At 44.2% G+C, this 72089-nt stretch overlaps 1 protein-coding gene across 1 annotated transcript; it reads right to left on the bottom strand.

Annotated features, from left to right (window-relative positions):
- Positions 1-12671: 12671 nt before the first annotated feature.
- On the bottom strand, positions 12672-31500 carry CKMT1A (creatine kinase, mitochondrial 1A). The gene is made up of 9 exons (XM_075858106.1): positions 31198-31500; positions 24658-24856; positions 19495-19590; positions 18369-18590; positions 16223-16308; positions 14949-15072; positions 13850-13984; positions 13507-13632; positions 12672-13020 (listed from the first exon to the last, which is right to left on the bottom strand). The coding sequence occupies exons 1-9, from the start codon at positions 31347-31349 to the stop codon at positions 12904-12906; spliced, it is 1257 nt and encodes a 418-aa protein (XP_075714221.1). The 5' UTR covers positions 31350-31500; the 3' UTR covers positions 12672-12903.
- Between the last annotated feature and the right edge of the window lie 40589 nt (positions 31501-72089).

The following is a 72089-nucleotide window of genomic DNA, read 5'->3' as shown; positions in this document are numbered from 1 at the left end:
ATTAGGAGTTATCCTCGAGAACATGGCTCAAAAGAAAAAAGGAGGAAATGCGGTCTCTTGCCACCATACCAGGGATACAGGTTGGGCCCCTTACAGGGGTTAATATTTATGTTTGATCAACGGACTTTAGATCTGTCATGGCGCGTATAGTTTCATTAAATGTTAAAGGCTTAAACTCTAATATCAAACGGAGATTAGCGCTCAAAGAATTAAAAGATTTGAAAGCAGATATTGCTTTTCTCCAGGAAACGCACCATGACAGATCGGGCTCCTTTCAATTTGCACAGTCCCGCTTTCCTGTGGTATACACGGCGACACAAAATAAGAAAAAAGCGGGAGTCGCGATTCTGGTATCTAGAGATTGCCCCCTGCAATGGGGCGATATGTTATCCTAGTAGGGACAATGAGAGGAGTCCCACTCACGTTATGTAATATTTATGCACCAAATACCCTGCAGGTCCCTTTCCTAGAGAAAGTGTTTGCCAAACTCGCACGTCTTCCACCTAACACTCTTATCATAGGGGGAGACTTTAACCTTCCGGTATTGGACATAAGGGATAGACAGTCCCTCAGTGTGCCCACACCACCAGCAAACTTACGCAGACATACCCTAGCTTTTCGTAGACTGATCCGTAAACATAATCTCTATGACCTGTGGAGGGTTACTAATCCTTCGGGTAAACAATACACTTTTTATTCCCACCCACACAACACTCATACAAGGATAGACCTCTTTTTGGGTAATGTACCGGGTTTACGCTCTATGTCCTCGACAGATATTGGCCCTATCACATGGTCGGACCACGCACCGATAATGCTTGACCTCAGTTCAGACTTACGGACTACAAGACAATGCCACTGGAGACTAAACGAAAGGCTGATTAAAAATCTGATGCACCGAGAGGCTCTTAAGAATCACATTGACACATATTTTACCCTTAATAAAAACTCAGTCCCTACGTTATCTACAATATGGGAAGCTCATAAAGCAGTTCTTCGGGGGCACTGTATCTCTATTTCTTCACGTCTTAAGCGAGACACAAAACAACAGCAGAAAGATCTGACGGTGACCCTTGCTTCCCTGGAGCGTAAAATGGTTATATCGCCCTCTACAGTTACTCTCCGTCGCATTATTGAGACGCGAGGAAAACTGAAAGATCTCTCAATAGCTAAGGTGGAACGGTTATTAATATATACTAAGCAGAAGTATTACGAACGGGGAAACAAGGCACACTCATTATTAGCAGCACAATTACGTACTAAACAATTAAATTCGGCCCCAGCGGTACTTAAAAACTTACAGGGACAGTTACTCTTTGACCCTAAACAACAGGCTGACCTATTCCACCAATATTATACAAAGCTATATTCACTACCGTCCCAACTCCCTACGAACCCAATGTCTCTTGGAATATTTAAAACCCTGCTCGCTACCTACTCTCGCAACATCGGACATTAACATGCTTAATGCACCCATTTCGTTAGAAGAAATGCAAGACACGATTAAGGAGCTCCCTAGCGGCAAATCACCGGGGCATGATGGTTTCTCCTATCTTTATTACAAAATCTTTCAGGACTCACTAAATCCACACATGATAGATCTCTTTAATTCTTTCCTGATGGGGGAACAGATACCTCCCTCAATGCTCCACTCTTTTATTACGGTTATTCCCAAACCAGAAAAGGATCATACCGATTGCTCTAACTATAGACCGATATCGCTGCTGAACGCGGATTTAAAAATATTTACTAAGATTTTAGCCAATAGACTGAGTTCCCTTCTACCCGGGCTGGTCCACAAAGACCAGGTGGGATTTGTCATGCATAGACAGGCAGGGGATAATACTAGAAGAACTATAGACCTGATAGATGTGGTTAATCAAACAGAAACATCGGGCTTACTCCTGAGCTTAGATGCTGAGAAAGCTTTTGACCGATTAGATTGGTCCTTCCTCTTCGCCACCCTAGAGACAATAGGCATTTCTGGCCCTTTCCTCCAAGCGATACGAGCACTATACTCTTCGCCAAACGCGGCGGTAAAATTGCCACATGCTACATCCCAAACCTTTTCTATCTTTAATGGTACCCGCCAGGGCTGCCCACTCTCTCCCCTCCTTTTTGTGCTTTGCGTAGAGCCACTGGCTTCATATATCAGAAAAAATCCAGACATACAGGGTATCATGGTAAGAGACAGAGAATTTAAGATATCCCTCTTCGCGGATGATGTTCTCCTGACTCTACGCAATCCACAAATATCTCTGCCTAATCTGCACTTGGTTCTGAAGGAATATAGTCGGTACTCAGGTTATAAAATTAACAACTCTAAAACAGAAGCTTTGCCGATCAATCTAACCCCAGCGCTCATAGCAACCCTGCAGTCTTCCTTTAAATATACTTGGAAGACAGATACAATAAAATACTTGGGCACTCAGATCTCTAGCTCATATACCTCCCTGTACAAACATAATTATGTCTCCTTCTTCCAGGACATAAGCAAACTCATAGCTAAATGGTCTGTCCTACCCCTGTCGTTTTTCGGCAGGATATCGGCGGTTAAAATGAATATCCTACCAAAATACTTATACCTTCTGGAAACCCTCCCGGTCCCCATACCACGAAAAGACATCTGCAGATTTCAAACAACACTGTTGAAATACATTTGGGCGGGTAAAAGACATAGAATCACAGTATCAGTCATGCTTACATCGGTGGCGGCAGGTGGATTGGCGGTCCCAGATGTTTACAGATACTATTTAGCGGTACATTTGAGAAGGATACCATGTTGGACCTCTCTAAGGGCATATAATAAATGGACTGAGATTGAGAAACTGTGGATAGCACCTGCACACCCAAATGCATTATTATGGTCGGGGACGACGGACACCTTAGCGACCCCCCTCCTACACAGAATGACATTCACTAGGAATATCTGGAGGTTATCGAAGGCGAAATTTGCATTATCTTCCTTAAAGTCTCTAATGACACCTTTCCTATATAACCCCTCCCTACCAGAGAGCCTCACTACAAAGATGTCACAGCCATGGGCGAGAGCAGGATTATTTTACTTTGCTGATATAGTGGACCCTTGCCAACGCACAATTCTACCGTTTTCAACGTTGCAAACTAAATACAACTTGCCCAACAACTCATACTACAGTTACATTCAAATTGCACACTTTGCTAGCTCTATACGAACAGAACAAGGTTTCTCTAAGCCCACAGCCTTTGAAAGGCTCTGCAAAACAACTGTCTCAACTAGAGGGTTAATATCGGAGATGTATGCTATTCTGGCCGACTCCCCCCTTCAAGAGGCAGCCAGACATAGATATATGGCCAGGTGGGAGGCATATTTGGGTAGGGAGATACCCATGTCGCTGTGGCAAATCATCTGGTCCCAGGCAGCGAAGTCATCACTATGTGCGGCTTATAAGGAGAACCAGTATAAAATTCTAATGCATTGGTATCACACACCGGAATTCCTCCATCGCATTTTCCCGTTGGTATCGAATAGGTGCTGGAGATGCCACAGCGACGTGGGGACACTTCCTCATATTTTCTGGGACTGCAAACTAGTGAGACCCTTTTGGGGGGAAGTGGAAAATCTCATTCAAGAGGTTTTTGGGAATAGACCTGCGAAGCAAGCATTGACTTATCTTTTAAATGTGCCACCGAAGGGTTGGGGGAAAGTTCAGTCCTGGTTACTTCTACATATACTAACAGCAGCGAAATGTCTTATTGCGGCCAATTGGAAACGTAAAACGCCACCTACGCTAGATGCACTCTACAGCAGAATAAAGGAGGTTAAGAGATTGGAATCATTGACGGCCTCACTGAATAATTGCGTAGACCGCTTTACGAGTGTGTGGAGGCTTTGGGACATGTACGACTCCTCTAGACCTCCATGAGAGAGAGAGACCAATGTTCTTAACAGGTTCCCGACCGCTGGCCGTATTTATACGGCCAGCGGTCAGGGTCTCTAAAGTCCGCCGTATAGACTATTTACGGCGGCACTTCAGAGACTGTGCACGCGCGATCGCGTGCACACAGCTCTGTGCCCTGGCTGTTGCTAACAGCCATGGGCACTGGGCAGAATGTCAGGGGTCAATCTTTTGGCCCCTGAACATGTGATCGCTGTGACAACCAATCACAGCGATCACATGCATTTCTGCATAGAAAACAGTGTGCACGCGATCGCGTGCACACAGCCCTGTGCCCACGCTGTTACCAACAGCTCTGGGCACTGGGCAGAGTATCAGGGACCAATCTGATGGTCCCTGAACATGTGGTCGCTGTGAAAACCTATCACAGCGACCACATTTGTTTTATTTTGACTTTTCTGGCAGTAAATCTCCTGCCTCTTTTCTTCTCCTCAAACATTGTTTCAGTTTGAGGAGAAGAAGAGACTCGGGAGAATTGCTGCCAGAAGATTACAGTTACAGTTACACAAAAAATACAGTTACACTCTAAAACATTCTCTGTATAGATAGATTTCTATCTATCTATACAATCTATCTATCCATCTATCTTTTTTTCTATATATCTACCTTTCTATCTTTTATTCTATTAGAATAGGCAGGTAGGGAGTATATAATTATATATATATCCACATATATATAATATATATAGCAATAGCGGTTTATTTTTTTGTTAGCGGTAGTGTAGATATATATAGCAGTTAGTTTGTGTGTTTTATATAAAAAAAAACAAAAAAAAAAACAATTTGTTTAGTGTTAGTGTTAGTTACGTTATGGCGAGGAAGTTGTTTAGCGCCGAGGAGGCATACGCCATGCTGTGGTCTGAGTCGGAGACCGCATCAGAGATGGCGTCCGAGATGGAACCTGTTTTAGGTAGTGACGATGACAGCGTCACTTCAGGTTCATCTTCAGGGGACGTTGTCCCTGATGCAGTTGAAACTGCAGAACTTGAAAGCGCAGGGCCAAGTAGCGCTGTAGCACGGGACAGCCTGGTCCCTTCAGTCCAGGCTCTTGTATGGGCACCTGCCCCATCTTTTGGGCCTAGAATCCACGGATTTACTGCCACTCCTGGCATAACCGTGGACAATACAAATTTTGTCCAAATGGATTACTTCCATTTATTTATAACGGACGACATCCTAAATCAGATTGTCCACGAAACAAATTTATATGCCACTCAATATATAAGGCAGAAACCTTCATCCACCCATGCCAGAGATTGGACGCCCACCAATTTGCTGGAATTAAAAAAAAATTTGGGGCTCACCCTAAATATGGGTATTGTCAAAAAGCCCTCCATTAGGTCTTACTGGTCAACAAGACCCGCCCAAGCCACCCCAGTATATTCTGCAGTAATGCCCAGGTCTCGTTATGAGACAATAATGAGGTTCCTCCACTTCAATGACAACGCACAGGCCCCCCCAAGTACCGATGCAAACCGGGATCGGTTGTTCAAAATAAGACCGCTAATAAATTCCGTGAATAATTTATTTCTGCAACTCTACACCCCTGAGCAGAATGTAAGTGTGGACGAATCCCTCCTCAACTTTCATGGCACACTTAGCTTTCGCCAATATCTACCTTCAAAAAGGGCAAGATATGGCGTTAAGCTCTACAAATTGTGTGAAAGCGGGTCAGGATATACCACCGCCTTCAGAATTTATGAAGGGCGGGACCGCACAATAAATGTTCCTGGATGCCCCCCTGATCTTTCCACCAGCAGTAAGATCGTGTGGGAGATAATGCAGCCTCTGCTTCACAAGGGGTACCACCTGTACTGTGATAATTTTTATTCCAGTGTGCCCCTGTTTAGGCATTTGCATGCTGCAAGGACTGGGGCATGTGGTACCATGCGCAAAAACCGAATTGGTTTTCCACAGCAATTAGTGGGGAAGCGCATGGTAAAGGGGGACTCCTGTGCTTATGCATCTGAGGAATTGCTGGCGGTCAAGTTCAGGGATCGCAAAGACGTGTATGTGCTAAGCACGATTCATACCGCAGGAACAGTGGCAGTGAGGGAAAGGGGGGCAACATCGGACAAGCACAAACCAGTGAGCGTGTCCGAATATAACAAGTACATGGGGGGGGGTGGATTTAAGCGACCAGGTTTTACAGCCCTATTTAGTAAAACGCAAAACTAAAACCTGGTACAAAAAAGTGGCAATTTATTTGTTACAGGTGGCCATCCACAACTCATTTGTGCTCTACAAAAAAAACAGAGGCAGAGACACATACCTGGATTTCCAGGAAAAAATTATTGAAGGCCTCATTTTTGATGTTCAGAACACCCGAGAATGCCCCCAGTCTGAGGATGTCACGCGACTGACTGAAAGACACTTCATCAGTCGGATTCCCCCAACACCAACCAGAAGCAACCCTCAGAAAAAGTGCCGCGTCTGCAGAAAAGACGGGCACCGCAAAGATTCCCGATATTTCTGTCCCTCATGTCCCTCACAACCAGGCCTGTGCATTGAGCCATGTTTTAAAAAATACCACACTGTTCTGAATTATTAGATTTTAGTTAATTCGTTGAAAATATATTTGCCCTACATTACGTTTTTATTTTTCCCCTGATTTTACTCCAAGGGTGAGGGAGGGAATGGGTGGGTGGGGGGTGGATGTCATGTTTGCATATTCTCTAATGTTCATCTGCTGGAGAGCTCCATTTGCATAAACCTGCAATTTCTTATTTTAGAAAACCCAAATAAATAAATTCCCATTATACCCCTAGATGAATATTTTGGGATTTCTGCTTCAAGAGCAGATATTTTGGAAGTGTTATAGAAACTCTGTTGAGTTTTGTAAAACCAGCTTTGAAAAAAAGCGATTTGTGAAATAATCTTCTTCTATCGTCCACCCTCCTACTTCTCTATGTGATAAATAAGACACACATATTTGGTATCCCCGTGCACGGGAGAAGTGGCAGAATGTGAACGGAGATTAATTTTGGCCGTGGTCTATGCCGTGTGTGAAAAATGCTGGTATAAACTGACGCATTTGCTAAAAAATTGCTAATTTTATTTTGATCCATCTTATTCAAGAAACTTTCAGAAGAAAACTGGACTGTCTAAAAATATGATAAACCCCTTGAAGAAAACCTTGTGGGGTCTACTTGCGTGAATGAAGTAATTTATGGGGTGATTCTAATCTTTCAGCAGCATTAGGCCCCCCAGAAAACAGTATGCGGCTCTAAAATCAAGTGCAGAATTCCTGGACCGAAAAGGCCAAAAAGCCTCCTTTTATGCCAAGCCCTGGCACATGCCCGTCAATAAAGCACACATATTTGGTATCCCCATGCACAGGAGAAGTGGAAGAATGTGAAATGCGATGAATTTTGTCCGTGATCCATTTTGTGTGTGAAAAAGCTAGCATAAACTGACGCATTTGTTAAAAAAAAAGGTAATTTTATTTTGTTCCATCTTATTCAAGAAACTTTCAGAAGAAAACTGGACTGTCTAAAAATATGATAAACCCCTTGAAGGAAACCTTGTGGGGTCTACTTGTGTGAATGAAGTCATTTATGGGGTGATTCTAATCTTTCAGCAGCATTAGGCCCCCCAGAAAACAGTATGCGGCTATAAAATCAAGTGCAGAATTCCTGGACCGAAAAGGCCAAAAAGCCTCCTTTTATGCCAAGCCCTGGCACATGCCCGTCAATAAAGCACACATATTTGGTATCCCCATGCACAGGAGAAGTGGAAGAATGTGAAATGCGATGAATTTTGTCCGTGATCCATTTTGTGTGTGAAAAAGCTAGCATAAACTGACGCATTTGTTAAAAAAAAAGGTAATTTTATTTTGTTCCATCTTATTCAAGAAACTTTCAGAAGAAAACTGGACTGTCTAAAAATATGATAAACCCCTTGAAGGAAACCTTGTGGGGTCTACTTGTGTGAATGAAGTCATTTATGGGGTGATTCTAATGTTTCAGCAGCATTACGCCCACCAGAAAACAGTATGCTGCTATAAAATCAAATGCAAAATTCCTGGACCGAAAAGCCTCCTTTTATGCCAAGCCCTGGCACATGCCCGCACAGTGAATAAGGCACACATATTTGGTATCCCCATGCACGGGAGAAGTGGAAGAATGTGAAAGGAGATGAATTTTGTCCGTGGTCTATACCGTGTGTGAAAAATACTAGCCTAAACTGACGCATTTCCCAAAAAATAGCTGATTTTTTTTTGTTCCATCTTATTCAAGAAACTTTCAGAAGAAAACTGGACTTGCTAAAAATATGATAAACCCCTTGAAGGAAACCTTGTGGGGTCTACTTGTGTGAATGAAGTAATTTATGGGGTAATTCTAATGTTTCAGCAGCATTACACCCCCCAGAAAACAGAATGCGGCTATAAAATCAAATTCAAAATTCCTGGACCGAAAAGGCCGAAAAGCCTCCTTTTATGCCAAGCCCTGGCACATGCCGGCACAGTGAATAAGGCACACATATTTGGTATCCCCATGCACGGGAGAAGTGGAAGAATGTGAAAGGAGATGAATTTTGTCCGTGGTCTATACCGTGTGTGAAAAATACTAGCCTAAACTGACGCATTTGCTAAAAAATAGCAGATTTTTTTTTGTTCCATCTTATTCAAGAAACTTTCAGAAGAAAACTGGACTTGCTAAAAATATGATAAACCCCTTGAAGGAAACCTTGTGGGGTCTACTTGTGCGAATGAAGTCATTTATGGGGTGATTCGAATGTTTCAGCAGCATTACACCCCCCAGAAAACAGTATGGGGCTATAAAATCAAATGCAAAATTCCTGGACCGAAAAGGCCGAAAAGCCTCCTTTTATGCCAAGCCCTGGCACATGCCCGCACAGTGAATAAGGCACACATATTTGGTATCCCCATGCACGGGAGAAGTGGAAGAATGTGAAAGGAGATTAATTTTGTCCGTGGTCCATACCGTGTGTGAAAAATGCTAGCATAAACTGGCGCAATTGCTAAATTCTTGAATTTTTTTCCAATTTTGCCCACTTTAGAGAAAAAAATAAAAATGATATATACTGACAAATGCCACTAAAACAAAGCCCTATCTGTCCTTTAAAAAGAGTGTAAAATTCAAAGATGAACTTTATTCACCTGCTGAGTTATAGTCATCTAAAGAAGCGCATAGCAAAATTGTGAAATTTGCTCTGGTCATTTAGCTGTAAAACAGCCTAGTCCTTAACCGGTTAAAGTACATCCAGGTTTAATATAGAGATTAAGATATCTCCTAAAGCTACAATTCTTACCTTATCCCTTCCCTACCCTAGTGTGTCTGTCGATTGTCATGTTAGTATTGTTGGAATTAATCTGTATTTTGTGTAGACAATGGATACAGATGTGAATTGAGGAACGAGTTAAACTTCATATCCTTTATTGCATACTCAGAGCAGACAATAACCTCTTTAATGTTTCTCAGATATATAAACAGATAGAGGGCAATCCGCATATGGAATCCATATGCTACATTGGGGTAATAAGGTGTTGACGTCTGGAAAATGACCAATATACTATGCAAAATGTTGTTGCCTTTATTCGAACAAGATGTATCTACTTGTCTGAATTTAGTACGGTTTTGTATATTTATGTTATGATAAATGAAAATAAAGAAAAAACATACAATTTAAAAAAAATAAAAATAAATATGTTTTCCTGAATTCTGTTTCATTATAAAATTGCATAATTGTATTTAATTCTCATACCAACTATTTGAGTAATTATCACTTTTTCTATAGACACTAAGGACGCTCCTGTATTAACACAACATATAGATGCCCTTTGTTGATTATAAAGGAAACATAAGGCGACTCTTATTAATCCTGCCCTGGCACAGATTGCATGTCCTTTCTAGGTCAGAAGGGTCTTTATCGGACAATAACACATTCACCAAGTATATGATGTCCAGTCTCAAGATATTAGTGTAACCACAATCTATAATTTGAGCTAGATTGAAATGTACATACACATTTGTTTTATTCGTATTATTCTTTTCATACAGAAGTGGGAACGGGGGTCTCGTGCAGAGGACCTCAGGAAAAGAGACAGTGCAGCTATACACTGGTATCCATATAATAAATGTAAGGATAAAGCTAGTGAATGTTTTTTGAGAAGAAACTCATCATAGCAAGTTGAAAAAAAAATTACATTTCAGTGCATGTCAAATGTACACATGTACCATAAAAAAACGTATAAGGGCCCATGCACACGATCGTAGTGGTGTGCACGGCCCGTGATTTGCGGCTTGGACGGCCGCGGAGTGTCATCCGCAGGCCGCTCGCAAGTCGCGGGCCATGCACATGGCCGTGTGCATTCATATCAATGAGCCTGGACTGCAATATACGGCCGTAAAAAGACATGTCCTATCTTTTTGCGATCCAGGCTCCTGGGCAATGCACGGACCTTGGAAACCACGGTCGTGTGCATGGGCCCATAGAAATGAATGGTACCGCAATTCACCCGCAGATTCACGGGTGAATTGCGTCCGCAAAAACACGTTCGTGTGCATGGGGCCTTAGAAGAAGCTAGAACCTAATATACAAAAAATAATAAAATAGCAACACCACAAAAATTTTCATAAATTAAAATTATTTCCAGGGACAATTTGCAAGATGCAGGTCTGAACTTTATATCTAGGATAATGTACCCTCTACTATAAATGATGTGAATGTTAGAGGTCACTATGGAGTTCCGTGACAGTATAAAAACGTGAGGCTGCAGGCTGTGTGCATTTATACAGGTCAAAGCACTTACGAGGTGATTTCTAATATTCTCCTTAGAATTTATTGTAGGAGTACATAACTTTTTATAATGCACAACTCAGCTGCTGCAGAAGCTCTTTTTGAAGAGTGAGGAGGTGATTCCTATCCTCCATTTATTCATATAAATGCGCTCTTTCTATTAAAAAAAAAACTAGGTCTGCAGCATCTAAAGTTTTTACTATATTTTAGTGTTTTTTTATTGTAAATAAACCTGACTTTTGTACATTATGCAATGAATGAACTGATCCAAACATCTGACAGAACAGATAAATACCTTTTGGACATTGTATGATCTGGATTTGGTTTGCATCGCTTGCATGTCAACATAAATAATAGTGCCCCACTAGTATCATTGACTGTTTATAACAATGGATTTTCTGATGGATTCAAGCAGACACTGGAGGTCTCTATTGACTTTAAAGAGGATCTGCCACTAGTTTATTAATTTCCTATCTCCTAACTAATCTAATAGGTGCTATGAAGCTAATGTAATGCCCATGGCTGCAGGCCGTCAGGTTTACTCACCTTCTGACGGTCGCAGCATTGGATCAGTGAGCGCTGGCCCGCATCTCCTCCTCAGGAGACGCCAACGCTCACTTCCGCATCACTCGGCTGTGTCCCGTAGGGCCAGCGCGCGCACCTGAATTAAAGAACCAAATTAGCCCATGAGCACCCTGGACTATAAGAAGGGCCCTGCCCCTTCCTGCATTGCCTAAACGTTGTTGCCATTTACCTATGTTTGTCTCTGCAAATGGTCCCTTATTGTTTCCTAGTTCCCAGTGTTCCCATTCCTGCTACTTGTATCCTGTGTCCCGTGCTATTCAGAACCAAGTGCCGTATAGAGTCGGAGTCGTGCTGCGCTGAGTACTACGCCTGTCCTGTTACACCACGCCTGGTGTCTGCCTGCTGCCAAAGTCCCATCCGAGCCTGTCTTGCTACTGTCTGAAGTTACCACAGGTACACCTATTTGAACTATAGACTTTGTGTCCTGTTGGCCAGCTGCCATACCGTTAAGGCGGTATGGCCCAGTGGGTCTACCGACCAAACGTGACAGCTAATAGCTACAGTGTATTTTTGTTTTTTCAAAAACTTTTATTATGTGCATTTTTCTAAATATGCTAACGTGGCTCTAATAGCCAAATAGGAGGTGACTCTTTCTTTTCACTCTGGGCGGTGTAATGTTTTCTCTATGTTGCTAGTATACAGCTTCCATTCCTGACTCTGTTATCAACTGGTAATACCTCTGGTTGTTTCACAGCTAGAACTGTGATCCTGGTAGAATCTCATCTTTCATATGCCACTAGAACCACTGTTCTAGGTGATCCACGGCCGGAGATGAGATATGGCTATTTTAAATGATCCCCCTTCCCTCCAGCCTCAGTCTCTCACACTGTGTGAAGCAGCTTCATGCTGATAGGACAGCGTCAGAGGCTGTGAGGAAGCTCCGCCTCAGGAGAATAACTGGTGTTGACACCCACTTGTCTAGTATAGCCTCACTTGCATATTTAGAAAAAAGCTCAAAACTTTTAAAATAATAAACGTTTTGGGAAAAAATGTTCACTAGCATTATCAGTGTGGCAGCGACTATTAGATTAGCTAGGACATAGGGCATTACTAAACTAGTGACAGATCCTCTTTAATGAGGTCCTGTGGAGTTCTGTCAGGGTTCCATTATTTTTGACAGCAAGAAAACGGCTGCAGACTGCTTTATCAATCAAAAATAACAAAGCTTTATAACGGAACCCCCAAAAGACAAGTGTGAACAGAGTCTAAAACAAAAATAAAATGTGAAGAGAACCTAAAAAAGATTTTGCACATACTTTAGTTGATATGGTAACAATCTTGTATGCACTGGAATTAGAACATCAATCTCTGTAAACCCTATACTATCTTTTGGATCATAAATTATACCTTGATGATACCTTTTTTTTAGCAAATAAAAAGAATGGACTTGATAGGACAGCAATGAGCTTTATTTAGCTGGTGACAATATGCTGTTCATAAGCATCAACATTCACAACATGATAGAGCCGCTGTACATGTAGCCTGCATGTCTCGCTGCAGCAGCATGGTGAGATCACAATGTATAAATGCACTAGGTACCATTTAATGCATTATTATTATTAATGGTGCATACAGATACTGTAGGCCACATTGCTTGCTGTATAAGAGAGAGCTTTGGATTAGTGCTTGAACTGAACCACGGGTGCAGGAATACGGATGTCTTGTCCCTTCTCTAGTCTCTTCTCACAGTCAACAAGATAGTTCACTCCATCAATGACCAGCTGCACCAACTCCACCTGCAGGGATTACATGGGATTAGATAATGGCTTCAAACAGTAAGAAGGCTGGAGAGATACTTTTGGCTCACAAATCAGCTTTCTATACAAATCTTATTGTGACCTGAAGGTGACACTGCAAATATGTGTACGATGAAAGAGCTGTGAGGCCTTATGTTTCAGGATTTTTGTGGTAAAGATCATTCAACCCATTTTGGAAGACAAGGTTTCCTTACAGGATAGAAGGTTGATGTAAATGTATTTTTATTCAGCCACTAAATACTATACGCTCATGGAAGAAAAAAGGGGGGGGGGGGTGGATCCAGCGCTATGGTGGTTTAAAAAGAAACTATTTCTAAGTTTTAATTGTATCCATTAAAATTAGGATCAGTTGCAGGGTTATGATGATGTCCTGGAATGCTGAGTGTAAAAATGGATTAAGATAGCCTACGCGTTTCGAACGCTACCTGCGTTCTTATTCATTGAGCTTGAGCTTAAATACTATACCTCAGATTTTCCCAAGCGGTCCAGGTTTGAGATGTCGAATGTGCTACCAACAGCTGCTGTATCCACTCCTCCTGTCCCTCTTTTTTGTAGACGGAGATTCTCTAGGATCTTGGGGAAACGTGTATCCTGAAGATGTACAAACACATAAAATATTTATTAACGCATGTGATAGACAATAATAAGACTCAGTACATTTCATTAAGTTTAGTGGTGACTGAAAATGCGACCACCTCACTACTGAAAATGAGGATCAGGGTCCCGTTTACAAGATCAGCGGGCGTGCCAGCTGCATTACTGTCAGAATATTCTTCAATACAATCCAAGAAATGTGAAACCAACTTACCTTGCTCAGTAGAGGTAGTTTAATGTGTACTCCAGCCCGCAGACCTGTGCCCAGGTTGGATGGACAAGTAAGGATATATCCCAACCGTTCATTCCACATGAATTCCCAGCCTTTCTCCTGAATTAATCTCTCAACCTACAAAGGGACCATTTACAACATCTTAGAAAATGTAACCACCATGTAAACAATAATTCGCCGATGTATTGGGATGTTTGATGTACTGTAAGTATAGGGCATCTTATGGCGTATTCACCCAAATTATACAGTACCCTTACATGTAAATGTATTTATCCATTATCTATGTGTAGAAAGATAGATCAATTGGTTCAGAATAGAAAAGTCCAGCACCAGTGGACTTCAGTAAAATCTTCTGCTTTATATAGGGTGCATTCACACAGTGTGGTTTTGCTGCATTCTTTACCGCGATTTGCTACGGTTTTGCAGTTAGCATGCAAACCATGGAAAATCACAGTAGAAAGCATGCATTTTTTCAGTGTATTTTTTGGTCGTGCTGCACAAAACGTGTCAAAACCGCACCGTGTGAATACACCCTTAAACGCCACACAGTCAAAATCCAAACAGAGTAAGGCTGGGCTCACACGACCTATTTTAAGACGTAAACGAGGCGTATTATGCCTCGTTTTACGTCTGAAAATAGGGCTACAATATGTCGGCAAACATCTGCCCATTCATTTGAATGGGTTTGCCGACGTGCTGTGCAGACAACCTGTCATTTACGCGTTGTCGTTTGACAGCTGTCAAACGACGACGCGTAAAAATACAGCCTCGTCAAAAGAAGTGCAGGACACTTCTTTCAGACGTAATTTGAGCCGTTCTTCATTGAACTCAATGAAGCACAGCTCAAAATTTACGGCTGTCAGAGAAGCCTCGCAAAATGCGAGGAGGAGCAATTACGTCTGAAACGAGGCAGCTGTTTTCTCCTGAAAACAGTCTGTCTTTTCAGACGTAAAAGCCTGCTACCGTGTGCACATACCCTAACAGGACGTAGTGCAAAGTCTGCTTACTCATTTCTGTGCCCTTAGTCATAATAGAACATGGATCAATGACAATATCTAGATAGTCTAACACTTTCACTTACCTCCTTGAGACCCTTGCAGAAACGCTCAAAGACCCTTTTCATGTTCCCTCCTTTCTCCATAGAGATGACCCTGGTGTGATCTTCTTCATTTATCCAGATAAGGAAGGTCTTTTCAATGTTGTGCCTGTAGATACGGATGGATATTATAAATTCATGTATTTGTTTGAGATATATATTGTAATGACGGGGTAGGGAGACAGACAGGTGAGCCCTAATCTACCCGCCACTCAGTCCTTGCACGACCCGTCCTAGGCGACGGCGTACAACTGGGCGACGGTCCCTACGCTTAATACGTGCACGACAGACAAACAAACAAGGGTACACAGAAGATAAGGGAAATGGGGCAGTTGCCCACGGCAACACCGTGAGCAACAAGAGTAGTGAACGAGCCGAGTCAAACCAGGAGTGTACGAGGTACCAAATGCAGAGCAGGAGCGTAGTTAGTAAAGCCAGGGTCAAAATAAAGCAGAGGTCAATAGTAATGGCTGGAACAGCAGAGCCAGGAAACAAGATAGAATGACAGGCAAAGACAAGAAGCAAATAAAGGTATACATAGACCGAGGGCGGGAGCTAGAACCGTCTGGCCGGGCTGTGATAGGTTCTCCCAGCCTACCAACCTGAGTGGTAGGGCTATACACACATCAGTGTTTTTTGCAGATCCATTGTTCCGTTCCACAAATTCTAGAACACGTGCTACCTGCGCCGCCATTCAAGTCTATGCGTCCGCGAAAATAACTGACAGCACGCAAACGCCATCCGTGTGCTGTCTGCATTTTGCTGATATGTTGCTAGGAAATGCCTGGAAAATCTGATCACATGACCTTTCTATGGGTGCGGATCGCAAGATATGGATGACACAAGGAAACAACATGGCCGCAATATACGGACACACAAAACGACGCGGAAGCAGCTTGGAGAAATTGCAAACCCAAATATGGATATTAGGATCTGTGTTTTGCGGCCCAATCAACGGCAACGGACGGCCATAGTTAGACTTGGCCTAAAAAGCTTAGTACTGCTGATTAGACTCTTAAGTGTGTAGATTGGCTCAGCTGGCATTCAAATCATGGCTGCCATCTTTCTGCAGAGCATAAGACCTGTGCTTGGCATAAGGTGGACAGAAGGTGGCAGCTTATCCTACTAGCACATTAAGGAAAAAGTCTATCTTAATTAAGCTGCTGGAGGGAAGTTCTCTTTAGGACACTGAAGACAAAAGACGATCTGTTATTATATGAGTTTCTTGTAAGATAATTGTGTATACAGCGTCCTCTCACCAGATTCCACGTGCATCAGGCCAGTCACGTGCCATTCCTGAAGCGGTAAGTAATGGTGATACCGGTTTATCAAAGAGGAAGTGATCCTACAAAATGAAAATAAGTTGTTTTTACCCTGTATGAAACTTGCAATCCTGCCATGAAGCAACAAAGCTGCATTGTGTTGATGGAAATGTCTAAAGTTGTATTTCAGCTTATTACAAGGAAAACAATATCTTATAACTACATATGAAAGAAAAGCTTATTACCAGTTACGGAATCCATAGAAGCAACTGATTTAATTAATAAAAGAACTAGGACTAGAGAAACCTTTCTGCGTTGCAAATATAATGCAAGTACGCCAAATGTGAGCGCAACGCGACCTAAGGGTAAGTTCTTAAGTTTATACGTAGCGTAAACACTACAGAATTTCCGTAAAGATTTTCTGTAAATTCTGCAGGGTTTTCGCAACATAAATAGACATGCTGTGAATTAAAAATCCATACAGCATGTCTATTTCCGCACATGTTTTGTGCGGGTTTTTACTGTAGCATGTGAATGAGATTTTTTCAAATCTCATCCACTTTGCTGATGAAAATTCTGCAGTGCTTACGCCATGTGGGAACATGGCTTAAGGCTAGGGCTACACAGAGACTTTGGCCACTACACAGAGACTTTGGCCGTGCAAACAAAAATTTGCGTGTCGCCCTGCCTGCATTGCAGTCTATGAAAGTCAATATGGCCAAATGGTGACACGTGAGATTTTTTGTGACTGTCTTAGCCTACGGGTGCAGTCACACGCGGAAGATTTTGTTGAAGAAATTTTCTGAGACTGGAAATCAGTTCCATTCACCTGAATGGGGTTGTTTCTGCAGTAGGTGCATAGATTTCTGCAAGTTCCATTCAAATTTCTGCAACAAAATCTGCCGTATGTGACTGCACCCTTAGCAGCTCCCTGTGCAAATTGCTTAAAGAGGCTCTGTCACCAGATTTTGCAACCCCTATCTCCTATTGCAGCAGATCGGCGCTGCAATGTAGATTACAGTAACGTTTTTATTTTTAAAAAACGAGCATTTTTGGCCAAGTTATGACCATTTTTGTATTTATGCAAATGAGGCTTGCAAAAGTACAACTGGGCGTGTTTACAGTAAAAGTACAACTGGGCGTGTATTATGTGCGTACATCGGGGCGTTTTTACTTCTTTTACTAGCTGGGCGTTAGGATGGGAGTGTATGATGCTGACGAATCAGCATCATCCACTTCTGTTCGTTAACACCCAGCTTCTGGCAGTGCAGACACACAGCGTGTTCTCTAGAGATCACGCTGTGACGTCACTCACTTCCTGCCCCAGGTCCTGCATCGTCTCGGCCACATCGGCACCAGAGGCTACAGTTGATTCTGCAGCAGCATCAGCGTTTGCAGGTAAGTAGCTACATCGACTTACCTGCAAACGCCAATGCTGCTGCACAATCAACTGTAGCCTCTGGTGCCGATGTGTCCACGCTCGTCCGACACGATGCAGGACCTGGGGCAGGAAGTGAGTGACGTCACAGCGTGATCTCTCGAGAACACGCTGTGTGTCTGTGCACTGCCAGAAGCTGGGCGTTGTGTAGAGAAGTTGATGATACTTCTCGTCAGAACGCCCAGCTAGTAAAAGAAGTAAAAACGCCCCGATGTAACACACATAATACACGCCCAGTTGGACTTTTACTTTAAACACGCCCAGTTGGACTTTAGCAAGCCTAATTTGCATAAATACAAAAATGGTCATAACTTGGCCAAAAATGCTAGTTTTTTAAAAATAAAAACGTTACTCTTATCTACATTGCAGCGCCGATCTGCTGCAATAGCAGATAGGGGTTGCAAAATCTGGTGACAGAGCCTCTTTAAACCTACTAAAGCAGCCTGCTTGCTCAGCTGTTTCCATAACACCTATAGGAATTAAAGGATTGACGCACACATGCCCAGCCGCCCCTCCATTTATTCGCCGCTTCACCAGGCAGAACGGGGACTCAGGCGATACTCGTTCTTGATATAGGTCCAGGTCCCAGAGCTTGGAACTGCATCTATCAGACATTTATGGCATATACCATGTATATAAATGTTTAAGTTAGGAATACCCCTTTAAATACCCCTTTAAACTTTAAAATACCCCTTTTCCTCTTACATCTATCAACTGCTGCTGTTCTTGATCTGTCATGTCACTCAGTTTGTAGTAACGTCCAGTCAGGTCTCCAGTAAGACCGCTGAGGGCATCAGCTGACACTCGCTCAACTTCCCTTCTCTCTGCTCGGGTACATGCTGGGGGCAGGCTCAGACCTCTGATACTTCTTCCAGTCCGAACCCGAGATGACAGTACATAACGTTCATCAAAATGACCGGCTCTAATCTGCCAAGAACAAAAAGAGACATGGGATATCAATAAACTTTTCATAAACTTATTAGTAAACAATTATAAAGCCTTCTTAACCCCTTGAGGACCAAGCCAATTTTGGCTGGGAGGACATGAACAACTTTTTTATTTTTTGGTCAACGTAGCTGTACAAGTCCTTTTTTTTTGTGAGACTAGTTGTACTTTATTTAAGTGCCATTATGTTTTACATATGTATTAGGCCGGTTTCACATGGGCGTGTTCGGTCTGTGATATACGTACCGTATGTCGGCAGTATTTCTTGGACCGAACACAGTTCAGGTAGGCGGGCTTCTAGTATCATAGTTATCTATGATTCTAGGAGTCTATGCCTCACTGTGGGGATATTTTTTATTTAAGGTTTTTTTACGCCATACACTGATCTTAAATTATGCCATACATTTATTGTATCTTTATAAATAGCTTTTATTAAAACATTAGGTTTACTTTTTGAGATCCAGCTGCTTTGTATTCTTTATACAGAGCAACTGTATCGTTCGCTAAGACCTGGATTCGTCAGTCCTGTGGACCTGACAGGTTCAGTGTCAGAGGGTAATGCGTGTCTCTGAACTTAGATGTGATAGATTACAGGTGGATCCTGCGTGTTACAGACACGCAATACCCGCTCTCACTGAACCCGTCAGTCCTGTGGACCTGACAGGAGCAAGATTTAGCGAATGATACAGTCGCTCTGTATAGAGAATACAAAGCAGCTGGATCTCAAAAAGTAAACCTAATTTTTAATAAAAAACTATTTGCACCAATCACACTGACTGATCTTTTTATTTAAAAAAAAATGCCATTTAAAGGTTTACATAGCCTTTAACACAAATCTGTATTTTTCTAGATCCGCATATCATAAATGATTCGACAATGCTAGTACCTTGCTGGCATCTAAGTCTGTGGGGTGTTTCATGTTCCGTGGATCATATCCGTTGTGTCGCTCTTTTATAACAGGATCAAAAATATCTGCAAATACCTGAAACATAAACAACAAAGCTTAAGACAGTATTTATAGCTTATCTGAAGGTCATATTTTATCAATATGTAAGGCTTCAAGTACTGTATGTAAAGATATTTTTTATTTAAATGTTGAATGGTAATGTATTAGTACTGTAATGTATTGCTACAATACAGAGAGCACATGGATCATGTCAGGTACGCAGCTTTCCTTTGAATTTTGGTTGGCTATGTACATGATTTAGTATGAGTAGAAGGACATTTTATGTAACATGGTTGTTACACAAATATTGCTGACATCTGATCACTGATGGGCATAAGAAGCTAAACATGAAAGAATTTAGCACATAACAATGTGATCTCACAAACTTTGACCATATGGATGATTGCAAGTGAAGCACTGATGCAAGCGTAAGTAAAAATGCTTCACTTTTAAAGCGTGTCAGAGCAGCAGTTGTTAACGTTTTTTTCGGAGGGTGGACCATAAGACAAAAAACAGGGACGGAATGGAATGCCTTTGGCGGTAAATGGCTTTTGGGTGCTGGAGCTAAGCAGAGGGTTGTTAGAGGGTTGTACAAAGCAAATATACGTCAAATAACATACGTGTATAATCCGAATAAAGGACCAAGTCAGATCTGAACTTTTTATGCACAGTACAATATCAGATATTACAACATATTGGGATGTGCAAAAGGTATTCCAAACTATTAGGGTATGTTCACACGTAGAGTCAAAAACGTCTCAAAATACGGAGCTGTTTTCAAGTGAAAACAGCCCCTGATTTTCAGACGTTTTTTGAGCAACTCGCGTTTTTCACAGCGTTTTTTACGGCCGTTTTTGGAGCTGTTTTCATTGGAGTCTATGAGAAAGCGGCTCCAAAAACGTCCCAAGAAGTGTCCTGCACTTCTTTTGACGAGGCTGTAATTTTACGAGCCGTCTTTTGACAGCGACGCGTAAAATGACAGGTCGTCGGCACAGTACATCGTAAAGCTCCTTGAAAGTAATGGGCAGATGTTTGCCGACGTATTGGAGCCGTTTTTTCAGACGTAATTCGAGGTTAAAATGCCCGAATTACGTCCGAAAATAGGGTGTGTGAACCCAGCCTTAAAGGGGTATTCCAGCTAAAAACATTTATCTCCTAATAACGGGTTTAGATCTGTGGGAGTCTGAACACTGGGACTCCCACCGATTACTAGAATGGAGGACCCCAGTCCCCAACACCAACCGCATGACTGCAATAAGGAGGAGTTTGCATGAAACAGTGGTCCAGTATGTGCGGTGCTGCTCCATACAAACTATATGGTAGTTATGGAAACTTCCAAATGCATTGCTTCTAGAGATCATTGGGGGTCCCAGCAGTCGGGTTCCCACCAATCTGACATTTATCACCTATCTATTGGATAAGTGCTAAACGTGTCTAGCTGGTTTACCCATTTAGGGAGGTGCTCATACAAAAACTAAGTGTAAATCATATTTTATTGCAGGGGTACACATATAGAAATGGTGGTCCGCTAGCAAAAATGTAACTTGAAAAATGTAATTGGGGATCTCAACCACGTGCTAGTTTATGCCACCACACATCCCATTCTGGGACAGAAGGGTCTGGTGCTTGTACTGTATGAGCTGTCTACCAATCACATCTAGGAAGAAAGGTCAGCATGATTCACGTGCTGGCTCCATTGTTGCAGATTATGTAGAAGAGGAGTCATGTGACCATGCATGTTCAATAGGAGTGGTGACCACACAGGGTCAATAGAATCAGCATTACATAAGTCTTTGAGCGTCACAAGTGTCTCCTTTTTATTGGAAAGGAAAATGCATTTCCCTGTAATTACTATGTATGTTTTACCTTACAAAAAAAACAAAGACATCACTATTGCTAAAGATGTCGTGCAGTATATAAAAAGAAAGTCACATTTCTTTTTAAACCTCTTTGTTACTAGATACAATTTTGATCAGTGAACGCCATGGCGTTTATTTAAAGAGGATCAGTCACTAGATTTCACAATACAAACTGTATACATTATTAAATTAATCTCTTAGACCTGATGAAACTGATGTTCTTACTTTGAAAATCCATGCCCGAATCGCTATATAATCCCTTTTCAGATTTTTTCCGCCTGATATTAAAATTTGAAATTTATGTGATCAAATATATGCATGATATAATCTCAATATCCTCCCACCTAGAAGTGACAAGCTCCTATCATTGGATGTGGAGAAGAAAAGTTGCAGTATTCGGGACACGGCGCCTGAAAGGTAAGTGTTCAAAACGAAGTATTTTTTCAGTAGATTTTATTGTAATAGATACTTCGCGTTTCGGGACCGAACAGGTCCCTTCCTCAGGTTAATACTGTATGGTTATGAATCTGAGGAAGGGACCTGTTCGGTCCCAAAACGCGTAGTATCTATTACAATAAAATCTACTGAAAAAATACTTCGTTTAGAACACTTACCTGTCAGGCGCCGTGTCCCGAATACTGCAACTTTTCTTCTCCACATCTTGTGTTCGATCTCCCCTGGAACAGATTTTTCTCCCGTGGGATAGCAGCGGGTTGCAGCCGACACCAACAACGATCTTCAACAATATTAATTTCCACGTCAAGCAGTAGTGTTGTGTCTACCTTTGCACAACACTGCCAGGTGAGTGTACCAGCTCACCCCTCTGCTCTCACTGCCCCCCCATGCCTTACAATATTACCTTAGAGGAGCGCCGTTGTCCTCCTCTTTCCTTTTTCTTCATTTAGATATCACAAGCTCCTATCATTGTCTTTTCTCCCCCACACTATGCTGAAATCTTGCACATGCTCAGTTTAAGCTGCAGTCTCCCTGACTTTGCGGTAAAAGAAAGCAGCAGATGGAGTTAGAAGTTGTAATTCCACATTAAAAGTACTGCTGGAAGACAGGCTCTCTCACTACAGAGTTAGGGGTACTGCAGCTTGTACTGAGCATGTGCAAGATTTCAGCATGGTGCAAGGGATGTGAAACACTGATAAAAGCTTGTCAGCTCTAGGTGGGCGGAGATTGAAATGACAACATGCATATACATGCATATGCTTATTTTAATATCAGGCAGGAAACTTTGAGAAAGGATTATACAGCCATTCTTAAACAGATTTTCAAAGTAAGTACATCAGTCTCATCAGGTCTAAGAGGTATTTAATAATGTTTGCAGTTTGTATTGTGAAATCTGGTGACAGATCCTCTTTAAGTGATGGCTTAAGACCTCATGCCCATTTCAGTTTTTTCCGTCAAGGTGCTATCCATTGTTTTAACTGATAGCACCCTGACACATTTCAATGGGGCCATGCACATTTCCGTTGGTTTAACGGAACCGTGCGGCTGTTCCGTCAAAAATAGGACAGGTCCCATTCCTGCTCGTTTTTGATGGAACAGTCTCTGCCTTTTCAATGATTTGGTCCTTGAAACATCGGACTGCACACGGAAGCCATCCGTGTGCTATTCGTGTTTCACAGAACCGTCATTAGCAGCCATACAACGGCCGACGGAAGTGTGCATGCAGCATAACAGGTTTTTGTTTTATTTTTATTAACAACATTGAAATGATTTAAATGTGCTGCACACGATAAGTACAGTACATTCATTAAATCTCTGCAGTCATAATTAACTCCGGTACAGTATATCATGTTATTAAGATTCAACACAGTCAGAGAATAGACTGCTAATCATATTACATTACATGTCCTTTAAAAAAAAAAAAGACTTTCATGTTGCCATGGATATTTCCCAAGAAGAAGCAAAATTGTCGCTTCAAGCAGAATCTTACTTACTAAGTCAAACCAAACGATGGTCATCTGTCTCTCTTTGCTTTTACACTGTATTAGCTGTGAGACTTCAGAAATTAAAGGGAACCTGTCACCATTTCCTATGTAGGCTCTGTACCTTTAGGCTGGGTTCCCACTCAGCGTAAACGCTGCAGAAATTCCGCAGCATTTACAGTAGCAGCAAAGTGAATGAGATTTAAAAAATCTCATGCCCACGCTGCGGAAAAAAAACCCCACAAACGTCGTGTGGAAAGTGTTCTGTCGTGTGTTTTTCAATTCCGCAGCATGTCAATTTATGCTGCGTATTCTGTGCGGAGATGCTGCGTGTTTGGCCCATAGACTTCAATGGGGAACAGAATTTCTGCAACAGATTTATGTTGTTGCGTTTTTTACAGCGTTTACGCAGCGGAAATGCAGTAGAAACCGCTGGAAATCCGCAGGTGGCCATATACTTTGCTATAACCAATGTTTAACACTAAACCCGCAGGTAAACTCGCTGCAGAAAAAACACACACAAAATCCGCACCTACCCTCCATTTTCTCTTAGAAAAATGCAACAGTCGCTACCCCAGAAAACGCTCTGGATTTTATATTTTCTGCAGCGGGTTTTCCATTGCAGAAATTCTGCAGCGTGTACACTATGTGGGAACCCAGCCTTAGTATTTTGTTTTTCAGTGTTCCTACACTGTATGCTAATGAGCATAAAAGAGTCATACCTTCAGTCGAAAAGAGTCATATCTTCATTCCTCAAGCCTTTCCAAGTTAACCCCGCCTCCTTACGTTTGATTGACAGCTCCTCGCCTCCCCTCCAGCACACATGAAATACTGCGCTTGCGCATCGATGTTTTGGTGCGTGCGCACAACGGGACACCATAGCGGCGCATGTGCAGTAACTGGATTTGAGGCCCGGACGAAGCAGGGAAGGGTGTTAAGCCATTGATGACGTGTGCATGCGCGCTATCTCAGACGGTATTTCGGTATTCAGGGTGGGCCAATTTACGGCGGTGGGTGGGCAAAAGAAGAGCGAACGAGATGGATTATTACCATAAAAGGCGCAAAATGTTTGCAGACCGTTATTTATGTCGGAGGAATTTAGGAGAGGAGATACCGGCAATGAATTTTTGACAGCAGCGGCCAGTCAGGGGTGAGTAGAGTTCAATAGGTGAAATGCTGGTGACAGGTTCCCTTTAAACTCCTAACAAATCCTATGTTCACAAAGCCATACAGTGTACTACACATTTGTCAATTCTACATATTGCATTGTGCATTACATGCAGGCTGCGTTCACCTTGATCTCTTACCTCATAGGATTCTTCATCTCCTGCTACCATGCCCACAGTTTTAATGAAAGGATGTCCAGGGTTATCTACGCCAGTCTGAATACATTGATCAAGGGTGTAGCCATTAGGAGTGGACTTGTTGCAGAGCTTAGCATAGACAGCAGGAGTCATGCTAGTTGCCATACAGTTATTGTGTTTCCGGAGGTCTGGGTACTCTGCACTATATAAAAAAAATAACATCATTCCACTTGCAAATTTATAATTTTTTTGTATCGATGACCACATTGCCTTTTAATAGTAATAGAATGTTCATTGATCACTGGTAGTTATTCTATCATGAAAACAACCCCCTTCTGCATGCCCTTTTAGAGCATATGGGCATCCTAGAGGGGGTTCACCCAATTGGGACCCCCCTCTATAAACCAGTGAGGAGAGCTGCAAACAAAGCGTAGCTTTCACTCTGGCAGACCCAGCCCATCCATGTATAACATGGTGGGCCGCTGCAGAGAACATGTATGGCTGGTAGCAGCTTCCACCAATGAGAACAGCTGTTTGCCAGGGGTTTTGAAAGTACACTGCCGCGACCAGCTTATTGTCATGCCAGCTTTAATATAAAAAGGTATTGTATTCATGAAATAAACCCTTCAAAGAAAATAATAACCAACAAAACTAATTGAGTAAAAGATTTGAAGTTAAATGGGTGGGTGGATTGAATTAATAAGAAAAAATAGTAATATTCAAAAGTAAGATGTGTGTCATGTGTATGATGCGATAAATCTCTGACATGCAAGCAATAGAATCTATTTGGTGTGAGACGCAACATTTCCTTTATTTTGTCACACTTTGTGATGCACCAAATGAGTATATTGTTGTATTTTCCTCTGAAAGGTACCGTATGTGGAAAGGCAATGTTTTTGGACACCACTTATACTTCCAGGAAAATGTATGTGATTGCTTTGTATGTCACTGCCTTTTCTGCTCTATTTCCATCATTGTATTGTATGGGGATGAATGAGATCTTTCGTCATAGAATTTGCATTAATGTCGGCAGCACAACCCCTATTTACACAAGGAGATGTAGTGCCGACAACGATGATTATTTAGGCCGAATAAAAGATGCAATCAGCCGGCAAACCAGTGTTTGCGTGTTTGGCGACTGATCACTGGGCACTTTTACACGGGCCGTTGATCAGGAAGAGCATTCCGTTTCCCCGATCATCGGCCTGTATAAAAGGGCCTAATGTCCTATTCCTTAGGCTCTGTTCACATCTGCGCTACAATTTCCGCAATTCTGTTCTATCATATATATATATATATATATATATATATATATATATATATATATATATATATGTATATATATATATATATATATATATATAAAAAACTTTCAAAGGTTTACATGGCCTTTAACAACCACATTACCAACATTGTTATGTCTTCTATTTAGCTGTTACTAAGCTGAATAATTTAGTCTACACTATTATCTAAAGATGGTAAGTTTTAGGGTGACCATTCAAATCGATAGATATACTTATATATTTTTGTTTTTTCAATTGAGTCATCGAAACTTCCAGTGATGTTCTTTTTTTATTTTATGAATTGTATGTCAGTAAACTAGATGTACTAATGCTATAACCATAAATCATCCCGAATATCTGACTACTCTCAATGCTGAAAACCAGCAACTGCTCTAGACAAAAGGCCAGAATATTTCATTATAGAGAAACCGAATCCTCCTTAATCTGTTTATTAGTACATGTGCACATTGACCACTTTCCGCAGCAGAAGGTTGTAGGCTAGGAACGTTTACAACCATAAAAACACTTAAAGTACTGAAAAAGACTTTGACAACTATTTCTTCATTTTTAGTCCTATTTTAAATGATAGAAAGAAATGTTGAAATGTCATGGACAGGCTCATCATTATTTGGGTTTTGATATTGTGATAACTCATCAAGTCTTACTGCAGTGCACCGATCAATACCAAGATGCAAAGGGAATGCTATGGAGACTTGATTGTCACTATAAGTGGTAAATATTGATCAGCAGGAAATATACACAGCAAAAACTGAAAGTCACACTAAGGAGGAGCCACTGCAGACGAGGGATGGAGTATCACGCGATTAACCTCTTATTCGTAGGGTTCTGATATCTCATCCAGCTGAGTAGCACAGCAACTGTTTTAGATATCTATATTGCTGATATTTACTGCCCTCTTGCTGTCAGTCTATAGCTGTACATAGACATTTGATTTTTATTGTTGGATCGCACTCATTTGAACAGGATCCATCAATAATTTGATCTCACTGGGGTCTTTCAAACCCTTGTTCATTCATTCAGCTGCCATTGGGGGAAACAAGAATCCGACAGGACCTGTATGGACATTTTGTTTGCCACAGAAGTAGGGATCACCAAAGGTGTCTGACAGCCGCTTATCCCCCTGCTTTATTGAAATAACATGCACATATAACTGAGCTGAATGTGGAGAATATGTGTCATTCAGCTAAGAGTCGCCCTGTGTTAATGGCCACCCCACACTAATGTTGTCATGTCAGCTACATCACAGACACCGTATAAAATGCGCCTGATTCGTGGATGTTATTAAACGTGATGCACTGATATGTACGCACAATAACATGTTCTCTCAATGAAGGTCCTTTCCCCTTCTCTATTACAGGTTGTAAATCGCTGTTATTTTCCCTGTGATCATCAATTTTATACAACACAATGAAAGGCATACACTGTCACACCCAAGTACCTAAGGGGGGCCAAAGACCCTTCTGCAACATAACAAAACCCCAGTATTATAACTAGCATATGGTTGGTGAGTTGCCTTTTGTTGCTCAGATTTTGCATTGGGGCTCAGGAGCATTACCTCCATAGAGTTACACCTCTGACTGATACTAAAGATGGCCTTACACACAGGGCCGCCATCAGGGGGGTATTAGGGGTAGTGGTGTGAGGGGCCCGGCCAAACCTAATTGAAAGGGGGGCCCGGCAACTGCCGCGACATTCTTTTGGTAGGAAAAAACGGGCCCCTGCAATGGGGCCCGTTTTTTTCACTAAAAGAATGTCGTGAGCTGCTGCTGCTGCTGCGGGCCCCCTCCCCTCGTCATGGGGGGCCGTCAAACCGTCCGCCCGCGCGCGCGCACCCGATCGCGCGCCCAAGGAAACTCCCGAGCGCGCACCCACGAACGCCCGCACTGGAGACCGCCCAGTCTAAAATCTCATCCACTCTGCTGCGACTGTAATACGCTGCGGATTTTCCACAATAAAATGTGTTGCATAAAATCCGCAGCGTTCATGCCTAGTGTGTTCCTACCCTGAGGCCGGATTCACACAAGCGTGTGCTTTTTGCGCGCGCAAAAACGTGGCGTTTTGTGCATGCAAAAGGTCCATAACAGCTCCGTGTGTCAGCAGCGTATGATGCGCGGTTGCGTGATTTTCATGCAGCCACCATCATTATGACACTCTGTTTGTATGTTTGTAGCACGTGGTGCTTTTCTGTTTTCATTCATAGTTTATACGGCTGCGGAAGTGCTGGGCGGGATTTTCACGCACCCATTGACTTCAATGGGTGCGTGATGCGCGAACAATGCACAAATATCGGACATGTCGTGAGTTTTACGCAGCGGACACACGGACTCACGCTGCATGAAAATCACTGACAGTCTGCACGGCCCCATAGAGTAACAGGTCCGTGCGAGGCCCGTGAAAATCACGCGCATTGCACGGACGTATTACACGATCGTCTGAATAAGCCCTAACAATAAGGCCCAGTTCACAGAGTTTTTGGGCCTTGATATTGACTCGGACACTGCGTCAGAATCAGCACTAAACAACTTCCAAAACCGCCTCCCATTGATTTAATCTGAAATCAATGGGAGCCAGTCGCGGAAAAAAGAAAAAGCAGCACGTCCTTTCTTGCCGCGGTTCTGCCTCTGACCTGCCATCGAAATCAATGGGAGGCAGAAAATGCATTTTTCGCTGCGTTTTCTGTCTGCTGTCCTCAATCGCCGCAGGCAAAAAACGCGGCAAGATAGTGTGGGCAGGTCAAAATCTGCCTCAAAATTCGGTGCGCGGTTCCAGGCGGTCGCCGGAGCGCATGCACGGGAGTTTGCGGGTGCGCGCGATCGGTCGCACGGGCGGCGGTGTTTGACGGCCCCCATGCTACCCAGAGCCGCCATCAGGGGGGGTATTAGGGGTACTGATGTGAGAGGCCTGGCCAAACCTAATTGAAAGGGGGGCCCGCAGCTCATGACATTCTTTTGGTGAAAAAAACGGGCCCCATTGCAGGGGCCTGTTTTTTTTCTACCAAAGGCAAGTCGCGGCAGTTTGCCGGGCCCCCCTTTCAATTAGGTTTGGCCGGGCCTCTCACATCAGTACCCCTAATACCCCCCCTGATGGCGGCCCTGGGTACCATGATATAGTGCTGGACGGAGTACCGTTAACAGGCGGTGCCACGGTAGGGGGGCCCAGAAAATTTAGCTGTAGGGGGCCCTGAAATTCCTGATGGCGGCCCTGCTTACACACTAGATAAATGTTTGTGGTATCAAACAACAATCTAATTTGTATGGGGTCATCCCGCCCGAAGAAGGATTGGGGATGTTGGATTCCAGCATGCCCGATCCATTGTTCCAGCGGGTGATAATCACTACCAGAGCTTATCCCTCTCTCCTTATAGCAGAAACCATGAACAGTTGGCTGATCCATGAATGTATATAGGGGAACAACTATTTTATATGTATGGCAAGCAAAGAATAGGGAGAATATTAGTATCAATGGTTACATTTTAATTATTTGATGTAATGAAACACAAGATCCTCGTCAGAGCATTCATTTTATGATTATCTTCTCAGAAGACATCAATCTACAGTATTATTTGCATCTATTCTCAACACTGTCTGATGCCTCCTGCTGCTCACAAGTTAGGCAGTGTTCACATCTGTGTCGGGCCATTCCGTTGTTCTGCTCCGCCAGAGAAGCACAAGGGAATAGCGGAAGCGAATAGCAGAAGCGCTGGATCTGTTGAACAATGAAGACAACCACCGCCAACGGAACCAGCTGACTTTAATGGGTTCTGTTGGGGTATCCGCCAATTTACCGGAAACAATAGCGCAGCATGCTACGCTATTGTTTCCGGCATTTTTGGCAGGAATCTCAGATGGAGGCCCCTAACGGAGCCTCCGTTGCAGATGTGAGCAGGCCCTTAATATAACATATGCATGTCCACATTACTATGTGGCAGAAAATAGGCTAAGGTGTGAACTCCATAAGAAGCTTGCTGGCTCAGCGTTATTAAGCTTAGCATGCTTACAGTTTTACACGTATACAGCTTTGGTCACAATGACAGTTTCAGGCAGCTTATTATGACTGACGCATTATAATGATATTGAAACATAGTATAATGAAGAATGAATATTCCTAACAACTGATTTAATATAGATAGAAACAATCCTTTCTGAGGAACAATGAGCAGGTTGAACAGTAAATTGAATCTTCTTATGTTAGAAATAGAAATTATTTTATACGTGCAAAACCGAATATTCTGCAAACCATGTTTTCATTTCTATATATTATAACTTTCAAAAATGTTAATTGTGCGAATGCTCAGTAATGTTTAATCCCTTAGGAAATGCTGAAATATGTGTCTATGTGAAAAGCAGTGATTTGCATTGTAGTTTATGCATTTTTTTTTATTGGTTCGTAAACGGTATTGATTTCCTTTGCCATGCCCCTGAGCCTGAAGCTCTGCAGGATTATAGAAGGAGATGCAGCATTGTGCATACTACAAGAGATGGATGGCATCTATCTGCAGTGGTGCCAGACTGTGTGCACTGCTGCACATAATGAAATAAGTATTTCCCTAGAGCTATTACTAGAGATTCTACATTATTTTATGTCATCCCTATCTAAAGGAATGTATTGATGAGCAAACACAGATTTGCACAAATGTACAATTTTAAAAATTCTAAAAATATAAAATACGTAAAGAAACCATATAACTGATGCTGAGGGTGAATGTGTGCACTTCTGTTATGATCCTGTGCATAAGATATATTATCAGGTGTTATAAGGATAAAAAACCGAAATGTATGCTGTAATAACAATAGCTTCTGCTAACGATTTTGGTGGAATAAATTTTTTATGGTTCTCATATTTGTTTGTTAGATTTTCAGTCAATTCATTAGATTTTAGGATACCCTTCCCCCAAGAGTGTATCAATAAGCCCCCATCCCCCTCCATACTGACTTGCTAGAACGTTCAGTAGGGCTTCTGTCACAGTGACAGCTCATTAAACTGAATGTACCTTCTATATGTATTTGAAATTATTAAAAATCCATAGTAAAAACAGGAAAACAAAAAAACATTAAAAAAAGATTGTGAAATTTAGAATGGCTAATAGTTCTCCTATCATGTGATAGCATTTTAACCTGATTTCACAATTGTCATTTTATCCCATGCATTTGACTACACGTTTTCTTATCTCTCACTATAGATAATATATATACATAAAGATTTTTCACCGTACTACACTAAAAACAAAACTTGTAGTTACCTTGGTGGGTAGAGTCTCCTACTTTTTTCTGTATCAGCACTGATCACTTCTCTGCTAATGAGGTACCCAGTAGCTAGTGACCCAGCACCAGCCATTGCCAGGAGTCCAGCAGATTTCCTGGATAACAGGACTCTTGAGAAGGTGCTTGCCATTTTTACAATCTTGGAGCTCGAGGAGAGTGATGGAAGAAAGGACCCAGTCGATCTGCAGAGACACCAAGCACAAGAGATGTAGAATATGTGAGAGATGAGAGAGCAGTGGCTGTGGGGGTGGACGTGATATGAATAGAAACTACTCAACAAAACAGAAGAGATTACAGCAAGACGCAGTGAGAGCAGACCTGCCTTAGACTCTTAACAGCCCACTATAAATCTGGCTTGCCTCTCAGCTCTCACAGAGCATAATACAATAAGGAGATTCCACAATATAGTGGGATATATAAAATATACCACAGCAGGGACCAGATTCTGGAAATAACATTGTATGGAGAACTCTGCAGTTTTACTATAGTACATAAAATAATTCATAGTAAAATTAAATTCACTGCATCGTCGATATACAGGTCTAGCCGGCATCAGTTTGACTTAACTCTTTGGATGTTATCGCTTTGCACTCTTAATTGATCCTAAAAATTCTCTGAGTAAAAAGTAGGCTTTACTGAATGCTAATTGTGTAAAACTATAGATCCCAGAGGATGCTAATATGTTTCCACTATTAAGCTGGCCATAGACATGAGATTTTTGTCCGGAGAACCAACTAGTTTGGTAGGATCTGCAGTTAATCTCAAGTCTATGGTGCACAACCAAATGGCAGATGTCTAGGAAAAAATGGATTAGGTAGGAATTGAATCTGTTCGATAGTTGTTCATCTATATTGTGGTAAAATTCCTAGACGTGCATAAACAATATAACGCACTTTCCATGTCAGTCTGGTCCCATAGCTTACAGGACTCCTGCCCAGTACAGTGCCAACTGGCTCAACAACACAATCCTGGTGTACTGTCTAAAGTAGTGGTCCTCAACTAGGGGCTCAAAAGTCATGTGTGGTCCTCGACTTTTGGATAGTTGGAGAGACTCATGTGAAATCTTGCTGACTTGCTATCAGTACACAAACATTGAGAGAGTATGTTAACTGTTAATTCCAGTGCGTAAGTGTTTAACAATATTTTAATAACAAGCAGTGTTATTGTAATGACCGGGGGTAGGGAAACGGACAAGTGAGCCCTAATCTACCCGCCACTCTGTCCCTGCCTACTTGCGACGACCCGCCCTAGGCGACGGGGTACAACTGGGCAGCGGTCCCTGCACTCAGTAAGTGCACGACAAACACGACAAACATACAAGGGAATACAAGCAAGGGAAAGGGGCAGTTGCCCACGGGAACACCGTGAGCAACCAGAGTGGTGAACGAGCCGAGTCAAGCCAGGAGTGTGCGAGGTACCAAACGAAGAGCAGAAGAGTAGTCAGTAAGCCAGGGTCTGTATGGAGCAGGAACAAAATAGAAGGAGCTGTAGCTGGGCCAGGAAACCACACGAAAAAGAATAACAAGCAAGGAGGAACAGGAAATGCAGGTATAAATAGACAGAGGGCGGGAGCTAGCTGAGTCTGGCCAGGCTGCGATAGGCTCTCCCACTCCTAAGCCTGCCAGCCTGAGTGGTGGAAGCTGGAGTCAGTCTCAGGGATGTAGATTCAGGTGCTGACTGATTAATTAAGGGAGTTAACCCCGAAGCTGTGCCTGGCAGATCCTTTACAGTTATGACAAAAAAAAAAAATAGAAAAATTATTTTTCCGGAATGTTTCTTAACACTGCCTGTTAAATCTGAATGGGGATATCAAGATTGAAGTGTCTGATCTAAAGAAGTCCAATTATACGGCATATAGCTGATAGAACCCTGGTTCTGATGTGAGAAGGAGGACTAGCCACAACAAGGTGGATAAGATCCAGTAGAAGAAGACCCTATCCGAAGAATACCCTATCCAAAGCTGACAGTGGAGCACATCCCTTGTTGCTGGGGCTTATTTATTTCATTTATTTATATAGCACCAACATATTCTGCAGTGATGTAAATAAGTTGTCATCACTTAATGTCCCCAGTGGGCTGGGTTGCCAACCTCCACTTCCATTTCTGGACAACTGAGCTGAAAATCATGGACAGGCCAAAACTTTTATGGACACATTACAAAATCAAGAGTTGGTGATAAACCTGATGTGCCATAGGATTCAAATGACTGTCACTGAGTGGGTACTGGTCTGCTGCTGAGAGCCTGCCTGCCTGTGCCTAGGATTCACCAATCACTGCCACCCTTGTAGCTTTCTCGCTCTAAAGTAGCTTGCGCCTGAAAGCTACAAGCGGAGCTGTGATCGGTGAGTCTGTCTGTCCGACTCAGAGACTGAGTCACTCAAGTACTCCCCATCACATATTTTCAGATTCTGCTGGACTTCTGCCATATACCCACGTTTCAGGCATCCTATTGGTCCACATTGTCTTCAATGCCGGCCCCATTTACTCTTTATTTCCGCCTCAATGCCTGCCCCATTTACTCCTTGTTTAGCTTCAATGCCCGTGCGTCACAGTGAATGGACAGTGCCCACAGTGTTGATGGGGTAATATACAGGGATGATGTGGATTATATACAGGGATGATGGGGTTATATACGGGGATAATATCTGGTTTATACAGGGATGATGGGGGTTATATACAAGGAAGGTGACAGTTATATACAGGAATCATGGTCGGTTATATACAGGGATGATCATCATCCCTGTATATGCCAACCTTCATCCCCATATACAACCAACATCATTCCTGTATATTACCCTATTAACACTGTATTTAACCCCCAGCATCCCTGTATATAATCCTTATCATCCATGTATATACCATTGGGGCAGGCACTGTCTATTCGCCGTGGCGCACGGGCATTGAGGCTAAACAAGGAGTAAATAGGGTGAGCATTGAGGCGAAAATAAAGCGTAAATGGGGCAGGCATTGAGGCGGAACTAAAGAGTAAATAGAGTGGGCATTGAGGACACTGTGGACCAATAGGATGGTCCACGGACCAGTGGAATCTAAAAATATGCCTCTCCACCCCGCCCATCCGCATGTGACGCCACTACACTAGAAAGCAGAGCGCGGTCTTAGCATTGGTGGGGGTGGAGTCCATCGTACACCACCCCCACCACTGCTAAGACAGCACTCTGCCTTCCAGTGTAGTAACGTCACTGACGTGAGTCACGTGACGTCTCATGTGACTGGTCCCTGCGAGTCACTACTGTGACCCCGCCCTCCTGGTTTTTGCAGACTGTCCGTAAATATACGGATGGTTGGCAACCCTGCCATTGGGGCTCAAAAGCTAATTTCCCTATGAGTATGTTTTTGGAGTGTGGGAGGGAACCGGAGTACCTTGGGGAAACCCACGCATAAACATAGAAACATAGAAAACATATAAACTCCATGCAGATTTTGCCCTTAGGGCGGATTCACACGAATGTGATTTGCGTCCGTGCAGCCCGCATGGTTTTCACGCGGGTCGCATGGACCTATGAAAGTCTATGGGGCAGTGCAGACTGTCCGTGAGTTTTGCGCAGCGTGAGTCCGCTGCGTATAACTCGTGACATGTTCTATATTTCTGCGTTTTTCGCGCATCACGCACCCATTGAAGTCAATGGGTGCGTGAAAATCACGCATGCCCCACAGAAGCACTTCCGTGGTACGCGCGTTATTTGTGCAACAGCAGTAAAAGAATGAATGTAAACAGAAAAGCACCACGTGCTTTTCTGTTTACAAACATCCAAACGGAGTGTCATAATGATGGCGGCTGCGCGAAAAGCACGCAGCCGCGCATCCATGTGAACATGACACACGGAGCTGTCAAGTGCCTTTTGCGCGCGCAAAACGCACACTTTCGTCTGAATCTGGCCTTAGTTGGATTTAAAACCAGGATCCCAGTGCTGCAAGGCAACAGTGCTTACCACTGAACCACCATACTGCCCACATTTCTCAAATTGTTGGATTGTTTAATTAATTTCTTGGATTGTTTAATTAATCTATAAATTCTGTTTATGAATAAAAAATAAACTGTAGTGGATTTTTTTATATAATATTTTGTTTTTCTAGCAAAATGAAATGAAATAATGACTTTTTAAAAATATGAAATTGACATAAATGTGTATCTGTTATTGCCCAGAATGCAAGTCATATATTTTTAATTGGCAAAGACTAACTTGTGGAGGCGACATTCATTGCATAACTGTATAGACAAAGCAAATTAAAGCATACAACCATTCACTATGTACTGGCAGTTCACAGCAGCTGCCTGCCAAGCTTTTTGTAGTCATCTATTTTCTGCCAGCAGGAGGGTGGGTACATGTGAATGCACAGACTATAGGGGTCAGCTGGGATCTCAACCTTTGGGTTTTCTTTTGGTCTTTTTATTAGTCAATGTGCTATATTATCCACAAGTAGCAGCAGGTTTTTGATTTCAAGGCTAATGTATTTTGTACATTATATCTAACGGTATATGGTTCTGATTGCTATGTCGGTATGTAAAATACTTTAGCTTGGAAATTCTTTGGTTTTATGTAAATGACAATAAAAAAGGAAATACAACTGAATTCAAATGAACACAAAATGCTAAGGGATCTATCAGATGCAAAGTAGATGAAGTTGAAATTCTATGTAATGGAAAAAGACATAATAAGTTTATTTTTTTATTGTGGTTAAGCAAAGCATCTAAAACTCTGAAGCTTCACTTTAAATTTCTCAATATTTAATTGCCATTTTTATGATCTTTATAGATTCTGACTCACCTTATCAAGTAATGTAAGGGGAGGCATCCAGATCATGATTCTTCAGAAACTTTCCACAATAGTCTTCCCGAACAACTGGGTTTAAATCAATACTCCACCCATAGAACAAGCAATGGCCACATATTCCTGTTATCCCTCTGACGGACTCCACTGTACACAGGGGCATCCGGTGCCCATAGTCTCTCATGTTGAAAAAAATCTGCTGCGTGCTCTAAGTTTTTTGCTGGATGCCTCTATAAAAAAAATAGCGCAACAGACTACACTATTACCTACAGCTGAAAGAAAGGTATACTGACATATGCCAGCCCAACAGAAGCCAAAAGGAAAATGTGCCCTCCGTAGGTTGAATGGGGTCAATGGATACTTTTAACATGCAGACTCATCAATATCTTTTTCTCACTGATGGTTTAGAAGTCTGCACTTTATAATCATTCTGCCCTTGCAGTTATAGATATCAGATCTCCAGTCTTCCTGGTGAGCCTGTGATAGACTTGTGTTTATATAAAGCAGCCAATCTGAAGAGGCAGCGCCAGAGTAGGGAGGGAGAGAGCAGCAGCTGGAACCAATGATGAGGCAGGAGGTGGATTTCAGACTACCTCAGACCCCGTGTAGGCACTGTAAGTAAACTGTAGTCACAGATCACAGCTCTGCCCTAATAGAACTAAACTAAAGTGTATCCAAGCAGTAAGCAATGAGGAAAATAAATAGCAGGTAAGCATCACCTATAGGTACTTACATATCATTTTTTATATGGCACACCCTATTGCATGATGTATTATGAAGGTATCACCACTGCTAAATACTGGCTAATGTTCATTTTTTTCTCTGGTGGTTTAGTAGTCTGCACTTTATGAACATTCTGCCATTGCTCTAATTAAAATTAATTCCCCATGCACTGATTTATTAGTGAGTTTAGGATTATACACAAACGCTAATTTAAACAAGCAGAGCTGCAGTATAAAACATGGCGGAGTGCCAGAGCTTCAGCCTGAGACTTTGATGAGATGAGGAGACTACCTTAGACTTCCAATGACTATGGCACGCATACATACAAACTGTCACAACAACAATTTCAGCTTTTTTTTCAGAGCAGAAAATTATCTAATTAATTGTTATGGGCAACAGTGATACTTATCAATACATGCTTAAGGTCCATTAGCTAAAGGCACAATTACACAGGCCAATGATCGGGCAAATGAGCGCTCGTTCCCGATCCTTGTCTTGGTTAAACAGAGTAGTGATTAGACGAAAATTGAGCAAACGCTTGTTTGAAGGCTAATCAGATTTTTTTATTGCGGCCCAAGAAATTGTCATTTGTCAGCTGCACATCTCCCTATCCAAACAGGGCATTTGCTGCCGAAAAGATGTAAATGTACGCGGACGAACGATCATATTAACTATTGTTCGCTCCCATACATTTCTATCATTGCTTTGTTTAAATGGAGCAAATGAACAGCGTGCTGTATTGTTGATCGATGCTTATTTACTGGGCAGGCAATCTGCCCGTCTGAAAAGGGCATTAATAACAAAAGCCCACTGGAGAGTTTTATTGATACTTTTTGTATCACGAGCGCTTTGTAACAGTATCTCTCACCCGCACAGCGGTATTGATAAATAAGCCACACTAATTTGGATTAATCAGAATAAGTGGTGCAGGGGCTTCATAAATAATGGGTTGGTCATTATCCACCCATTATTTTCAGTTTGCCTCAACGGAAGGACAACGCTGATGTGAATAGGTCCTTACAGATAGTATTTATTTTATTCATTTATATAGTTCCAACATATTCCCCAGCGCTGTAGAGAGATTGTTATCACTCATATCGGTTCCTGTCCCTTTTGGGGCTCACAATTCAAATCCATAATCACTATGTTTTTTTTGGAGTGTGGAAGAAAACCCATGTAAACACAAGGAAAACATATAAACTCCATGCAGATGTTGTCCTTGGTCAGATTCGTACCCAGGACCCTAACCACTGAGCCACCGTGCTGCCATAAGGCCCTGTTCACACAGAGTTTTTTTACGAGTTTTTTGGCGCGGAAACCGCTCCACAAAACTCGTCAAAAAACGCCCGAAAATACCTCCCATTGATTTCAATGGGAGTTGGACAAGTTTTTTACCACGAGTAAAAAAAACGCGTCGCGGTAAAAAGAAGCGACATGACCCATCTTGAGGCGGTTTCCGCCTCCAAAACCCCATTTCAATCAGTCAGAAAGGGTAAAAAAAAGACCTTGACGAGTGTTTTGACGAGTTTTTGTCAAACCACTGCGCAAAAAACGTCTGGAGCAGTTTCTGCAGGAGGAATTTTCAGCTTTACCACATTTACCACCAAAACCTTCTGTTCATATACTTGATTTTAGTGGTAATCCAGTACGGTGGTAACGTTGGGGATGATCATTTCCATGTTACAATTCATTAATATTATACAGACAAAGATAATTTTATATATAAACCATCATTTGCTACATTTACACTGGGCATATGTCATCACAAATGCTCATATATTTTATATGATATGTGTAAATGAGCCTTAGGGTTTGTTCAGAATTCTGTGATTGAACCTTTGCACTCACAGATTGAAACAGCCACCTCAGGATGGACCATTGCCTGCAATGAAAAGCTTATTCCTGTACTTATTGTGATAAGTAGGGAGATACTATACAGCAGGAGTGGCCAAACCTTTTCTGTATGAGATCTAATTTGTGTCAAGCCTGTGTCAGGGGATCTACTAGGAGACCAGGGACAGGCTCATTATTTGAATGACCCATCATAATGAGGTCATGTCTTCTTTTAAATTACTAAACTGCTTCTCCCCTCTTCCATGCTCAGCACTAGAGTGTGTGAGACCCACACAAGCGAATATCGCTGGTCAAGACAAATCAAAATTCCCTAGAAAAAGGTGGTGATAGGCACATAAAAACTTCTGTGTTGAAGCCTGCAAGAGACCAGCATGGTGGCCTAATATCAAGATCTACTGGCCTCTGAGCTCTTCTGGTAGATTGTAATCCACTGTTTGCCCACCACTGATATACAGACTAGATATAATCAGGGGCAGATTATAATTAGGGCATTTTGGGCATGTGCCTAGGGCCTAAGTCTGCAAAGGTGGCCCAACAGCACTACAATTGTATATGCGTCTATAGGACACAGTTACAATTGAATAATGACGATGGCAAGGTAAGGAACATCAGTTTTCCTCCCCACCATTCAGCGCTTTTCAATGCTGCAGGTGGCGCGATAACATCTGCATCATTCCTCAGAAGTAGTTCTAGCTCCAAAGGGGCCAGTTCTGCATCCAGCGATGGGATCCAGAACCGTCCCACCTGCACTCAATTGTTTCCCCGTCCTTAGGACGCAGTATTCCTAGTACTGGAGAGGTAAGGGAACTGTCAGTACCCTCCACCAGCCATTTTCCTGTGATGCAGGTGACGCGATGGCGTCATCGCACCGCCTGCGTACTTCCGCTGGATCTGGTCAGAAGAAAGCATACCTGCATCGCTGGAGAACGGCGTAGGTACGGGGGAAGGTGAGTATGTAAAGTTTATTTGTTTTTTCAGTGGGCAGCGTGAGTAGCATTATCTACAGGGGGCACTATCTGCAGGGGGTACTATGAGGGGATTTATCTACAGAGGGCACTATCTGCAGCGGGTTCTATGAGGGGCATTATCTACAAGGGCCACTATCTTCAAGAGGCACTATCTATAGGGAGCTCTATGAGGGGCACTATCTACAGGGTGCACTATAAGGGGCATTATCTACAAGGGACTCTATGTGGGACATTATCTACAGGGGGCTCTATAAGGGGCATTATCTACAGGGGGCATTTTGAATAGCACTTTATACAGGGGGCACTATGTGGGGGACTATTTACAGGGTGCACTGTGTATGGTGCCGTTATAATCAGATGTGCAGTGTGTGGCACCATGAGCATTTTGTCTTTGCTTATAGGTTCAGAAATCTGGGTAAAGTTAGGAGCTGAAGACATCTGAGCGGCACACTCTGCAGAAATGGGTCATGGCCAGGCAATGTAGTCATGGAGGTCTGGACCGGATGGAGAAGAAAAGAGAAAAAGAATGACTAGGATCTGAGAAGATGTCACCTGTGAGTCACTGAATGTGAATATTTATTCTTCCTTTGACTGATCAGTACTATAGTCATTGTATGATCTGAAGCGAGATTATGGGTGGTAGCATTCTATTGTTGTGAAAGAGCAACTTCCAGCATATCCCTGTTGCTTGCTCGGAGCTGTAGTTTGAGATCGTACAAACTTATTTCAAATGACCTCTGTACTGAGCTGTATTTGTGCTGGCACCATATATATATATATATATATATATATATATTTACTGAGCTTAGTTATGGTCCTGTATATATGTACTGAGCCTGTTTCTGGTACTGTATATATGTACGGAGCTTTGTTCTGGTCCTGTATATATGTACTGAGCTTGGTTTTTGTGCTGTATTTATGTACTGGGCTTTGTTCTGGTGCTGTACATATGTACTGAGCTTTGTTCTGGTGCTGTATTTATGTATTGAGCTTTGTTCTGGTGCTGTATTTATGTACTGAACTTTGTTCTGGTGCTGTATATATGTACTGAGCTTGGTCCTGGTGCTGTATTTATGAACTGAACTTGGGTCTGGTACTGTATATATGTACTGAGCTTATCTCTGGTGCTGTATTTATTTACTGGGCTTATTTCTGGTGCTGTATATATGTACTGAGCTTGGTTCTGGTGTTATATTTATTTACTGGGCTTTGTTATGGTGCTGTATTTATGTACCGGGCTTGGTTCTGTTTCTGTATATATGTCCTTGGCTTAGTTTTGGTGCTGTATTTATGAACTGAGCTTGGTTCTGTTGCTGTATTTATGTACTGGGTTTGGTTCTGGCGCTGTACTTATGTACTGGGCTTGGTTCGGTTTCTGCATGTGTGTATATATATATATATATATATATATATACTGGGTTTAGTTCTGTTAGTTCTGGTGCTGTATTTATGTACTGAGCCTGGCTCTGTTGCTGTATATATTTACCTTTTCTTAAGGTAAATGTAGATGTAAACAACAGAGACAGGTTCTTTAAGGTTATATTCATGAACAGCAGAATTTTTTTTTCTCCCAAAAACCACATACAATTTAAAGCTCCTGACTTATATAGGGTTAAAGCCTTCCGCTTTCTCTTTTTTATATGGCTCATTCACCTTTTACACCAAATTCAAAACCGTGCCAGATCTGTGGCCGCCTAAACAGAAATCTCTAAAAATACGGTATGGTGTCTTCAGAGTTCAGGGAAGGGGGGCACACTTTGTGAACTGCCTGGGGCCCATGGTACCCTTAATCCGGCCGTGGATGTAATGACTGGATGTGATCATGTGATGAACAAACTTTTTTTTATTGTTTCACTTTATGTTCCTTAACACTTCTGTCCTGTTCTGTACAGTATGGATAAAAAGTGCAAATCATCCCAAAAAGAAAAGAAGGATAAAGAGATGCTTTACAATCAAAATTTTTACATTCGGTTTTGTATGCTTAAATTTTTTCCCATTGCAGTCAATAGAGAGAATCCATGACAAAATACCCACAGCATGATCTACAAAGCAAGTGGGTTTTAAAGGAAGTCTGTCAGACCCTTTCTGGCTACTAAGCTGATGCCAGCACCAGGTACGGGATCACACATGTGTAAACATACTGTTGTGACCGCAGATAGAAAGCAGTGCAAAGAAAAAGTACTTTGATCACGTACACAAATGAACTCACAAGTGTCCCAAGGGCGGTCTAAAACCTGGCAAGTTCACCGGCTCTCATGCATAAACCCTGCCCAGAGCCTCCCTTGTGGTCTTGATTAATGGTTCAAACGGTGCATTACCGAGATTTCAAGCCGAATACAGTGACGTAACATAACAATGGAGCCATCATTAAACACCAAGGGGGAGGCGATGGGCATGGTTTACTCACAAGAGCCAGAGCACTTGCCGGGCTTGTTACCACCTTCGGGGCACTTGCGAGCTCTTGTGCAGATGCAATTAAAGGTCTTTTTCTCTGAACTGATCTTTTTCTCTGAACTGATAAGTCTAACTGTGGCAACAAATGTATGTTTGCACATTATTAAGTCCCCTACACATAGCTGACAGACTCCCTTTAAGCTGCATCAAGTGAACCAGATTTTTAAAAATCTTGTTTCCTAGAATGTAAGATGAATGTGGGTACACATTCTAAGGGTATGTTTACATGGGTTGGATTTGCTGCTGTAAACTCTGCAGCAAATCCGACCCAGTTTCCGCAGGGAATTCTGGCCAAATGTCCTCACCATATCGCGTTTAATGTGGTGCTGATTTTTTGCCGAACTTTCCGCTGCGGAGAAAAAAGCAGAGGGGATAAAAAAAAGACTGTACTCGCCTTCCGTTTCGCTGCCGTAACAAAGAGTCCCTGATTTGCTGGCTTTTTTAATCCGCAGCATAATTTGACATGTTCCGGATTAACTTGCCAGGGAAGGTGAGTATAGTCTTTTGTTTGGTTGCAGATTTTAACCATTGAGTACAATGGGAAAGGGAAAAGCCGCAACAAATAACGAATGTTTCTTTTTTTGCTGCGGAATAGCTACATTTTCACAGAAAAAAATTGCAACAAAAAAATAATAATTTGTAAACTTTATTATAAAGAAAGAAAAAAGACCAAACTCACCTCCCCTGGCGCTTCCATAGCATCCCATCCTAGCTCCCCGGGCTGGCCGGTGTTGAGCCGACCTCCAGGGAGGATGTCTTGTCCCATATGATAGTGCTGCATGTGATTGGCTGCAGCGGTCACATGGGACAAAAGTCATCCCAGAAGGCCTGGTCTGCAACAAATGTGCAACTATTCCAAGGCGTGAATTGACATGCTGCGAATTTAAAAATCTGCACCAAAGACCAATTACTGCATTGCAATTTTCCACAGCGTGTGCATGAGATTGGTCAAATCGAATCCACTTTGCTGCTACTGTAGTACGCTGCGGATTATCTACCTGAAAATCCAGATAGAAATGCCACAGCAAAGCCTAAGCTTTCACATAGAGCATTTAGCAGTGTTTTAGTTGGCATTTTTTTACGATGTGCCCTTATTTTGCTGCAACTCCAAAAGGAATTATGAAAATGTCTTAAACCACCGGGTTGTGGTTTTTAGTGTTTGCATGGCAATATTGGTGTTTTTTGCAGGTGTTTTTCTCCTGCATAGGCTTTTTCGATATAATTTAAAAAAATACTTGTACAAAAATATATTATTTAAAAAAATGCCACTTAAAACATCTGCCAAACCCTTAAAACTGTATGGTTCAAAAATACATAAAGGCATATTTTAGTGTCGCTAGAATGGAGCTCTGACTACACACCTGCAGTCAGGAGTTGTGGCCTGTATGTCCCATAAATCATTAACAAGACACACCCTTGTCTAAAACTTTCTCAAAGGAGTCACAGCGTTTAACCATTTCGAGACTACCCTCACGAACCATAATGATAAAGCTTATTCTAAGGTTCAAAAATATTTCTCTTACATTACTACAATTGTAAAATGTCTTGTAACGTTTGTAACCAATTATTCAACTGCTGCAATCTCAATGGGTAGCGTCTTCTCTACTGACAGTGTGTCTCTAGCAATATCATTATACAGAACGTACGTGCTGCACCTAAGTGTTGACAGTAACATGTTCCTAGTGCCAGTGCCAGTGCCACACCTAGTGCCATTGCAGCCCCGCTGTTATACTGCTTTTCTGGCTATTTTTACATATCATTGTAAATGTTTTTATCCTACTGTTATATGAAAATGAAATTCATATAGTAAAGCATGGAAAGACAAACTGTGTATACATGTGACATGTGGCATTTTCACCGGTTTATGGAGATATTCTCCCCTAGAAACAGGGCATTTCTGTGGAATTTGGCATATGCCATCTACATGTTACATGTCAAACAATAAGGAATCATGTTAGGGCTCTGTATTTTTTATCCAATGCTGTATTAAACAGGCTCTACTCCTGGCAGATTTTAGCATTTAATTTAACTAGAAAACAATAAATCAATTGTACACCTAAATAAAACCAACCCCTTCCCCGAAAACAATGCATGACCTTCAGCAGTTTAGTGGTATCTAAACAGAAATGTGTGAATGAATTATATAGGTAAATTATATCACATTGTTCGTTCTTTACCAACATGTAAACGTTAGGAGAAAGCCATCATACAATCTATATTTACACTTTAATAGAACACAGTAACATTAGAAAGATAATAAACAAATAAGAATACATTGTTAATTCTTCAGCCATATTGAAGTATAATAAATCATACCCCTAGAATTCATGAATTAGATTCGTTTTTCAGCCCTGTGTTTCTTACCTGGTGACTGCACTGTGGGTCTGGGTGGGGACTTTCTGCGGTACAGACTGGAACACTCTGTATACTAGGAAGTGCCTTTAAAACCTGGAGACTTTCTTCTGTAAACTACAGGAGCATTGTAACGCCTCCCATGATACGCATTGTCAGATCTTATCACATATACTGCCGACTGAGCAATGACCCTTGTACCTTTTTATATTAATATATTCAATGATCAGATTAAAACAATGGCCGTCACACGGACTCATGTACTTCAATCGGGCCCTTCACACGACCGTTGTATCAACGGAGCGTGTGAAGGGTCCATAAAAAAAAAGGACATTTTTTTTTTTTCGCTTCACGCATCCCTTTATAGACTCTAGTCTATGGGGAATGCGGGATAACGCGTCCCGCAGTAGTGCAGCACGGGTGCACCTCAGATGTGAAAAACTGCAGTTTTTCACGTCCGAGGTTTGCTACGTTCGTGTGAATCTAGCCTAAGAAATATACAACATATTTTGTAGCAGTTCCAGTCACTTTGAGGAGAATTATTGTGCATTGTGAGTCTGCCCACTTATGAAATCATACACAAGAATGACTCTCAGCAGAATGCCAGGCTTAGGTCCCATGCCCACTTCAGTTTTTTCCTTCAGGGAGCTATCCGTTGTTGTAATGGATAGCACCCTGAACCCATTAATTTCAATGCGGCCATGCACACTTCCGTTGTTTTAACGGAACCGTGCGGCCGTTCCGTCAAAAGTAGTGCAGGTCCTACTCCTGCCCGTTTTTGACTAAACAGTCTCGGCCTCTGCATTGAATTTGGTCCATGAAACAATGGGCTGCACACGGAAGTCATCCGTGTGCAGCCTGTGTGTGACGGGACCGTCATTAACGGCCAACGGTAGTGTGCATCAGGCCTTATAAATATGGGATGCATTTATTTGTGCTCCATGCATCTAAGCATAGTTAATGGGGCATCATTTTGCAGAAAATTAGTTTGTGATTATGTATAGAACTGTGCTGGTTTCTAACAATGTATTAGGCTAGGAATGGCTTTGACATTTTTTGAGTGTGTAATTTTACCTTTAAGGCCAGGTTACCACGTAGCGTAAACTCTGCAGAATTAACACAATGGAATTCTGTGTGCAAAATTGTCAGCATTTACAGCATGGGACGTGGAGAGACGGCACTGGAACGACTCGACGAGGCGTTCCTGTGCGGTCTCTCCACGTCCCATGCTGCCATCATGTCCACAGGTATATCCGTTTTCACACCACCTTTTTTGGCATATATCTGTGACTTTTGCCTGTATCTGCGCCAGTGATCTGTAGCGGGCACTTGCTATGCACATTTTGCAACGGGCAGCATTTCTTTTATAGATGTAGCCTCATATACATATATTTTGTATACCCTATTGGCATTATATTATACTTGTGCGCATGGCATGTCTAGTATTGGGACGTGTTTCAGAGTTTGGTTGTCTCTTGTTTCCCTCATGGTATGTTGTCATCTGTACCTGACTGCTATTTCTCCTGATATATGATCCGTTATTTTTGTTGTATTTATTATTGTAATACCATGTATCGTTATGTAATAATAAAGATGTATCTTTTTTACTATTCATGGTAGTTATCTTCATATTCTATTGGGATGCTATGTCCCTTGCGCTTTCGCGCTTTGTAGGTTGTTTTAGAGTCATATTGGGGATTCTCCTTTTCGCTTTACCCTGTTTTGAGGTTCTTTGTAGGTTTAAAATTACAGTGAAGGAAACCATGGAGCCGACAGTGACCGGTTAATGCTCCGGATTTTGATCTATTTAGCTAAAACGTATCCGACTGTATGGCATACAGTGGGATACGTCACCTGGGGAATGGCCCAGGGGAAACTCCTGAAGTCACTGCCCATGAACAGAGCTGGAGCCTTCTACTAGCGCTCTGCCCAGGGATGTCCATATACATAAAGTGACGTCCGAAGCTTTGCAAAGCTGGAGAACACGGCCGGAGCGTCGGCAATGCTCTGGCCAGGGATTCCGGCCCTAGAGACCTCTGATGTCACTTTACACATATGGACAGTGTTGTCAGGAGCTTTCCCAGGGACAAAGTCCACGGGAAGGGCACTCGTGATGCTGCCTGGGGACTCCGGAATAACAAAGTCTACTACGCCATTTCATCCTTCAAAAATAAGGTTTACCGACGTCCACCAGCCCGACGGAGGCTAAAAGGACATAATGGAGCCCTGTGAATTATCGTTTACGTTGTTTATACTGTAAGGTAGGAGATTTCCTGACTACACGATAAACTTAGGGCAACAACACGATGTGAAGGGGGAAGGGAGGGGGAAGCGCTTGTGAGGATGTAAGGAGCACTAATGCTCCGCTCTTACGTTGCCATTAAAGTTCAATGTGTTTTTCCACAGCAAAAATCGGAGGCTTTCCCTTTGATTCCTGGCGCAGATCCGCACGAGAATAAGGCCCTGTTCACACAGAGTTTTTTGCCACATTTTTTTCACTGGAAACCTCGGCAAAAAACGTCCGAAATCGCCTCCTATTGATTTCAACGGGAGGCGAAGGTGTTTTTTTCCCGCGAGAGAAAGAAGCGACATGCTCTTTCTTCAGGCATTTCCGTCTCTGACCTCCCATTGACATCAATGGGAGGCAGAGAAAGCCTGAAGGAATTTCAAGGCAGATGTTTCTGCCTGCAAAAAGCTGTGTGAACAAGGCCTAAGTCCCAGTGTCATTCAGAGTTTCTTCTCCTCGGCTTTTCCATGTAATATAAGTCGCACGCTACTTATTGCGGTGGCGGATTTCTTTTCATGGTGCGGACAAAAATACACGTGGAAAATTTTTCACAGCATGTGAACTGGGTTGCGGAAACCTCATATGCATGGGATGCAGAATCATCGACATGTCATCAGAATCCGTATCAAATCCAACATGTGTGAACGGGGCCTTAGTGGGAGTTAAAAAAAATCTCTGTTAGGCCAAATGCACACGATACTTATTACGTGCAAATTTGTCGTGGGTATTTTCGTGCGCCAAATACGCAGCGTAATACAGGACCAGCAAAGTAAATGAGATCAAGAAATCTCATCTACATGTCGCATTTTCTGCACAAAAACTGACCTGCGGTGCGTATTTGAAAATATGCTACATGTCACTTTATCTTGCGTTTCCGCCTGCGAATTGTTTCTGACTAGTTTAAAAAATAATAAAATATCTGCAGCATAAAACCTGCACCTATTTCCGCATCAAAAAGTAAAAACCGCACCTAAAAACGTATAAAAAAAACGCACTATTGGGTGCAGATTTTACCTGCGGAATTACCTGCGGTTTTGATACGGATTTTGTGCACCAAATTCCTCAATGTGTGCGTTACAGAATTTGCTGGGGGTTTACAGCAAATTAACCCTTTACATTGTAAAGGATGAAATACGTTACAACTCTGCAACATTAGGGTATGTTCACACAGCTTATTTTCTGCCGTTTTTCTGGCCGTAAACGTCTGAAATATCAGAAGCAGAACGCCTCCAAACATCTGCCCATTGATTTCAATGAGAAAAAAACGGCGTTGTGTTCCAATGGGCCGTTCTTTTTACAACGGCTGCGGGTCACTTCTTCAGACGTTTCTGGAGCCGTTTTTCATTGACTCTATAGAAAAACAGCTCCAAAAACAGCCGTAAAAAACTTCTGAAAATCAGGAGCTGTTTTCGCTTGAATATCTCCGTATTTTCAGACTGTTTTTGCTAATTGTGTGAACATACCCTAATAGGCTTGCAGCTTATTTAACTCCTTCCCTTCTCAGCCATTTTTTGGATTTTAACTTTTGTTTTTTCCTCTCCACCCTCCAAAAGCTATAATTTTTTTTACTTGAGGGCTTGTTTTTTGCGGTACAAGTTGTAGTTTTTCATGGCACCATTTATTGTGCCGCATAATGTACTGGGAAGCTGAAAAAAAATTATTTGTGGGGTGAAATGCTGCATGTGCATGAGGTTTTGACAAACCCCATTCACATGGGTTGGGGCTTATTCAGACTAACGTGTTAATCGTCCGTGTTAAGGACGTTTTTTTTAATGGCCGTGTGAAGGGCCTGTAAAAAAATAGGACATGTCCTATTTTTGTGCGTTTTCACGGATCCCTCAATAGACTCAAGTCTGTGAAAACGGGTCCCGCACGGCTGCAAATCGGCCGTTCTTCACGTCTGATTTCACACACGTTGGTCTGAATATCGCCTTAGGCCTTATTCACACGAACGTGTCCGTTTTGCACGCGCAAAAAACGCTGCGTTTTGCGCAAGCAAAAGTTCGGTGTGGCATCAGCATATGGTGCGTGGCTGCGTGATTATGACACTCCCTTTTGATGTTACAACACAGTAAAGAAGGAGGGGCTTTTATGTTTCCCTTCTCTTCTTTACCAGCTGTAGCGCGAACCACGCGTGTCACCCGGAAGTGCTTCCGTGTGCCGTGCGCGATTTGCACGCACCCAATGACTTCAATGGGTGCGTGCTGCGCGAACACGGGCAAAGTATAGGACATGTCGTGAGTTTTATACAGCGCCCATACGCTGCGTGAAATTCACTGACAGTCTGAACGCCCCTATTCACTAACATAAGTCCGTGCGACGCCCGTGAAAATCACGCTAGTAGCACGGACGTATAACACGTTTGTGTGAATAAGGCCTTATATTGTAATTTGTAGTGAATTTTCAGTGCGCAATCCGCACCAAAAATAGGAGGCAAGTAAGTGGCCTTATCCAGACGTCCATGTTCGGTTTGTGAAATACGGAGCGTGTATCGGCCATATTTCCCGGACCGACCACAGCTGAGGGAGCCGGGTTTCTAGCATCACAGTTATCTATGATCATAGTCCCTCCCTTCCCGTGGGAATACTGTCCCCGGTCCCGTACTGAAAGCATCATTACAATATGGGGCAGTATTCCCGCGGAGAGGCAGGGACTCCCAGCAGCACTGATAACTATGATGCTAGGAGTCCGGCTCCATGAATTGTGGTCGGCCTGGGAAATACGGCCGATACACGCTCCGTATGTCACGAACCGAACGCGGCCGTCTGAATAAGGCCTTAGTCTAGTTACACAGTGCGGTGAAATCCCATTTTTTTGCCACAATTTTTGCAAAATCGCGGCAAAAACGTGATTTGACCGCACTGTGAGAATATAGCCTAACAGCACTTTTCATGTCTTGAATCCTTTTTTTATGCAATTTTCGTAATTGGGGCACAAATCACGCGGTTTTGCCGTGATTTCTATATAATCGCGGCAAAACTGCGCCATTTTTGCCACGATTACGAAAATCGTGGCAAAAAAAACGCTAGGAAAACGAAGAAAAAACAAAAAACATTTTAATCAACTTTATACAATCTACAAACGGGGTCAGGGGGATGGGAAGCAGGATGGATAGGGGAAAATACTCACCAGCCTGCAGGTCCTGTCGGCAGTGTAAAGGAGCTGGGGGGCGGGATCTCCACACACAGCTTCTGCACATGCTGCATCTTCAACAGGTATGCAGGGGGTGCCGCGAGCGTTGCTAGGGGGGTGCCGCGGGCGTTGCGAGGGGGGCCCGTGAGCGTTGCGAGGGGGGGGGGTAACAGTCCGAGGGGGGGGGGCGACGGCAGCCCGGCGAGCCTCTTTTCTTCATCCATGTGGCCGGGCCCCTGACGGGAGTACCAGTAATACCCCCCTGATGGCGGCCCTGGCTGCAGCCAATCACAGGCTGCAGCGTTCGCATGGACTGCAGCTTCATCCCAGGAGGCCAGGCTGCTCAGAGAACAGAAAGATGCTTCGCTATGACAACACCCAGGGGGTAAGTATTGTTTTCTTTATTTTTTGCAGCACTGTTTCCGCAGCAGATATTACGCAAAAAAATCTGCACCCCAATTTGGTGCAGTTTTTTGTCCGTAATTTCCTGCGGTTTTCAGGTTGGATACGCTGCGTACTTCTACTCAGCGTATCCAACCTGTGGGAATGTACCCTAAGAACGAGCTTACTCGGGTATATCTGAGACTCCCACAGATTTCAATGGAGTGAAAAGCACAGACACTTCTTCATTCATTCTCTGTTTGAATAGAGAACCCCCGTTCTTCTGATAGGTGTTGGTCCTTGCGTCGCTGAGGATATGCCATCCATTTGTAAGATGGGAATTTCCCTCTAAAAATGTTGGTATTATCATTATCATTTCGATGGTAGCATGTAAACGAAGATCTGAAAGACAACTCCTATTTTGCTACAGTGAGTGTAAATGGCAAACTCCAAGCAGTTCTTCCGATATTGATATCTGAAATCTGTACATGCAAACCCTGCCTTAGGCTTGCCATACATTCTAGCAATATGCCAACAATGCTGGTATTATGCTCCCCTTCACATCACATTCTGTCTCTATGTTTGTGTGCACATCCCAGGAGGCCAGACCTCTGATGTCATCCAGGCCGGCCTCCTGTAATGACGTATCATCCCAGGAGGCCGGACTGCTGGAAGAAAGAGGGCGTTATGGGTAAGAAGTTTTCTTTCCGTAGTTGCAATGTTTGCGGCGTAATCGCTGGGAATACGCGCAAAAGTTGCAACACTTGACTTTCTGTTGCGTTTTTTGTATCCCCATTGAATTGAATGGGAAAATCAACAAAAATGCAGCATAAATTGACATGCTGTGGAATGAATTGAGGTAAATTTATTAATGTTTATACTGCCTTAGGCCGGGTTCCCACGTAGCGTAAATGCTGCCGTATTTCTGCAATGGAATTCTGTGCGGAAATTCTGCAGCATTTACAGTAGCAGCAAAGTGGATGATATTCAGAAAATCTCATGCCCACACTGCGGAAAACCCCCCACAGCGTAAACGTTAATAAATTGACCTGCGGTGCGGAATTTAACTCAATGGGGATGCAAAACCCACAACAGAAAGCCCTGTGTTGCGACTTTTACGGCATATTCGCAGCGTTTACACCGCATAAACTGGAACTACGGAAAATTTTAAAAAATCATACTTACCCAGAACGCCCCCCTCCTTCCTGCATTACGGCCTCCTGGGATGACGTTGCATCCCATGTGACCGCTAAAGCCAATCACAGCCTGCAGCGGTGGTCACATGGGATGATACGTCATCCCAGGAGGCCGGACTGGATGACGTCAGAGGTTATTTTCACGGTGGTGATTGTACCCCTGATTTTAGCGAGTTTTGAAATAAAAGCAATTTTACTCTTTATTCACATTCACACCAATCACAGGCTGCAGTGGTCACATGGGCTGCAGCGTCATCCAGTGAGACCTTGCCGGACTGTGATGAAGGGACGCGTCGCCATAACAACGACCTACGTAAGTATGAGCATCTATTAGCGCTGCTTTCCGCAGTGGAAGATCCGTCCGAAATGTGGTGCGGTTTTCGTACGGAATGTACTGCGGGTTCCAGGTCGGATACGCTTCGTGGTTTTTACGCTAAGATCAAGTGTAGTACCTGCTCAAGCTGAGGTTAGTAATCATCCCTGTCGGTGGTTCGTGGGCCATCGTAGGGGGATGACAGAACGCCGAGGTGAGGGCAGGGAACCACAACGGTCATCGCTCTGGTGTACGCATTTGGTTTAAAGGTACCATTTGTAGGTGACCAGGCGACCGCCGGATCGAGGTCATTAGGTCGGGTAGTTTGGAAGCCCGAGTTGCTATGTGCCCCAGGGCTGGTGACCCTGGGGTGCCCTAACTCACTGGGGGTGGGATCCCACTGAGTGAAGGCACACTTGCACGCACTCTCTTTCACGCTATATGAGCACACACCTTTATTCTCCCGGCCTTCTGGCTGGGAGATGAGGAATTTTTTTATACCTGGCGGATGTCCAGGCTGTATCACAGTGCACATCCACTTATTTAATTTTGTTTTTCACTGTGTGTTTGTCACGTTTGTCACAAGGATTTTGGGATGCGGTGCCCTTTTGGGACCCTCCTGAGGTCTAGGGGGAAAATGTGTGGCCTTCTGGTTCCTTTTTCCCCTGCAACCCGGCCTCCCTTCTTCGGAGGGGAGGTGCAACTAGGATGCAGGCTCCTAGGTGGACACTGGGGTGGCAGCCCAGGTAGAAGCCTAGGAGTGTGTTTGGGTCTCCCTAAGCTTCGGCGAGGGGGGACCATCGATCCTTGATCCTCTAGGCCTATGGTTTGGAGGGTCAGGGAATGGTTATGCGGGGCCTCTCTCTTTTAAGAGAAGGGCTGCGATAGACCGCATCCTTGTGCACTTTTTGTGTGGCACCTCTGCACTTTTTATGCACTTGGGTGATAGAAAGCACGACTCGGGCTTTCAATAAAAAAAATAAAAAAAATCCGTCCCATGGGAACTGGCCATAGGGTATGTTCCCACACACGGTATATGCTGCAGATTCTCTGCAACAGAAAATCTACAGCAGAATGTCTAGTAAAACGCTGGTAAATCTGTCACAGAAATCCGCACCAAATTTTCGTTTTTCCTACTCATATTGCTGTGGAAACGCTGCATTTCTTCTGCAGTGGTTTTACCTGAGGATTTAGTGTTAAACATTGGTTATAGCAAAGTATATGGGCACTAGGGATGCACGGTGCATCGAAACTTCGATACTGTTTCGATACTCTGCATCCCTAAACGGTTCGATACCGCTATTTCCTGTATTTCGATACTGAGCTGCGCAGCCGCACAGCTCAGTATAGTAATACATTAATGTATGGGAGCGCGGCTGCGGCTGTGTAATTTAGCCACAGCCCCGCTCCTGAGTCCTGACAAGTGCGCAGGGTCAGGATGATGCGATGCGGCCAGCGCTGCCCTAATGAGCGGCGGCACTGAAGACCGAACATGGCGGGCGCTCTACAAAACACCCCCATGTTCTGTCCTCAGTGCCTGAACCTCCGCTCATTAGTGCAGCGCCGGCCGCATCACCTCATGCTGACCGCGCGCGCACTTCCTGTCAGGAGCGGGGCAATGGTTGTATTACACAGCCGCAGCCCCGCTCTATAACGGCGGAGACCAGAGAAACCTCTCATCTCCGCCGCTATTCCCCTGAATGCTGCGATCACAGCTGACTGCAGCATTCAGGGGAAAGTGAGAAGGGGGGATGCCCCTGGATCGCGTCACAGGGAATTCCTGTGACGCGATCGAGAGCCATACCATATATGGGCAGACAGCCCAGGGTCTATTGACGGACCCCAGGGCTGTCTTACCATATTTCATGTTGTTAGGACATACGCAAGTATGTCCTAACAACTGCCTGTGTGCTATCTGTCCACAGGCTAATGTACTGGCACATATCTGATATATGTCAGTATATTAAAGTTTAAAAATAAAGTAAAAACAAAGTATTGTTAAAATTAAAAAAAAAATACACATTTCACCTTTTTTACAATAAACATTAAAATAAGTCTCAATACATAAAATATACACATTCAGTAATGGCGCGCACAACAATTTTTTTGCATCATTTATGATGTGTACGCTGTAAAAAAATGAAATAAACACGGCTTTCATTCACTTATTAATGTGAGGCGCGAGGTGCGATGAATTTACCCTCCATGTTCCTCACATTAATAGTAATTAACCCCATCATGTACCTCGCACATTAACCCATTATGACTGAGAAACATGATGGGATTAATTACTATTAATGTGAGGCGCATTCAAAATTCATCACACGTCGCGCCTCACATCAGAAAACGGAAGAATTTTTTTTTTTTATTACTGTTGGCAAAAGTATCGAAATTGGTATCGAAATCGCAATACTAAACGAAGTATCGGTATCGAAGTCCAAATTCTGGTATCGTGACATCCCTAATGGGCACCTGTGGATATCCAGCAGTTTTTACTGCTTTTCCGCTGTAAAACTGCAACAACATAAATCTATTGCAGAATTTATGCTCCCCATTAAAGTCTATGGGCCAAATACGCAGCATCTCCGCACAGAATACGCAGCATCTCCGCACAGAATACGCAGCATCTCCGCACAGAATACGCAGCATAAATAGACATGCTGCGGAATTGAAAAACGCCCCGCAGAACACTTTCGGCGTGACTTTTGTGCGTTATTTTTCCACCGCGTGGGCATGAGATTTTCTGAATCTCATTCACTTTGCTGCTACTGTAAATGCCGCGGAATTTCCACACAGAATTCCGTTGCAGAAATTCCGCAGCATTTACGCTACGTGGGAACCCGGAGTTAAAGTGTATGACATTTTTTCATATGTTTGCTCAGTATACATATGGATTGTCTGAAGAAAAAAACGTTTCACAGAATTATTTTTAAAAAATTGCATCCGTTTTATGCAATATACATTTTCTAATTCTAACAAAAGCATTCATCTGCCATAGGGCACAGATGTGATATGACCATAGCATAAGAAACCGGAACCAAGAAATATGCATTTTTGGAATTGCCTCCAGATTTTGGCAACTTGATAACAGAAAAGACTTTAGTATACACATGGAGGATTACACTGATTGTTCACTTGATGTCCTTTATGTTATCAATAGTATTATTCAACTTCAAAGGGAGTCTTCAAGGTTTTGTCAATATAATCTATTAAGGTGATGAGAGAGTTTGCAAACATTGAGCTGTGTGTTTCTTATCAGTGATAAGGTAAATGAATGCTGGCAGATCCCACCGAAATTTGTACGTATGTATTATGGCCCTATAAGCCCTGCATGTGCCACCATTTGGTGCCCGTGGGAGACACCGTATTCTCCCCTAAAAGCAACTCTTCTAGGTGAGAATACCTGTGTAATATGGCATACATTGGAACATGCTACAATCTTTTTTTTGGAGGCACAATTCTCATGGTTTCCTATGAATTCTGTCAAAAAACCCATCTGTGTGCTCAATAAAAAAAATCTAAATCACAGCATGAGCCCACAGTCCAGGGATCAGTAGAACAGCAGTATGCATGAGGCTTAACCTTCATTACTGGGTGAACTATGAGGAATCCTGGAGAATTAGACAGGTACAGAATACTGATGCATTATTACATTTGTATATAGTACAAGGCATACAACAGATTGCTAATGGAGGATCCCACCATATTTTTGCTTGGTCCAGCTATAATCTAATGTCAGAAACGCGAATGATTCGCACAGGTCACATTTTTCCTGTCTCCATTGCTTTTTCTAGATATGGGGTTCCCGGGGTACCTTGCAGTTGTTCACCCCTCCCCCCTCCATAGGGATTAAATGGGTATTCCCATCTTATAAGTGATGGCATATCGCTTGGATACGCATCACTTTATGATCGTGGGAGTCCAATCTCTGGGACCATTACTGACCCTGAGAATGAAGGGGCCACAGTGCTGTTGGGAATGGGGCAGACTGCAGTTCCCTGCACAACTGGTTAGCTGGGAGTGCCGCTGTGCAGGGAAATCTTAGAAGGGGACACAGTGCTAAATCAGCTCTGAGGGCCTCTTCATTCTCAGGAATGGTGGGGGCCCCAGGGTTTGGATGCTCAATGATCATACAGTGATGGCATATCCTAGAAACATGCCATCACTTTATAAGATGTGAATACCCATTAACGTGGACATTTCATTGCGCCAAATATGAATATTAATGGGTGAATTGTAAGTGCTTATTGTTGACTGAAACATCTTTTATTTAACAATCAGTCAGGCTTATTTCTTTATTCCCCGCACCAGAGATTTCTCGCACTCCTTCTACATAATACTGGGGTATCAAATGTTTAATAGCTTGCTAAAACAACATTTAGCTGACAATTACAAGGGGTAGTCTGGCTTAGAAAATACATTTTCAAACATCATATTGGGGAATCCGAAATTCTGAACCTTTTCTATCAACCGCACAGCAGCTAGAAAAAGCATCTCTCGATCTGGAGAACCAGTCATGTCCGTCTCACACTTACAGCCTATTGATTACAATGGAAAGCATGTGATGCTTAATTTCTCCACATATTACAGCAGATCAAGAGTGGGACACCCTGCAATCGGCTTACTGTTAGGCAGAGGCGTAGCTAGGTTCTCCAGCACCCGGGGCAAAGATTCAGTTTGGCGCCCCCCCCCCCCCCCTAACCTCTTTCCCGACATCTCCTTCCCCCTCGCCGTGTTTTCTCTACCAATCGACGTGTCATTTCTTTTTATGTAACGCGAGCATAAAAACATTTGTACATTTCACAAGCAATATGGTTCTATACACAACACCAGAACCAAGCTCGGTACATATATACAGCACCAGAACAAATACAGCTCAATTTAGTGCAACCCCTGCCGTATAGGTTTGTACCGCGTAAAACTACAGCTCCCAGCATGGCCCGAACAATGCTAAGGATATGCTGGGAGATGCCGTTTCACAAAAATAAATCCTATCATAATCACACCACCCATCATCTCGCTGCAGATCATAGTGACTACAGTGCTGATTAGAGGCAGGATAAACATTTACATTAAGTAACTCACCGGTGACGTCTCAGATTCTAGTTCTTTTTCTCCATCCGGTCCAGACCTCTATGGTGGCTTCTCCCGGTCACAGCCCATTTCTGCAGTTTGCCGCTCACATGTCTTCAGCTTCCCACTTTTCCAACATTTCTGCACCTATAAATAAAGATAAAGTTATTATACCACACACTACGCCCCTAAATATAATAGCGCCAAACACTGCACCTCTAATTATAATAGCACCATACACCGTGTCCCACACACACACACTGTGCCCCCTGTACACACTGTGCCTGCCATAGAGCCCCCTGTAGATAGTGCCTGCCATAGAGCCCCCTGTAGATAGTGCCTGCCATAGAGCCCCTGTAGATAGTGCCCCCATATAGACCACCCCTGTATATAGTGTCCCACAAATAACTCCCCCTATAGTGCTCTACAGATAGCCCACCCCTGTATATAGCCCCCTGTAGATATAGCCCACCCCTGTATATAGTGCTCCACTTATAGTCCACCCCTGTATATAGTGTTTCACAGATAGCCCACCTCTGTATATAGCCGCCCCTTGTACATATAGTCCACCCCTGTATATAGTGCTCCACTAGATAGTCCACCCCTGTATATAGTGCTCCACAGATTGCCCACCCCTGTATATACTATATACAAGGGTGGGCTATCTGTGGAGCACTATATACAGGGGTGGACTATATGTACAAGGGGGCTATATACAGGGGTGGGCTTTCTGTGGAGCACTATAGGGGGGAGCTATTTGTGGGATACTATATACAGGGTTGGGCTATATCTACAGGGGGACTATATACAGGGGTGGGCTATAGCTACAGGGGGACTATATCTACAGGGGGACTATATACAGGGGTGGGCTATCTACAGTGGGACCATATCTACAGGGGGACCATATCTACAGGGGGACCATATCTACATGGGGACCATATCTACAGGGCTGAGCTATATCTACAGGGCTGGGCTATATCTACAGGGCTGGGATATATCTACAGGGCTGGGATATACACAGGGGGGCTATATATACAGGGGTGGGCTATACACAGGGGGGCTATATCTACAGAGGGGGGCTATACACAGGGGGGCTATACAGGGGGGCTATATCTACAGGGGTGGGCTATATACAGGGGTGGGCTATATACAGGGGTGGGCTATATACAGGGGGACTATATCTACAGGGGGGGCTATATACTGGGGTGGGCTATCTATGGAGCACCATATACAGGGGTGGGCTATATCTACAGGGGGCTATATACTATATAGCCCACCCCTGTATATGGTGCTCTATAGACAGCCCACTCCAGTATATAGCCCCCCTGTAGATATAGTCCCCCTGTATATAGCCCAGCCCTGTAGATATAGTCCCCCTGTAGATATAGTCCCCCTGTATATAGCCCAGCCCTGTAGATATAGTCCCCCTGTAGATATAGTCCCCCTGTAGATATAGTCCCCCTGTATATAGCCCAGCAGATATAGTCCCCCTGTATATAGCCCCCCTGTAGATATAGTCCCCCTGTATATAGCCCAGCAGATATAGTCCCCCTGTATATAGCCCAGCCCTGTAGATATAGCCCCCCTGTATATAGCCCCCCTGTATATAGCCCCCCTGTAGATATAGTCCCCCTGTATATAGCCCAGCCCTGTAGATATAGTCCCCCTGTATATAGCCCAGCCCTGTAGATATGGTCCCCCTGTATATAGCCCAGCCCTGTAGATATAGTGCCCCTGTATATAGCCCAGCCCTGTAGATATAGTCCCCCTGTATATAGCCCAGCCCTGTAGATATGGTCCCCCTGTATATAGCCCAGCAGATATAGTCCCCCTGTATATAGCCCAGCCCTGTAGATATAGTCCCCCTGTATATAGCCCAGCCCTGTAGATATAGTCCACCTGTATATAGCCCAGCCCTGTAGATATAGTCCCCCTGTATATAGCCCTGCCCTGTAGATATAGTCCCCCTGTATATAGCCCAGCCCTGTAGATATGGTCCCCCTGTATATAGCCCAGCAGATATAGTCCCCCTGTATATAGCCCAGCCCTGTAGATATAGTCCCCCTGTATATAGCCCAGCCCTGTAGATTATAGTCCCCCTGTATATAGCCCAGCCCTGTAGATATAGTCCCCCTGTAGATAGACACCCCCCATAGACAAAGTCCCCCCCGCAGATACAGCCACACTTCTATTACAATTTATTTTAAAAAAAAAATATTTTAAAAAAAATAAATAAATACATTTCAAACTCACCTTATTCCCGCTCCCACGCCGTCCGGCAGCCATGGAGACCTGCTCTCTTCTGCGCAGGTCTCCAGGGGGTTGAACACAGCGTCTATGAAAGGCGCTGATTGGCTGGGCAGGATGACTTTCCCTGCGAGTCAGTCAGCGCCTTTCATCGACGGAAGCTTCACTGGTACAAAAGGTACCTGTCGCTTCATTCGTGGAAAGGCGCTCAATGGCCGGGCACGGAACGTGCCCGGTCATTCATTGCTTCTAATTGTACCGGTGTCCTTGTGACACAGGTACAATTATAGTGCAGGAGGAGGTGGCGCTGGCGCCCCCCTCTGAACTGCGCCCGGGGCACATGCCCCGCTTGCCCCCCCCTAGCTACGCCCCTGTGTTAGGGCATCCTTCGAACCAAAAGAGATTAACCAAAGCATAGCGGTACTTAGAACTGGATAATTGTGAGATAAGGTAATGGTCATGGGGCAAAAATTTTCTGGACTTTCTATCAGTAATCCTATTAAATAATACTATTAGTCTCTCCACGGCGTCTTCTTTGTCCAGGTAGACGCTGCACAGCCTCCTTCACCGCCACTCTTCTCCAGGCTCTCTGTCCACATTCAGTGTGCAGCGTTAAGGGGCCTGTGCGTGCAAATCAACCCAGCTTTCCCTGGAAACTTAAGGTACGTTCCCCCTTTGGTCTGGGTTTCAGCAATTAGGTTCTATAGTCTAGTTTATTAGCTCTTCTTTGTTTATACCATTGAATTATCTGTTTCTGACCCTGCTTCAACTTGACTTTGTCCTTTCTGCTGCCTGCCCTGATCTTTTTCCTGATTACCGTGACGACCGCCTGGCGTCTACGCCCTTACCTTCGCTAGTATGAACCCTGCACCCAGTCTTCTGTTATTCCTACCTGGCCTGTCCATGTCAGCCACTGCCAACGCAGACTGCTCTGGGGGTAGTAGCGACCTGGGGATTCTAGAGGTCACGTTCAAATATGGAGTGATAAGGATGTTAACCTAGCAATCCCTTCGACCGCTTGCGAGTTTAGCCCCACCTCAAATTCACTGGCAACACAGAGTGTTCTCACGATCCAATAGGTGGCCCCGTGGACCGTCACCTATCTCTACGAGTCCCGTGACACCTAAGATAGCCATTAGGTTTAAGGCCCTTTTACACTGGCCAATTGTCGGGCAAAGGAGCGTTCACAGAACGCTCATTCCCGATAATTACTGTTTAAACAGGGCAACGATCAGCTGATGAACGAGCAAACGCTCATTCATCAGCTGATCGTATAGTTTTAAATACTGAAAATATTATCGCTGTCGGCATGATAATAATGTATGAGGACGAGTGATCGGAGCAACGAGCGCTCGTCCCCATACTAGCTTCTTGTGAAAGGAGCAAATGAGCGCCGTTCAACGAGCTATCTTATTGATCGGAGCTCGTTTACACGGCCCGGGTCGGGCCGTGTAAGATTACCTTGACTGTCTTTTTAACCAATAACCTGTCTGACTTTTACAATTTGTGACTAGACAGATAAAAAGTAGTAGTAGTTCAAAGTCTACACAAGTATAATTTAATTTATTATTTTCTCAGATCACTTGATAAAGAAATATACAATTTCATCATATTTTGTATTTTTAAAGTGATAATAGTATAATATTTTACATTTATAACAGCCCATGATGTTAGATTTCTCCTGTGTATAATATTATACTCTCTATTCTTCTACGTTCTTCTATAGTACCACTGGACAAAGTACTTTCGCCAATGTTTTCATTGGTAAAATGATTTACTGGGTATTTACAATACAAGTGTAATTACTATTCATACTAAACATAATCTATTCACTTCTATCTATCTATCTATCTATCTATCTATCTATCTATCTATCTATCTATCTATCTATCTATCTATCTATCTATCTATCTATCTATCTATCTATCTATCTATCTATCTCTAATGTTTATTATAAATACTCCATGTGATTGCAGGTAAACAGTAATCAGATTGTTGGTAGTGCCATACAGAACAAATATTAATACCAAATTGTATGTGGGCCTAAAAGATAAGGAAGTCTGTTGGCTGCTCAGCAGTGACCGACAGTGGAAAAAATAAGTGTTTTCTACTTTAGGGTATGTTCACACATGGTAGATTTGTTGCCACACTTGATGGGGGTGGGGCAGTTGAGGTCCTGGGGCAATTGCTTTTTTTTGCCAATGCTGAATACATAAAACTTCAGGCATAACTGTTTGCATAATTTATTTTTACATAACACATGATTATCGATAAATGTAACATGAAGAGTAATGATGAGTCATTAACATGCATAAGTTTAATGTCATATTTTGTATTATTTCCACTAATACATTAAAGAGACTCTGTCATTACTTTATTAATTCCCTATTTCCTAACTAATCTAATAGGCCCTTTGCTGCTGATAACTACAGTGTGATTTTTTTCCAAACGTTTATTATTTGCAAAGTTATGAGCATTTTTCTAAATATGCAAATTTGTCTAAAGTAGCCAAATAGGAGGTGACTCTTTTCACTCTGAGCAGTGTAATGTTTTCTATATGACGCTGTCCATTTAGCATACAGCTTCTCCCCCTTCCCTGCCCACCAACACAGCGTGATCATATAGTATACAGCTTCCATTCCCAACTGTGTTTTCAAATGGTGATCTCTCCGGTTGTTTCACAGCTAGAACTGTAATCTGTCACAATTCCAGGGTATGTGGACCCATTAGGCCGCTCCGCCGTCGAGAATGGCAACTGACCAAACAACAGTCAATGGAAAGTCTAAGCACAAGAATACCTTTATGAAAGTCCAGACAGACACAAGATGTAGCAGATGCCTTGGCACAGATGATTTGTGGTACCCATGATGCTTGGCATGGCAGCTGATGCCTGTCGTAGCAGATGACACCGGACGTGGCAGATGACACCGGACGTGGAAGCTGACAGAAGACGATGGAAGATGACACTGGATGTGGCAGATGACACAGGACGTGGCAGATGACTCCAACACGACTCCAACACTACACTTAGCTCAGGAAGAAACACAGTTACTGGATACAGGAAGCAGGATACGGGAACACTGGTAACAGGATACAACTAAGGGACCATTTGCTTGACTAACATGGGTAGACAATAACAATGCTCAGGCAAGGAGTGGAAAGGCAGAGCCCTTTATATAGTCCAGGGTGTAAGGTTGGGGAATAATTTGTTTGTGCACGCGCTGGCCCTTTAAGGCTGGGGACGAGCGTGTGTGTAAAAGGGCTAGGGTAATGGTGGATTTCATTTACTTGTGTCACCCACCATTGCTACCTCCTTTATATTCAGGGTCACTAGCGTTATGCCTAGTTCCCCTACCTTTTCCTTATACTAACGTTAGTCTACTTGCTTTGCTGCTACTCAAGGGAATAAAACCTTACAATAAATACAATTGTATAGTGAATAAAGGGTAATATTTATTACTAACAATAATCACATATACATATAAAATACACCAAACACAGAACACAGTAACTGATCACAGTATAGTATTAGTATACCTCAATACATATAACAAGTTAATATATACTGAGTATACTCACACTATACGTAGTATACCACCCACTTATCTAAGTGTTATACCACCACCCACTTATCTAAACATACATATGAATACAGTTAGTTACAATACAATACACATGCTCACTGTTTCTCTCCCACTCCCACCTAGCAATAACTATCCCTGTACACTAAGGGTTAATGTGATGGCAGGAAGGAGGTGAAGGGAAAGTGAGCCCTAATCTACCCACCGCCCTGTCCCTGCCTACTTGCAACGACCCGCCCTAGGCGACGAGGTACAACTGGGCGGCGGTCCCTACGCTGTCTAAGTGCACAGGAAAACAAACAGGGAACACGCAAGGGAAGGGGCAGTAGCCACGGAACGCCACGGGGAAACGGAGCGGCGAACGAACAGTCAGGACCAGGACGAAGTGAGTAACCCGAGCGGGCACGGAGACAGAAGCAAGCCAGGGGCAAAGCAAAGCAAAGCAAGTCAAGTCAAGGAGAACTGCAGCAAGGCAGAAGCACGGCAGAAGCAGGCTGGAGCAAGCAGCAGTGGGGCCAGGAATCCAAAAGAATAACAAACAATGAGGAAGAGAAAACTGCAGGTATAAATGGACAGGGGGCGGAGCTAACTCTGACTGACCAGGCCGCGATAGGCTCTCCCACTCCTGAGCCTGCCACCCTGATTGGTGGGAGCCGGTGTCAGTCTAAGAGGTCTGGCCTCAGGTGTCGACTGATTAACCCTGGGAGTCTCCACAGACGTAGTGCCTGGCAGATCCTTTACAGTACTCCCCCTTTTATGAGGGGCCACCGGACCCTTACTAAGAGGACCCGGTTTAGTGGGGAAGAGAAGGTGGAACCTCCTGACCAATACCCCAGCGTGAACATCTCGAGCAGGTACCCAAGTCCTCTCCTCCGGCCCGTATCCTCTCCAATGGACCAGGTACTGGAGGGAGCCCTGGATCATCCTACTGTCCACAATCTTGGCCACCTCGAATTCCACCCCCTCAGGGGTGAGAACGGGAACAGGAGGTTTCCTAGAGGGGGACCAGGACGGGGAGCAGCGTTTAAGGAGGGAAGCATGAAAGACGTCGTGTATGCGGAAGGATGGGGGCAGCTCCAGACGGAAGGATACAGGGTTGAGGACTTCAATGACCTTATAAGGCCCAATAAATCGGGGAGCAAACTTCCTGGACGGGACCTTAAGGCGCAAGTTCCTGGACGACAACCAGACCAAATCCCCGACGACAAACCGGGGGTTAGCAGAACGTCTACTATCCGCCTGAATCTTTTGTGCGCTCTGGGACGCCTCTAGGTTCTTCTGAACCTGGGCCCAGACAGTGCACAGTTCCCGATGAACATCCTCTACCTCAGGATTATTGGAACAACCAGGGGAGACGGAGGAGAACCTTGGGTTAAACCCGAAATTACAGAAAAACGGGGAGACCCCTGACGAGTTACTGACCCGGTTATTCAGGGAAAATTCAGCAAGGGGAAGGAATGAGACCCAATCGAATTGACAGTCAGAGATGAAACACCTTAAATATTGTTCCAGGGATTGGTTGGTCCTTTCCGTTTGGCCGTTAGTTTCGGGATGGAAGGCGGAGGAGAAGGACAGATCAATCTCCAACTTTTTACAAAAGGCTCTCCAAAATAAGGAAACAAATTGTACCCCTCTGTCCGAAACGATATTGACTGGGGCCCCATGGAGACGCAGGATGTGTTTCACAAACAAAGAAGCTAACGTCTTGGCGTTAGGTAGCTTCTTAAGGGGCACAAAGTGGCACATCTTGCTGAAGCGGTCGATTACCACCCACACCACCGACTTGCCCTGAGATGGAGGCAAATCGGTGATAAAATCCATGGAGATATGGGTCCAAGGTCTCTGGGGAATGGGCAAGGGACGTAGTAGGCCCGCAGGTCGGGACCTAGGGGTTTTGGACCTAGCGCAAACCTCACAAGCGGCGACGTAAGCCCTAACATCTTTAGGCAACCCAGGCCACCAATAGTTTCTGGTAATGAGGTGTTTGGTGCCCAAGATGCCAGGATGACCAGATAGAGCGGAGTCATGGTTTTCCCTGAGTACCCTCAGCCGGTATTGCAGGGGAACAAACAGTTTGTCCCCAGGGACGTTCCCGGGAGCTGCACCCTGATCAGCCGCGATATCAGAAGCTAAATCAGAATCCGTGGCAGAGACGATTATACCAGGGGGTAAAATACAAGCGGGATCCTTCTCGGAAGGAGGATTGGCCATGAAACTACGTGACAGAGCATCAGCCTTAATATTCTTGGACCCAGCCCTATAGGTAACCAAGAAATTAAATCTGGTAAAGAATAGTGCCCACCGAGCTTGTCTAGGATTAAGCCTCCGGGCCGATTCTAGGAAAACCAGATTCTTGTGATCCGTAAGGACCGTTACCTGGTGTCTGGCCCCCTCCAGGAAGTGCCGCCACTCCTCAAAAGCCCATTTAATGGCTAGAAGTTCGCGGTTGCCAATATCATAGTTACTCTCCGTGGGCGAAAACTTCCTAGAGAAGTAAGCACAGGGGCGGAGATGGGTGAGGGAGCTGGTACCCTGGGACAAGACGGCCCCCACTCCCACCTCGGAAGCGTCAACCTCCACAATAAATGGCTCCTCTTGGTTGGGCTGAATCAGCACGGGGGCCGAGATAAGGCACTTCTTGAGAGTCTCAAAGGCCTGGACGGCCTCAGGGGGCCAATGGAGGACATCAGCACCCTTGCGGGTAAGGTCCGTAAGAGGCTTAGCGAGGACCGAGAAGTTGGCAATAAATCTCCTGTAATAGTTGGCGAACCCTAAAAAACACTGTAACGCCTTAAGGGAGGCAGGTTGGACCCATTCCGCCACAGCTTGAACCTTGGCAGGGTCCATGCGGAATTCATGAGGAGTGAGGATTTGCCCTAAAAATGGTATCTCCTGTACCCCAAAGACACATTTTTCAGTCTTAGCAAACAGATTATTCTCCCGAAGGACCTGGAGCACCTTCCTGACATGCTCCACGTGAGAGGACCAGTCCTTGGAAAACACCAGTATGTCATCAAGGTACACAACAAGAAAATTACCCAGGTACTCTCTCAGGATTTCATTAATAAAATTCTGGAAGACAGCAGGGGCGTTACACAACCCAAAGGGCATGACCAGGTATTCGAAATGACCCTCGGGTGTGTTGAACGCAGTTTTCCACTCATCCCCCTCTTTGATGCGGATAAGGTTATATGCCCCCCGTAGATCGAACTTAGAAAACCATTGGGCTCCCTGAACCTGATTAAAAAGATCCGGAATCAAAGGAAGTGGGTACTGGTTCCTTACAGTGACCTTATTCAGGTTACGATAATCAATGCACGGCCTAAGACCACCATCCTTCTTCCCCACGAAGAAGAAGCCAGCACCTACAGGAGAAGTCGAGGGGCGAATGAAACCCTTGGCCAGGCATTCCTGGATATACACCCTCATGGCTTCACGTTCAGGACATGAAAGATTAAATATCCTACCTTTAGGAAGCTTGGCACCAGGCACCAAATCGATAGCGCAATCGTAATCTCTATGGGGGGGCAACACCTCGGAGGCCTCCTTAGAAAACACATCGGCGAAGTCCTGAACGAACTCAGGAAGCGTGTTTACCTCCTCCCGGGGAGAAATAGAGTTAACAGAAAGACATGACATAAGACATTCATTACCCCATTTGGTGAGATCCCCAGTATTCCAATCAAACGTGGGATTATGCAACTGCAACCAGGGAAGGCCTAAAACCAGATCAGACGATAATCCCTGCATTACCAGTACAGAGCACTGCTCCAAATGCATGGAGCCAACCAGGAGTTCAAAAACAGGAGTATGCTGAGTAAAATAACCATTAGCAAGGGGAGTAGAGTCGATTCCTACTACAGGGATAGGATAAGGTAAATCAATACAAGGCATCTTTAGAGACATAGCAAATTCCACAGACATGATATTAGCAGATGAGCCAGAATCCACGAAAGCACTGCCCGTGGCAGACCGGCCAGCAAACGAGACCTGAAAGGGAAGCAAAATTTTATTGCGTTTCACATTAACGGGAAATACCTGTGCGCCCAAGTGACCTCCCCGATGATCACTTAGGCGCGGAAGTTTTCCGGCTTCTTATTCTTGCGCCTGGGACAGGTGTTCAGTAGATGCTTGTCGTCCCCACAGTAGAAGCAGAGACCGTTCATTCTGCGATACTCCCTACGTTGTCGAGGGGACATGGAGGCCCCGAGTTGCATAGGTACCTCCGAGTCCTCCGTGGAGGGGCGAGGAGGCGGGACCTCGGGGGGGATCGCAGAAAAGTCAGAGGGGAGCACACTGAAGCGTTCTAGCTGACGTTCCCTGAGACGTCGGTCAAGTCGTACTGCTAGGGCCATAACCTGGTCAAGAGAGTCAGACGAGGGGTAGCTAACCAGCAGATCCTTCAGGGCGTCAGATAATCCTAACCTAAACTGGCACCTTAGGGCCGGATCGTTCCACTGAGAAGCTACGCACCACTTCCTAAAATCAGAACAGTATTCCTCAACCGGTCTCCTACCCTGACGTAAGGTCACCAACTGACTCTCGGCTAAAGCAGTCCTGTCAGTCTCGTCGTAAATGAGTCCGAGGGCAGAGAAAAAACGATCAACAGAGGAAAGTTCAGGGGCGTCAGGAGCCAAGGAGAAGGCCCACTCTTGGGGCCCTTCCTGGAGTCGGGATATGATGATACCCACCCGCTGGTTCTCGGAACCTGAGGAGTGGGGCTTAAGGCGGAAATATAGTCTGCAACTCTCCCGGAAGGAGAGAAACGTCTTACGGTCCCCTGAAAACCGGTCAGGTAACTTGAGGTCGGGTTCTAGAGGTGAGGTGGTGCGCCCAACCCTTTGGGCCAGGGCCTGGACCTGTAGGGAGAGGCCCTGCATCTGCTGGGTCAGGGTCTCAAGGGGGTCCATGATAGCGACAGCGTAGGAGAAATGGTAGACTAGGTAAGGGCTTGTTATTCTGTGATGGCAGGAAGGAGGTGAAGGGAAAGTGAGCCCTAATCTACCCACCGCCCTGTCCCTGCCTACTTGCAACGACCCGCCCTAGGCGACGAGGTACAACTGGGCGGCGGTCCCTACGCTGTCTAAGTGCACAGGAAAACAAACAGGGAACACGCAAGGGAAGGGGCAGTAGCCACGGAACGCCACGGGGAAACGGAGCGGCGAACGAACAGTCAGGACCAGGACGAAGTGAGTAACCCGAGCGGGCACGGAGACAGAAGCAAGCCAGGGGCAAAGCAAAGCAAAGCAAGTCAAGTCAAGGAGAACTGCAGCAAGGCAGAAGCACGGCAGAAGCAGGCTGGAGCAAGCAGCAGTGGGGCCAGGAATCCAAAAGAATAACAAACAATGAGGAAGAGAAAACTGCAGGTATAAATGGACAGGGGGCGGAGCTAACTCTGACTGACCAGGCCGCGATAGGCTCTCCCACTCCTGAGCCTGCCACCCTGATTGGTGGGAGCCGGTGTCAGTCTAAGAGGTCTGGCCTCAGGTGTCGACTGATTAACCCTGGGAGTCTCCACAGACGTAGTGCCTGGCAGATCCTTTACAGTTAATCAGGTAGCAAGGACAGCAAGGGTTAATTTAGGAACTCAGGAGGAAAAAGGGTTAACAAGGGGAATGGGTTGCTGTATGCCAGGGGATATGCAGGTAACTCAGTGACAGTAAGTTACTGCCGGGGTTACTCAGGGATCAAGGGTTACTTAGGGGTTACTCAGGGCTGCAAGAGTTACTTAGGGAACTCAGGGCTACAAGGGTTGACAGGGAACTGTTGTGTTAGGGGAGAAAAGTTGCATGTAGCTGCTGCTACACGTGGATGCTAAGCAGTTCATCTGTTCCAAGGTTGGTGTGGTCTCAGGAGGGGAGAGCCATGAGGCAAGAGTAGACCAGGAGGGAAGACAGAAGTGTGGAACCATTTGTCCTTTTAAACCCTCCCGTGCACATCTGTGTGACATCACATGCTCATGATGTGTTTGATAAACAAGGTAGCTAACGTCTTAGCATCGGGTAGTTTCTTGAGGGGCACAAAGTGGCACATCTTACTGAAGCGGTCTACTACAACCCACACCACCGACTTGCCTTGAGATGGAGGCAAATCGGTGATAAAATCCATGTAGATATGGGTCCAAGGTCTCTGGGGAATGGGCAAAGAACATAGTAAGCCCGCTGGTCGGGACCTGGGAGTCTTGGACCTAGCACAAACCTCACAAGCGGCGACGTAGGCCTTAACGTCTTTAAGCAACCAGGCCACCAGTAGTTTCTGGCAATGAGGTGCTTGGTACCCAGGATGCCTTGATGGCCAGATAGTGCAGAGTCATGATTTTCCCTAAGTACGCTTAGCCGGAGTTAGCTGGAGTTGCAGGGGAACAAACAGCTTGTTCTCAGGAAGGTTCCCGGGAGCTTAACCTTGATCAGCCGTAATTTTGGAGACTAAATCAGAATCAATAGAGGAAATGATTATACCTGGAGGCAAAACACAAGCAGGATCCTCCTCCGAAGGAGGGCTGGCCATGAAGCTACGCGACAGTGCGTCAGCCTTAATATTTTTAAACCCAGCCCTATAGGTGACCAAAAAGTTGAATCTGGTAAAAAATAACGCCCATCGAGCTTGTCTCGGGTTTAGCCTCCGGGCAGATTCTAAGAAAGCCAGATTCTTGTGGTCGGTAAGGACCGTTACCTGGTGCCTAGCCCCCTCCAGGAAGTGGCGCCACTCTTCAAATGCCCATTTAATGGCTAAGAGTTAGCCATTGCCAATATCATAGTTACTCTCAGTGGGCGAAAACTTCCTGGAGAAGTAGGCACAGGGACGGAGATGGGTGAGGGACCTGGTACCCTGGGACAAGACAGCACCCACTCCCACCTCGGAGGCATCAACCTCCACGATGAATGGCTCCATTTGGTTGGGCTGAACCAGCACTGGGGCAAAGATAAAGCACTTCTTAAGGACCTCAAAAGCATGGACAGCCTCAGGAGGCCAGTGGAGGAGATCAGCACCTTTGCGAATGAGGTCCGTAAGAGGCTTAGCGATGACCGAGAAGTTAGCAATAAATCTCCTGTAATAATTAGCGAATCCCAGGAAGCACTGTAACGCCTTCAGGGAGGCAGGTTGGACCCATTCCGCCACAGCCTGGACCTTGGCGGGGTCCATGCGGAATTCATGAGGAATGAGGATTTGACCCAAAAATGGTATCTCTTGCACCTCAAACACACATTTTTCGGTCTTAGCAAACAGTTTGTTTTCCCGAAGGACCTGGAGCACCTTCCTGACATGCTCAATGTGGGAGGACCAGTCCTTGGAAAACACAAGTATGTCATCAAGGTACACTACAAGAAATACCCCCAGATAGTCTCTTAAAATCTCATTTATGAAATTCTGGAAGACCGCGGGAGCATTACACAACCCAAAGGGCATGACGAGGTATTCGAAATGACCTTCGGGCGTGTTTAACGCAGTCTTCCACTCATCCCCCTCTTTGATGCGGATAAGGTTATAAGTCCCCCGTAGATCAAACTTAGAGAACCATTGGGCCCCCTGAACCTGATTGAAGAGATCAGGAATCAAAGGAAGGAGGTACTGGTTCCTTACAGTGACCTTATTCAAGTTCCGGTAGTCGATGCACGGCCTAAGACCACCATCCTTCTTCCCTACGAAGAAGAAGCCAGCACCTACCGGAGAAGTAGAGGGGCGAATGTAACCCTTGGCCAGGCATTCCTGGATATACTCTCTCATGGCTTCACGTTCGGGGCAAGAGAGATTGAATATCCTACCCTTAGGGAGCTTAGCTCCTGGTACCAAATCGATTGCGCAATCGTATTCTCTATGAGGAGGTAACACTTCGGAGGCCTCTTTAGAGAAAACATCAGCGAAGTCCTGAACAAACTCAAGTAGAGTGTTCACCTCCTCAGGGAGAGAAATAGAATTAACAGAAAAACATGACGTCATGCATTCATTACCCCATTTGGTAAGATCCCCAGTATTCCAGTTAAACGTGGGACTATGCAACTGCAACCAGGGAAGGCCTAAAACCAAATCGTACGATAATCCCTGCATCACCAGTACAGAGCACTGCTCCAAATGCATGGAGCCAACAAGGAGTTCAAAAACAGGGGTATGCTGTGTAAAATAACCATTAGCAAGAGGAGTGGAGTCGATACCCACTACCGGGACAGGTTTAGGCAAATCAATCAATGGCATAGCTAGTCTCTAGTCTGATAGCAAATTCCACAGACATAATATTAGCAGAAGACCCTGAATCCACGAAGGCACTGCCGGCAGCAGACCTACCACCAAAAGAGACCTGAAAGGGAAGCAAGATTTTATTAGGTTTCATCTTTACGGGAAATACCTGTGCACCCAAGTGACCTCCCCGATGATCACTTAGGCGCGGAAGTTCTTCCGGCTGCTTATTATTATGCCCAGGACAGTTGTTCACTTGATGCTTGTCATCCCCACAGTAGAAGCAGAGACCATTCTTCCTGCGGAACTCTCTACGTTGTTGGGGGGACACGGAGGCCCCGAGTTGCATAGGTTCATCCGAGTTTTCCGTGGAAGAATGAAACAACGGAACCTCGGGAGCCATCATGGGGGAGTCAGAGGAGAAGGCACAAAAACGTTCAAGTCGTCGTTCCCTGAGACGTCGGTCAAGACGTACCGCTAAAGCCATAACCTGATCTAGGGAGTCAGAAGAGGGATAGCTAACTAACAGGTCTTTCAGGGCGTTCGACAGACCCAATCTAAACTGGCACCTTAAGGCAGGGTCATTCCACCGAGAAGCTACACACCACTTCCTAAAGTCAGAACAGTACTCCTCAACAGGTCTCTTACCCTGACGTAAGGTCACCAGCTGACTCTCGGCAAAGGCAGTCTTATCAGTCTCATCATATATGAGCCCGAGAGCAGAAAAGAAAAGATCAACAGAGGAAAGTTCAGGGGCGTCCGGAGCCAAGGAAAAGGCCCATTCTTGGGGCCCGTCCTGGAGCCGGGACATAATTATACCCACTCGCTGGCTCTTAGAACCTGAGGAGTGGGGCTTTAAGCGGAAATAGAGCCTACAACTCTCCCGAAAGGAGAAAAAAGTCTTCCGGTCCCCTGAGAACCGGTCAGGCAACTTGAGGTGGGGTTCAAGAGGTGAGGTGGGGGGCACTACAAGGGTAGCATCATGCTGGTTGCCCCTCTGAGCCAGGGCTTGGACCTGTAGGGAGAGGCCCTGCATTTGCTGAGCCAGGGTCTCAAGGGGGTCCATGGTAGTATCAGGGACCAGGGTAGAAAATGTATATGGGCCTGTGATTATGTAATGACGGGGTAGGGAGACAGACAGGTGAGCCCTAATCTACCCGCCACTCAGTCCCTGCTTACTTGCAACGGCCCGTCCTAGGCGACGGCGTACAACTGGGCGACGGTCCCTACGCTCAATAAGTGCACGACAGACAAACAGACAAGGGTAAACAGAAGTTAGGGAAATGGGGCAGTTGCCCACGGCAGCACCGTGAGCAACGAGAGTAGTGAACGAGCCGAGTCAAGCCA

Source organism: Rhinoderma darwinii, chromosome 3 (assembly GCF_050947455.1).
Source record: "Rhinoderma darwinii isolate aRhiDar2 chromosome 3, aRhiDar2.hap1, whole genome shotgun sequence".
In the NCBI taxonomy this organism is placed as follows: Eukaryota; Metazoa; Chordata; class Amphibia; order Anura; family Rhinodermatidae; genus Rhinoderma; species Rhinoderma darwinii.
This window is presented reverse-complemented; position numbering and strand designations above follow the sequence as displayed.

What these genes read in the sequence shown, in the direction of transcription:
- CKMT1A (XM_075858106.1), bottom strand. Translation starts at nt 31,349, where the DNA reads ATGGCAAGCACCTTCTCAAGAGTCCTGTTATCCAGGAAATCTGCTGGA. An exon ending in GAGATGAAGAATCCTATGAG is followed by an intron (nt 19,591 to 24,657) that starts GTAAGAGATCAA and finishes TTTATGTTTCAG; the next exon opens with GTATTTGCAGATATTTTTGA. An exon ending in CCTGATGCACGTGGAATCTG is followed by an intron (nt 15,073 to 16,222) that starts GTGAGAGGACGC and finishes CCGTATCTACAG; the next exon opens with GCACAACATTGAAAAGACCT.